A 70,984-nucleotide genomic window follows, 5' to 3' on the forward strand; every position below is an offset into this window, starting at 1 on the left:
TTACATAGCAGTTCCATTACGTCACGTTATAGTGTAATAAATTTTTCACTTGTGCGTGACGTAGTGGAAACTAAAATTTCCATACACATATTTAGGACATTTTTTTTAGCATCAAGTTGGAAGAACCCAAAAGTATCAGGATTTGTGAGAATACGGTTTTCAATATTTTTTTGGAAAACGCTCAGAATTAGTCAGAATAGAAACCATAAGTCGTTCATAGGAAAAAGGAAATATACGTCTCCAATTGTTTACGCCAGTTACCTTTAATAATAATACCAAGCTTCGAGTAGTAAGTGACTTTAGCGCTAAGGTTCCTTTTCCTGGGAACGACACATGACAACGAATTTTGCGGTCGATACTTAGGTGTCATTATGGGTGAACTTGGCAATTTTCTTCACAAACGAACTGTCGATATTTTAGTAAATATATGTAATTCCTGATAAATAATAATATAGTTAATTTGGAATTAAGACAATCGTTTTAGGCTCATTGGTATACCTTAAGGTAAATCGTATTCGGGTAATTCTGGAAACAGATGGAATTTGTGATTTTCGAAATCACTCGAATACACTTAATTTGAAACAAAAACGACGGTTCTCATTAATATACTCTGTTTCAGAGCTTTCTTATGTGAGATCGAAAAATTAGTATAATCACAAACGTAAAAGTATCACTAAAAGCTGCCAATTACATATTTTGCACTTAGATACAGCCAGTAGCAAAAGTAGGTACGCGGCCGAGCGTGTACAGATCATTATGAACACCTGGCCCTCTTAGGTACTTCTGCTGCTGTCTGTACCAATTAGAAATTAAATATAGTTTTTATATGACAATAGATACAACTTCTTTTGCTTGGTACAGCCATAAAATATATCAGAGCGGCGAAGGTGCGTATAAATATCTAAACTTATATTTATATATATATATATTTTTAGCACAAAGTTTTCATCAAGCAGATACTTCTGCGAGCGATACTATTAATTTTTATATTAGAGAAATAATAGAAAAATGCACAGTTTTGGGCAAGACTCAGAACACCAATCCGATCGATCATAACCAATTATCCATTTTTCATTAAGTATAAAATTCACATTGATTTTTACAAAATCAGATGATATTTGCTCACAGCTCTTAAAATGCTCAAACTAGATTTGTAACGGCTGTAACTCTCAAAGGCTTTTAGGCCGATTTAAACCCCCGAAATTAAAATAAGAAACCATTTAAGAGCGATGAACGATTTAAGAGTGAAGCAGTGAACTCTCTAAAAAGAATATATATAAAAAGACTTTCTCATTTCATAAAGACTTTAGACTCTAAAGGGGCCCACTGAATACCAGTCCGCCGGACGATATCGGCCTGTCAGTTAAAGGCAAAATTTGACAGCTCCGAACAACTGACAGCCTGACATTGTCCGGCGAACTGGTAATCTGTGGGCACCTTAAAGGGGCCAAAGAAATTCACCACAAAAGAAGTCACATCTATCATTGGCCAGTAACATAAAATGCTCAATCACTTGTAAACCAACCAGTCACATCACTCCATGGAACACTATCACTCGGGTAATGGAGCGCAGTCCTGTGAGTCTGTCGAAGCACTTTCTAGGACTCTGTAGGGTCGTGTCGGGCCGCTACCAGGCTGAGAAGTCGAGGATACGCTGCCCCTGGAAATAAAGGTTGACTGTGAGAAAAAATACAAAATTTGTCGGTGAAATTTGGCTGTGGAATAACTGAGTTGGTTTTGTTTTGTTTGAAAATTTAATGACGATGCTCGTGTATACATGTAGAGTGACCAACCTAGTCGGAGTCGTCATCGTTGACGGAGGAGCGCAGCTTGGAGAGCGTGCGGCGCGCGGCGGGGTTGTCGTCCTCCTCGTCGGACGAGGTGACGATGCTCGTGTATACATGTAGGGTGACCAACCTAGTCGGAGTCGTCATCGTTGACGGAGGAGCGCAGCTTGGAGAGCGTGCGGCGCGCGGCGGGGGTGTCGTCCTCCTCGTCGGACGAGATGACGATGCTCGTGTATACATGTAGAGTGACCAACCTAGTCGGAGTCGTCATCGTTGACGGAGGAGCGCAGCTTGGAGAGCGTGCGGCGCGCGGCGGGGGTGTCGTCCTCCTCGTCGGACGAGGTGACGATGCTCGTGTATACATGTAGAGTGACCAACCTAGTCGGAGTCGTCATCGTTGACGGAGGAGCGCAGCTTGGAGAGCGTGCGGCGCGCGGCGGGGGTGTCGTCCTCCTCGTCGGACGAGATGACGATGCTCGTGTATACATGTAGAGTGACCAACCTAGTCGGAGTCGTCATCGTTGACGGAGGAGCGCAGCTTGGAGAGCGTGCGGCGCGCGGCGGGGGTGTCGTCCTCCTCGTCGGACGAGATGACGATGCTCGTGTATACATGTAGAGTGACCAACCTAGTCGGAGTCGTCATCGTTGACGGAGGAGCGCAGCTTGGAGAGCGTGCGGCGCGCGGCGGGGGTGTCGTCCTCCTCGTCGGACGAGGTGACGATGCTCGTGTATACATGTAGAGTGACCAACCTAGTCGGAGTCGTCATCGTTGACGGAGGAGCGCAGCTTGGAGAGCGTGCGGCGCGCGGCGGGGGTGTCGTCCTCCTCGTCGGACGAGGTGACGATGCTCGTGTATACATGTAGAGTGACCAACCTAGTCGGAGTCGTCATCGTTGACGGAGGAGCGCAGCTTGGAGAGCGTGCGGCGCGCGGCGGGGGTGTCGTCCTCCTCGTCGGACGAGATGACGATGCTCGTGTATACATGTAGAGTGACCAACCTAGTCGGAGTCGTCATCGTTGACGGAGGAGCGCAGCTTGGAGAGCGTGCGGCGCGCGGCGGGGGTGTCGTCCTCCTCGTCGGACGAGATGACGATGCTCGTGTATACATGTAGAGTGACCAACCTAGTCGGAGTCGTCATCGTTGACGGAGGAGCGCAGCTTGGAGAGCGTGCGGCGCGCGGCGGGGGTGTCGTCCTCCTCGTCGGACGAGATGACGATGCTCGTGTATACATGTAGAGTGACCAACCTAGTCGGAGTCGTCATCGTTGACGGAGGAGCGCAGCTTGGAGAGCGTGCGGCGCGCGGCGGGGGTGTCGTCCTCCTCGTCGGACGAGATGACGATGCTCGTGTATACATGTAGAGTGACCAACCTAGTCGGAGTCGTCATCGTTGACGGAGGAGCGCAGCTTGGAGAGCGTGCGGCGCGCGGCGGGGGTGTCGTCCTCCTCGTCGGACCAGGTGACGATGCTCGTGTATACATGTAGAGTGACCAACCTAGTCGGAGTCGTCATCGTTGACGGAGGAGCGCAGCTTGGAGAGCGTGCGGCGCGCGGCGGGGGTGTCGTCCTCCTCGTCGGACGAGATGACGATGCTCGTGTATACATGTAGAGTGACCAACCTAGTCGGAGTCGTCATCGTTGACGGAGGAGCGCAGCTTGGAGAGCGTGCGGCGCGCGGCGGGGGTGTCGTCCTCCTCGTCGGACGAGATGACGATGCTCGTGTATACATGTAGAGTGACCAACCTAGTCGGAGTCGTCATCGTTGACGGAGGAGCGCAGCTTGGAGAGCGTGCGGCGCGCGGCGGGGGTGTCGTCCTCCTCGTCGGACGAGATGACGATGCTCGTGTATACATGTAGAGTGACCAACCTAGTCGGAGTCGTCATCGTTGACGGAGGAGCGCAGCTTGGAGAGCGTGCGGCGCGCGGCGGGGGTGTCGTCCTCCTCGTCGGACGAGATGACGATGCTCGTGTATACATGTAGAGTGACCAACCTAGTCGGAGTCGTCATCGTTGACGGAGGAGCGCAGCTTGGAGAGCGTGCGGCGCGCGGCGGGGGTGTCGTCCTCCTCGTCGGACGAGATGACGATGCGCTGGCGCGGCTTCACGCCCGTCGCACCGCGGGTCATGCGCCGCGTGCCTTCGGGCGCTGGAAAACATACATATGGTAAATATTCCCAGAGCCAATTTGCAAGGATCGAAAAATTTCCAATACTAGCAATCATTTTGATGAATTAGGAGGTGAATTTATTGTCCAACTAGATCTGGCTAGCTGGCTACCCTACCCGCTTTAATACGGAATTAGGGTATTACGAATTTAGTAGATTGCCTTGTAGTCTTAAAAAGACTTCAGGCCGAAGGTTGTGATATTTCTGCGGTTCCGTGAGAATCTGCCGAATCTTACACTAGAACAGGTGGCGCAGCAAACTACTTTTTATATTTATTTATTTATTTTCTGTATCTATGGGCCTTTGTTGCCTGGGTTTTTTTATAACTCACTTTGCTCTCCATCTCCGTCGTTGGACGCCGGTTTGCTCTTGACCTTGGCCTCCTTCTTGGCCTGTTTCTCCTGTTCCTTCTTGTCGACCTTGGCCTGTTTGAGCGCCTTGCACTTTTCCATCGTAGGCTTGCCTTCGAGCCCCGCCGCGGTCAGTAGGTCCATCATTTTGCCGACACGCTCCTTGTTTTTTGTGCAGCCTGCAAATTAATCTGGATGAGGACTATAGACTAGGAATCCTCTAGACGGAGTTGAGAGCAATTATTTCATGAAACCGATGCTGCCAAAAATACTGGGGTGCGGGGGACGGAGTGAGCGAGTCCCGTGCCGTGATTGGTCCGTTCAAAGACACGGATGTCACACAAAGACACTTTGACTCGGAAATGGAGTAAAACTTCCGTATATTTGTGGCAGAGGGGGTAGCGCTACTATGCTCAGTCTGGAGGATGTCTTGTCTGTGCTAAGGACAAACGTCTTAAACTACCGATTTTTATACATTTTTAACTTTAAGTATAAAACGGGACTTAATCGCGTATAAGTGTCAAAATTTACCTCCGACGTGTCTAGGACGGATTTGTCCCTGTGGTCTCGGAGAAAGGTCTTTTTTTATTAAGTTTCCTTTTATAACTAATGACACACGTCTTTCCGTACTTAAGGAACGTAAATTTCATCTTAAGGGCCCCCCCACATCTGGCGTCTTTCGAGCGTCGGAGTCTACAATTCTATGGCCGACGTCGACGCAACGTCGACGCAGCGTCGACGCAACTGCGCAGCGACGTCAATTTCCATAGCGCTGGACCGACGCCGACAGACGCCGACGCTCGAAAGACGCCAGATGTGGGGGGGCCCTAAATAGATGCTATCTGAAACTTTTATATTGGTACTCCATCTACGGCGAAAATGTAAACGGATAATTTACATCTTTGCCTGCGATAATAACAATGAATAGTAGGCGATAGGATAGGATAGGTAGGTCAGATGGCAGTCGCTTTCGTAAAAACTAGTGCCTACGTCAAATCATGGGATTAGTTGTCAAGCGGGCCCCAGACTCCCATGAGCCGTGGCAAAATGCCGGGATAACGCGAGGAAGAAGAAGAAGAGTAGGCGATACATTCTATTTTCAAGGAATAATTGTGGAACTAAGACTTTGTGATTGTTCCATTGTGTGATTTACACCTGTGAGACAGGGCCAGGCATTGTTGAACTGTTTTGAGACTTTACTCTTACAAGATTGTGACACTAAGATTCAAAGTGGAGTTCTGAAATTATGAGATTGCAATTGTGATTCTAATTGTGGTGTACTCTGGAGTACCAAGTGGCCGAAGACCATCTGGATGCCCTAGGTACCGCTGGAGAGACGAAGTGCAGAAAGACCTTAGCGAACTCGGCGCCGTCGACTGGACAGAAACGGTTTTGGACAGAGTAGCATGGCGGTCTGTGGTGTCGGAGGCCCAGATCCATTTCGGGTCGTTTCGCAACAGCAGTAAGCAAATGTGATGTTTTAGAAGTAAAGGGGTATTTTTTTAAACGATATTGATAGAACGCGACGTTGTATGGCTGAAGCATAAAGCGGGCCACTCACACACCTGCCGCAAGGACAATACCGGTCGCACGGCGGTCGGAGCAATTTTAGGTTGTTTTCTACACACTAGCCTGCTACTCAGTGTGTAAGTGATAGTCCCGCTGAACGCACGTCGACGAGAATGGCTCCTGTGTTATCAAAGCATCAAAGGATTGGTCCGTTTGGTTCGGTAGTCGCCAATGAACTGACTGGAATTGCCCCAATCGTACTACACATGTAACAACCTAGCAGGGTGGTAGATACAATCTAGGGAGCTAGGAAGGTCTTGCGCCCCTGCCGCCCTGCTGCAGGCCCAATCTAAAAATTGCCCCTGCTTCTCTACACACATCACAATTAAGGAGGCAATTAAGGGTTCAATTCCAATATTGCCCCTGCGGCAGATGTGTGAGTGGCCCGCTTAAGTGTCGAGTGATATAAAATGTTACAGACCTTCGACAAGCTTCTTATAGTCAAATCTGATCCCAGCAGCTTTGCAGAACTTCTTCATGTCTGTGATGCCGGGCTCTCGCAGTTCAGGGGGTACTGGCGGTCTGCCGCGGCGACCTGACCCGGGGGTCCCGGAGCCGGGCGTGCGCGGGGCAGAGTTGCGGGACCCTTTGGGCCGTCCAGGGCCCTTTTTTAGGGGTGCATCCTGATGGGAAAAGAGAAATAATGAGTTATAGAACTGGTTTAACCTCTTGACTCCTAATACATGACATTTTTTAGACCTGCAAATTTCAACTACCTAGGTGTGTTTACTTTTTAGGGTAATTCGCCAGTAACTAGCCACCGGCCAATAACTGGCCGTCCTAAACTAAAAATTAGTTATATTCACCTATAAACAGAATTCATTTTAGTATAAGGTTTCAATAACTGGCTAGCCTTCAATAACTAGCCACCTTATAATAAAATGAATTATGTTTATAAGTGAATATAATTCATTTTTAGTTTAGGGTGGCTAGTTACTGACAGGTGGCCAGTTACTGGCGAATTACCCTACATTTTTATTTTCTTTGCTGATGTCTAGAGTTAGGAATTTTGGTGGCATTGGGTGAACATAGAGCAATGGAGTCGTTATTATATTTTTTTTGATTGAATGAATGAATGAATGAATAAATGATTGATAAATGATAAGATAAATCAATAATGCATAATAAAATTTATTAGTTACATACAACTTGTAGCCTAACTTGTATGTATAATTTATATTACAAACCTATTTCTTCTTTTTGGTTGACCAAAAAGTCCCGGCAACCAACTCTTGTATCATTGACGTTATGTTTCTGTCAAGTTCGACAAATCAGAAATATTTTCATTAATTTGTGAGAAGTAACGCAATTTCGTTTTATCTTCAACATAATTTACATAACGAAATAGAATGAGTTCTCCGCAAACTGAAACAATTCTGCGATGGATTGAACTATACCAAGAACTTACTTATAGCGAAGAGAGCAATTCTATCTTTTGTTCGGCATGTAACGTACGTCTCACGCAGATGAAAAAGTACAATATACTAAAACATATTAACAGCAATCACCATAGACTGAACTGCGGCGACCAAGATGGCTTTGTTTATGACTTGTGCATATTTCTGATTGCGTGCAATATTCCGTGGAATAGGGTAAATCACCCGGAGTTTCGGAAGTTTTTCGATAAATATATTTGCTGCAAATGCACAAATAACAAAAAGTTACCCGAACAAAGTCTTTTGAGAAAAGTATATTTGTCAAGAATATACGCGACTATAGTTAACAAAATAAGATTTACATTTTTCAATTGCAATTTATGGTTAACTATAGATGAAACACTTGACGCTCTTGGGAATCCTGTCGTAAATGTAATTGTGAAATCTTTGGAAGACAATTTACAAAAACCTTATTTGTTAGCTTGTAAAGTTGTGACCCTAGTTAATGCCAATACAATTGCTTCTATAGTTGACGAAAGTTTAAGGTTTTTATGGGAAGATAACTACACAGTTAATATAAATAAATTCTTGATCTTTTGCACAGACAGTGCCGCATATATGATTGCCGCTGGTAAAATTTTAAAGAAGACATATTTGAACGTTAAACATGTAACTTGTTTAGCTCACGGTCTACATAGAGTCGCGGAGCAAATTCGATCGGAAAACAGTTTAGTAAATACTTTGATATCAAATGTCAAAAAAATATTTTTGAAATCCCCTCATCGCATCCGAACTTTTAGGCAATATGCTCCGAACATACCGTTACCACCAGAACCAGTGGTTACTAGATGGGGCACCTGGTTAGAAGCTAGTTTTTATTATGCTACCTACTTTGAAGATATAAAACGCATTGTAATGCGGTTAAATAGTAGGGATGCTATGGCAATCAGAGAGGTTCAAGCTTTATTTGGCCATAGAAATTTAAAAAACAAGTTGGATTTTATAAAAAACTGCTATAGCATTATACCAGAATCAATTAATCAATTAGAGTGTACACATATTCCAATCCATGAATCGTTCCTAATAACTGTCATCGTAAGGAGTACATTGGCATTGCATGGAACTGAAACTGTACGAAATAAGTTAGAACTTGTATTAAATAGAAGTCCGGACTTTGACGTAGTGAGAGACATGGTTGATTTTGGCAATCATGCTCAAATTCTGAGGAATGCTACGTTAACATCGGTGGACGTAGAGAGATCTTTCTCGACACACAAATGGATTTTTCACAAGTTGAGAAATCGTATAACGCCAGGGAATATGGAACAAATTGCCATAGTGTATGCTTTTCATAATCTTGACAACCATTTCACATCAGATGAAGATAACATGCAAGATTTTGAAACTTTAATTCCAGTTGCAAGTTGTTCAAGGTCTTGAATACATAATCATTTTAGTTAAATAGTAAAATTTATTTACATGTAATATTTTGAAATCTACATAATATATGGCTTTATCATTCAGTTATTCATTTATTCAAATAAAAAAAATACAATGGCGACTCCACTGCACTACTTGTGCTAAAAATGCCACCAGAATCCTAACCCTACAGTGATGTCAATCGGAAGCGAGACCATTAAATAGAAATAGACTATTTTTTACACGACTGTCCAAAAAAAAGAGTGTATTGTTACTGTCTTATTTTTGACAGCTGAACTAGAATGCCCCACGTATGTTGAGGAGAATAGATTGTCAAACAAATGTTTGCGCTCTGTTGCAGAGAAAGCAGAAAAGCATTAGAATACAAATGTTTCCTTACCTCATCGCTGTCGTCGCTATCGCTGCCCGACGAGCCCGAGGAGTCGTCAGTCGACGACGAGTCCACCGTCGTCACCTGCAACAATGATTCTAGTATATAACTGGATCAGGCATGAAGGATGGGGGGAAATGACCGAACGGGATAGTCTTATGTATCTTTCAGGAGGAGTAGCAGCGAAAGCACTATTATTATTGTTTGTCCTTGTCAGTCTCACATTTTTTTTATTACCCACCGTAAATTTAGTATGTATTATGGTGGGCAACAAGTGTCAGAGTGAAACTAGTGATAATGTTGTCATTCTTGCTAAACTCTGGCGCCTATTTGGGTAACTGGATACTTCTACTGACAATGAGTTATAAGCTCGCGCTTCGCGTTGGCGTCGTAGTAGTTGTACAGCACTTCTACTGTGTTATGAGCGCCTGGTACTTTTCAGTCGAGCAATAGCAACAAAACTAGCGAACCATTAGAGCGTGGCGCACTAGTGCTAGCTCCGTCATTCTTAATTATATGCCCGAAACGCATACAGCGATTATTATAGCGAAGTTTGACATTGAGATTTGCAATAGTGTGGGTTATTGTAAGTCTGAGACTCGGTAGCGTAGTAAGTGGCAACGAACCACATTGGAGATAAGTCCTCTCGCCTGCAGTTTGGCAGCAGCTAGTTTAGCTGCTCGCGCTCCGCGTTGATGTCGTAGTAGTTGAACAGGACTTCTACTACTTATGAGCTCCTAGTACTTTTGAGTCGAGTAGCAAAACTAGCGAAAAATTAGAGCGCGACGCACTAGTGCTAGCTCCGTCATTCATGTATATATGCACGAAGCGTATATAGCGACATCGAGATTTGTGATAGTGTGAGTTATTGTAAGTCTGAGGTTTATTAATGTGTGGCAACTAACCTCATTGGAGATGAGTCCTCTAGCTTGCAGTTTGGCCGCGGCGGCCTTCTGCGCGGCGATCTGCACCGCCTGCGCCGCCAGCCGCTCGTGCTCCGCGTTGGCGTCGTAATAGTTGAACAGGACTTCTACTAACTTATGAGCTCCTAGTACTTTTGAGTCGAGTAGCAAAACTAGCGAAAGATTAGAGCGCGACGCACTAGTGCTAGCTCCGTCATTCATGTATATATGCACGAAGCGTATATAGCGACATCGAGATTTGTGATAGTGTGAGTTATTGTAAGTCTGAGGTTTATTAATGTGTGGCAACTAACCTCATTGGAGATGAGTCCTCTAGCTTGCAGTTTGGCCGCGGCGGCCTTCTGCGCGGCGATCTGCACCGCCTGCGCCGCCAGCCGCTCGTGCTCCGCGTTGGCGTCGTAATAGTTGAACAGGACTTCTACTAACTTATGAGCTCCTAGTACTTTTGAGTCGAGTAGCAAAACTAGCGAAAGATTAGAGCGCGACGCACTAGTGCTAGCTCCGTCATTCATGTATATATGCACGAAGCGTATATAGCGACATCGAGATTTGCGATAGTATGAGTTATTGTAAGTCTCAGATTTGCTAATGTGTGGCAACTAACCTCATTGGAGATAAGTCCTCTCGCCTGCAGTTTGGGAGCAGCTAGTTTGGGCGCGGCGATCTGAGCCGCCTGTGCCGCCAGTCGTTCGCGCTCCGCGTTGGCGTCGTAATAGTTGAACAAGACTTCTACTGTGTTATGAGCGCCTGGTACTTTCGAGTCGAGTAGCAAAACTAGCGAAAGATTAGAGCGCGACCCACTAGTGCTAGCTCCGTCATTCATGTATATAGGCACGAAGCGTATATAGCGACATCGAGATTTGCGATAGTGTGAGTTAGTGTAAGTCTCAGATTTGCTAATGTGTGGCAACTAACCTCATTGGAGATGAGTCCTCTAGCTTGCAGTTTGGCAGCAGCTAGTTTGGCGGCGGCGGCCTTCTGCGCGGCGATCTGCGCCGCCTGCGCCGCCAGCCGCTCGCGCTCCGCGTTGGCGTCGTAGTAGTTGAATAGGACTTCAGTGGAGACGGGGACGTCGCCGAAGTAGACCTCGTTGGGGATGTGGGAGGAATCTAGGCAGTCGTCGCTCCATCGCCTGTGGAAGATAACGGTTTAGGTCAGGGGTAATTTTAGTATGTGGTCGTGCGTGGTCGTACGCACTTAACTGCGAACTTAGTATGCATATTGAGTGGAGCGGGGTATGTGGCGGAGCGGAGTGGTGGAGAGTGAGAGAGGAGTAGCGCCAGTGGCTCACACCGGGGGTGCCCCTGGGCTTCGGGTTGTCGGTGGAAGATTTCGGTCGCCCGCATTTATTAACGCCTCGAATTACACGATGCCACGTCGGCAGTAATTCCACGCATCCTTTAAATTTCACAGACGCGATCTCGTACTCTCTATTTCATATAAAATTTATAAAAAGCGTCTCACCTTCTAAGGGTCGGTTACACCAAACTGTTCGTATCGTTAAAGAGTTCGCTAAATTTTTATATATGGAAAGGTTCATAGTAAACCGCCGGGGCGCGCCGGCTGACGTTGATCAGTTTGTCAAATGTGGTTGGTGCAACTGGCCCTAAATTGCTTCAGTGCAGAGGTTGTCGACTTTGTGTACGACTGGGACTCACGAGTCAATCGTTCGAAACATTAACGTGGATGTTACCTTCGGAACTGTATTCCGGAGAAGTCTTTCCGGAAGGGCCGCACGGCGTACTGGTAGCCCTGCGGGCGGGGCCGCGGCGCCACGTGCGGCGCGCGGGGCGCGGGGCGCGGCGGGGCGGCGCCGGGCGCGCGCGGCCCGGGCGCGCCGGGCGGCTTCGGCTTGTTGGTGGAGCCCTTCGGTCGCCCGCGTTTCTTCGGCTAAGCAAATATAGTTGGTCAAACCAATTTCATCCAAACTATACTCATCCTTTTCTTTTGGGTGCTAGTACTAGTGTAAAAGAAAGATAGTATGATTCTCTCTGTCTATGATTGAAATGAGACAGTCCTTTAAGAAACTATAGTAGCGTAGTGAAATCTTTATTTATTGGCATCTAAACACGCGGCGCGTCAAGCCAAGTTCAAAAGAAGATAACTGGCGACGCAGCGGCCATGTGTTACACAAAACATTTGGAGCCAGTTTAGACCATTACGTAACTCAAAATCTAATAAAAATAAACATGAAAATTGGTTCATTTATTTAGAGTTTAGACTCTTAATGCTAACTAGCACCCCAAAATTCATGAATATAGCTCATCTGGTTATAAAAATACAAAGTTACAAACATCTAAAAATCGGTATGTTTCTCAGTGACCTAATATGACTAACATAGTATCAAAAGCCTAACCCACTTCCAAATGATCTAGCAAGTTGAAATTTGGCATCCAACTAGGCAATTGTGTCGTTACAAACCTAAAGGAGCCCATTAATTAACGGTCCGCCGGACGGTATCAGCCTGTCAGTTGTTCGGAACTGTCAAAATTTTGTTCTAACTGACAGGTCGGCCGGCGGACTGTTAATCAGTGGGCTCCTTTAGATAAAGAAACAGTAACTTTTTTACGATTTGTAATATTTTCCGAAAAAAGATTTTGCTTACACACTAAGCGCTTATCGAATTTGTAATAGAAAAAATGAATTTTAGGTCCGAAATAAACTATGATAAAAACTAAACTTCAGAAAAGTAAATAATATAATATAAGATGTACGCAAGAACTAGCCAACTCAAATCCTAAACTTTAATTACATCCCAAATCCCAAGTAAACTAGATCTTGGCACCCATATCTCTCAATTCTTTTTTCGGCGAAGTCAACAACGACGCATATTCTTAATATTGAACTTGGCTCTCATTTCACATTTCTGTTTTTGACGGGATAAAAAAATACCTGGTGAAAATGAAGAGAAGATTCCTTTGCACGGCAACGAAATAAAGTAAAAAACAAACCAAAAAAAAAAGGATAAAATACGGAAATAAAACCGAAAAATTTACAAAATAAAATAAAAAGCCGATAAACTTACACTCACCTCCAGGCCGGGGGTGGAGGCCTTCCCTGGAGTCCCGGATTTGGGCAGTTCCGGACTGCTGAAGGGTTTCCGGTCCTCCTCACTGCAAATAAGTCACTCGTTTATAGGCTTATAGCTGGGGCCATAACTGGCCACGCCTCATTTAACAAGCACCTATTAACCCTACGTGTTACAGACAGCCCCCTCTGCAGAGCATGCATGGAGGCAGAGTAGACAGCCGCCCACGTCATTCTCGAATGCCCAGGGGTGGCAGAATACCGGGCACAACACCTCGGCTCACCGGGGTCTCTGCCACAAGTCGTGGGCAACGTCAAGGGTCTGCTAGGCTTCTTGGTAGAGTTGGGTTGGCGAGAATAGTGCCGCTAACCCACCACGCAAAACAGGCGCAATAATATAACGTCAAGTTGCGGAAACCAAGCCCGCGAGAACCTATGTAACCTATACTGCAAAACGTAATTCAAGACCAAAAAAAGTAAGACAATGTTGCCACTGCAATAATTTGTTTGTAAAATAGTAAATTCCTATTGATAAATAATCACGCTAAGATTATTTATTCATTAGTAATTTTACTCCTAATATTTAAAAAAGTACTTTTATTTACTTATTTGTACACAAATACAAGACGCGCTAGTAAAAAAGTGGCAACATATCTTACTTTTTTTGTTTTGAATTACGTTTTGCAGTTTATAAGTCACTCGTTTTTAAAAAAACAATTAAATGATGGTATTTTTCGTAGAAATCGGTCTAGTTTTCCCTCTCGGTTGGATGGTCAGACGCCGCTTTCGTAAGAACTAGTGCCCACGCCAATTCTTTCCCATTGAGTTTGTCTCGTCTTTGTAGCCGGCTAGGCCAGAGGCTTACCTCTTTTCTGCTATCTTCGCCTCGGAGCGCTGAGCATCGCCGCCTTCGGCTGAGCCCTCTGGCTTGCACGCCTCTGTTACAAAAGAATAGATCACATCATTATTTGCGTGAAGAAATAAAGTTGTTGTTTTGTAATATGGCTCTGGTATAAAATAGTTATTTCTTTTACTAGGGGGCAAATTATGCCACCAAGCTAAAAACACGATAACGGGAGCTAGGTATGGTTTGTAAAAAAAAAAGTTATAACTCCGTCCTTAGGGAGTTATAGCTTTTTTTAATTATGTCACAAATTCATACGAACCAAGTAGGTTATAAGACTTATAAGTAAAATACTTTGTTTAAAGTCAAGGTATAGGCTAGTCATATCGAACATTAAATTCGCAAGCTAACGGCTAGTTCTGATTTTTTAATATGTTGTTAGGATCACTACCAGCATTGTAAATCCATGTTTGCAGCTTCGAAAGACCTGTGCTAATTTTGCACCACTCAAAAAACCGCGAAATTTTCGTACTTCTTTTGGTATTCTCAATATAAGTCCTAAACTATGCATTTTTTATCAAAAAGATCTATGAACTAACTAAAGTTAATTAAAATTGCTACAATTTGAGACTAAAATCAACTTTGTAAGTTCAATACTTACCGAGATAACGCTCTACAAAAATGGGCAATTTTATCCAGTATAGTGAAATTTTAACATTCGGGCAGTTTTCGACCCCGAAATCAGAAAAAAAAACGTATTTTACGGGTAATTTAATAAAACGATGTTGTAGCAAATATAATTATCTTTAATATTAAGCAAACAATGATATCTCTTGATTATACCGTTTACTCACTAATCTTAAAATCCAAAAAGTGGGAAAACTGCGTTTTTAGCAAATTTGCTCTGTTTAGTTCTCACAATGGTTTGAGTTGAGGGTAATCTGAATTATAATTTTTGATCACTTTTAAATATTTATTAAACATATTTAAAAGATATCAAAAATAACATTAAGTTACAGCTGTTCATTTTGAAATAATTCAGTCTGAAAAATAGGCATATCGACGTTGTCTTCAATTTTGTCTGCGATTTCAAGCATGGCGACGTTGTGACAAGAGACACCGGAGCAAAGTTTGCATAACTCTGAGCATTTAAGGCCTGCTGCTTTTATGCAGATACAGCCGCCTCCGCTACAGCCTTTCTTGTACCCGCAAAATTTCAGAAGGAAGGGAGGTGCCACTACTTCACTCGTCATTTTTATTGGAATGGGGCTGTTTGGTCTTTTCCCATCCCCATTGAGTTGCATCGTTTTCCACCTCCAACCACTTCTGAATTTGGTGGTAAGTTCGGTAAGCATGGAATGTTGCACCATCTTCCGTTGAAGGCAAACGGGCCAAGTCAACCTTAGCGAAGGCGGCTGTTTTTTTTTTGTAGCGTAAGCTAAGGAGCATGGAGCGTATCTTTTGTGTAGTCCCCTCCATATAAAGCTACTAGGCATTTTGCTCCGGCATCTGCGATGGCTGGGTAGGCTGCATTAGGTTGCAGGAATACTTCAGCTATGATGATAAGCTCAACGTTCTTCTTAATGGCGCTCCACAGTTTGTTCCCCACATGCCAGAAAAGGGCAGAGGTAGTATCACACCCAGTGAAGGCGGGGAGAAACAACTCGAATCCTGGGGGAACTTCCAAATCTCCGCGATTAAATGAGGTTGAGGAATATTGTATGGGGCCAGAGCCACCACTGCCACTTTTCTGGAAATAAACATTCTTTCACAATCGAACCCATGTAGAAGGACAACACATCCTGGCCAATGATTAGCACTGATTTAAAAGAGGTGCTCTTGTCAAGTGCCGCCTTGACGATGCCACAGTCAGCATCCACGACTGCCTGCTTTGTCTCAATTCCCTGGCTTTGGAGGGCGGAGCATATCAGGGCAATCAGTCGCCGCTTGTTGCTGTCGTTAGTCAATTACTTCTCCTGGGCTATTTTTATTATGGTTGACTCTTGAAAGACGATTTAGTTACACTGCAGAGAACCATAGCGCCTTGCGCGTTCGGCAGTTTTTGTGTTATTCTCTGCTCCATCCTCAGGATATCTGTCAAAGACCAGAGCAACGTTCCGTCTGAAATGATTGTAGGTGAAGCTGACGTACCCTGCAACGATATTCCTCACGGAGTTGTTACGATGCCATATCACCTTGTGCAGTATGAAACACCCATCTACCACAACAAACATGTCGGCTCCTACTGAGATGCTTTGAGGTAGTGGAGTTAAAGCTGAGTAGAACAATGAACCCTCTTCTGTGAACAATGCCGTGGGAGGTGGAGCTAACTAAACATAGCAAATATGCGAAAAAAGCAGTTTTCCCATTTTTATGATTTGTGAGTATTAAACGGTATCTGGAACCAAAGGACTTTAAAATGCTACCCATGAGCTCCATCATCCGACACATGGATATGGTGGGAAAAGCTATTGAGTAGTTGACGGATCTTCTCTAGAGGGTAATAAGGCAAGGGCCCCCGAAAACAATAAGATAAGATAAACGGTATGGTCTAGAGATGTCGTTCTTTGCTTAAATTAAAGTTAATTATATTTTCTAGAACATCGTTTTATTATTTTACCCGTTAAATAAATATTTTCCCTGATTTCGGGGTCGAAAATTGAACAAATCTTAAAATTTGATTGCTTTGAATTTTAAAATTGCTTAAATTGCCCATTTTTGCAGAGCAGCATCTCGGTAAATATTGAACTTACAGATTTGATTCTGGTCTTAAATTGTAGCAATTTTAGTTAACTTTAGTTTCTTCATAGACGTTTTTGATAAAAAATTAATAGTTTAGGAGCTATATTGAGAATACAAAAAAAGGTATGAAAATTTCGCGGTTTTATGAGTGGTGCAAAGTTAGCACAGGTCTTTCGAAGCTGCAAACTTGGATTTACAATGCTGGTAGTGATCCTAACAACATATTAAAAAATCAGAACTAGCCGTTAGCTTGCGAATTTAGCAATGTTTTGTGTCAAATATGACCGGCCTAGTATGAAAAGTTTTACTTTTAAACTACCGTCTTTAAATAATTTAATATTTTTGTTTACGCTTAAAAATATTTAATTTGATTAATTTAATAGCCATTTAAAATATTTTTACATAATCTTAAATTGTGGCTGCAAGTTGCTGGTTCTCTGCTAGGATTAATTGTCTCAAACATAATAAGAAACCATTCAGGAGTTAAACAAAAATGTGCAATTTATTGACATGATTATTACCTGCGGGCTTATCTCCGGGTTTACCGTCAACTCCAATGATAGGCTGGCCATCATCTGAAAACAAGCAATAAGTTTATTGGTGCAAATAAAATGACTCGTGCAAATTAAAAAATCGCAAGTAAATTTTATTGTACCTTTCTTTTGCTCGACTGGTTTGGAAGCATCCAACAATAACGATTTTTGAGACACATCTGAAACAACAGTGAAAAATATAAAATAAAACCACAGAATAAATAATAGTATTCCATACAGAAAGGAAACTTCCTACAAAACCGAAGTTTAACAGCGATTCAGGGCCGAATCGTGCTGTCCCTTTCTAACATATGGCACTATCCCTTTCGGCTATTTAGGATTGTCAAAATTCAAGCCAGTATCTTATCTGTGGTCGTGCACGCAAAGGGACGTCAAATTGTGTCAACCCTATTAATTGCGCGGCGCAATGTTGGCTGAGCCGAAAGGAGCCGAGTTTGCCCGAAGGGACAATTATCGCACGGAAAGTAAGCAAGTATGCAATCCAAACTTTTTGAAGCATGACCTGAGACTCCTGGTGATTCCACCACAGTCGCTTAGACTTATGAAGGGTACAAAAGAGGCAGACTATACAAGGGCGTAGCCATCAGCCAGTAAACTGGGGGGGGGGCCTAAATTAAAAAACCGGGCAAGTGCGACTCGGACTCGCGCACGAAGGGTTCCGTACCATAAAGCAAAAAAAAAAACGGTCACCCATCCAAGTACTGACCACGCCCGACGTTGCTTAACTTTGGTCAAAAATCACGTTTGCTGTATGGGAGCCCCACTTAAATCTTTATTTTATTGTTTTTAGTATTTGTTGTTATAGCGGCAACAGAAATACATCATCTGTGAAAATTTCAACTGTCTAGCTATCACGGTTCGTGAGATACAGCCTGGTGACAGACAGACGGACAGACGGACGGACGGACGGACGAACGGACGGACGGACGGACAGCGAAGTCTTAGTAATAGGGTCCCGTTTTACCCTTTGGGTACGGAACCCTAAAACGTGACCACTTTTGAGCTCCATTTGTACAAAACGTAAAGTTGGCGGACTGGAAAATACGCTTTGATTTTTGACAGACAAATTTGTGTAATTGTAGAACTGGATCGAAATAGTAAGGAAAAGCTCAATGGGTGACGTACCATGGGGCTTGTCGACGTCAGGCCTGTGCGCCAGATCGTCAGGCTTGAAGATGTCCGTCTTGATCTTTATCTTCGGCTGATCCAGGTCTCCGCCCTACAAACAACATCATAATATAAGTAGATGAGCAGTTTCTAGACTGAATGAGGGTTTGGTCCTGCGAGGAAGTTGAGTTAAAGTGGCCAGTGTCAATTGGGCTTAAGCCTCATCTCCATATCGCGCGGCAAACCATCCGGGCTGGCTCGCGAGCCAACTCGATGGCTCGCGCAGCAGCCTGGTATCCAATGCGCGCGGCTGCAGCGCGAGCCAATGTTCGATGGTTTGCTTCGCGATATGTAGACGGGGCTTTACAGGCTCAGCAGTGAGCAGTCTCTTTGTGTAGATTTGTGCAAGTTTTTTTAAAGCGAAACCTATAAACCTAGAATATATTATGCTGAAGGGATCAACATTAAAATCAAAGTGATATGTTAAGATTTAGGTGGAAAATGTCTTCTTCCAAAATGGAAATTGTATAAAAATACGGAACCCTAAAAAGTACCTTTTGCCAGTAGCTATCGGTACCAGTAGGGTATAGACCCTCTTATGTATATTTCTGGTTGTTTTTGGGAGAGAAACAGAAGAAACTAATGATTCGGTTAAATTGTGTTTGAATGTATGGGGAAGACAAACTAATTATAGCCAGCCTTTTATGAATGTAGTATTATACCTTAGGGTATGGTGCTCTACGCACACTAGCGTCCCTTCCCCTCCCCCTGACGCAACCCCCCCTTTTTGCATGAAATATGTCCCGGTTCACAGTTTATTACATTTTTTGAGGAAAGTATACATTTTAGGTAAAAAGTGTCAATGAAAGAAATAATCCTTAATAAATTCTTAATAAAAAAGGTCATATTCATTTTTTTATATGATGCACCATATTCATGTATTAGCTTGTTAAAATTCGAAACAACATCGTTTTTACTTAGGGTTGGAAACTCATTTATTATACACGGTGTAACACGAGGAAGCCGAATAATTTTAACAGCGTATTCCTGATCATATTTAGAGACAAAAATGTCCTATAAACTTTTTTTAAATTCGCGTAGTTTTAGAGTTGATACCAATTTAAAAGAAAAACAAGAGTTTATTGTTACATAGTGCAAAACGCCTTTTTGATGGCGATGTTGCTACTATGGGACGTAGTCCAAATATCCTTATTGATAGATGTCAAAAAGTGACAAGTAACACTTTGCAATATTAAGTCTTACCAAAAAAAAAGGAAAAATCCATTTTAACTGACAAGTTTACCAATAAAATTTACTTTTTACTAGCTGTGCCCGCGGCTCCGCCCGCGTGGAATTCGGTCTGTTCTATTTCTCTCCCTCTCCCCTGGAGGCGGAACTTGAAGTAAAGTTGACAGATGGATATGCTAGAGGACTGTAGTCCAGATAAAATATTTAACAATTAGGTACCACTAAATAAAACTACACTCCAAAATCAATAGCTTTTTGCGCCCTTATTCAAATTTTACACGTGATTTAAACGACAGAGCAGTAGGTGTATATCGGACGATATAGTAAGGTATACGCGCGCGAGCAAAAGCGAAGCGGCTTGCCTGGCTAAAGCGCCACTCACCGTGGTCTTCTTCAGACTCCTGAGGAAAACCACGTGCCCTTTGTAACCTCAATGCGTTGCGAGACTTTCGCGAATCGTTTGATTTTTTTGGGGAAGGCATGGTAATGCGTATAAAATTCGAGTCCCAAATCGTTTGACTTCGCAAACGACCAATGCCGGATTAAGATATGTATTTTGATGCCCTAAGCATTTCTAGACCATGGTGCTCCCCTCCCTAGGGTCGTCAAGATTATATTGAATTTTTTTTTGGTCAATTGAGTGACGGTCATTGCCGCATTAGAACTGGATATGGAAATCAGTCACATCATTTTATCACGAAAATTGACAGTCCTGCAGCAATAACGTTGCAACAGAGTAATGCTGCTGCAGTCGCCACCTGAATATCACCTTTATCATATCTAATTTTTTTCGATATAAATACGCAATTTAATAGACAGTTGGTCATTTTTACTTTTAGTATGGAAATCAGTCACATCATTTTTGCACAAAAATTGACAGTGCTGCAACAGTAACGTTGCAACACAGTAATGCTGCTGCAGTTGCCACCCGAATACATATTTAAGAATATTATTGAAAACGCGAGCGAAGCGAGCGCGAAAATTTTTCGATATAAAAACGCAATTTGATAGACAGTTGTACGTTTTTACTTTTAGTATAGAAATCAGACACATCATTTTATCACGAAAATTGACAGTACTGCAGCAGTAACGTTGCAACAGAGTACTATTTTCGATGTAAAAAACGCAATTTGATAGACAGTTGCACATTTTTACATTTAGTCCCAACCAGGCGCGAATCCAGGATTTCATACAGAGAATAAAATTGATGTGACAGTTTTCTATCAGCCTAGCTTGGCATAGGGCTCGATATTTAAGGGTCTTAGCGACGTTGTTTTCATACAGAAAAGATGCAAGAAAGCAGAGCCTGGAATTGACCAAGTGAATTGTATTGGCGAAATGTGAGCAAGGCAGAAGGCCCAGCTGCGAAAGAGGAAAGCTTGGATTTGCATCCACGCCCAAGTAGGATGCTTTTAGTTTTCGGCTTTCACGGGGCCCCTGAGACCTAACTGCCAAAGTGTTATCACTTTGACAGGATCGCGGCTAAGTAGCAACTCGCCTTGGCCGACAAATCTGCCGTGCAAGAGAGCAAAATTCGCTATAAAATCGGTAACCTATGTCGAAAAAATCGGCTGGCCGCAAGCCCGCAAGCAAGATTATTTCCATGACTTTAAGGGCGTCCGCGTAAGGTCAAATCGAATGCCTACGTTGGAAATTTTCATACGTACCCTCACTCTCTTACTTTTAGTATGGAAATCAGTCACATCATTTTATGACGAAAATTGACAGTAACGTTGCAACAGAATAATGCTGCTGCAGTTGCCAACCGAATATCACCTTTATCATATCATAGAATGGTGAAAACGCGAGCGAAGCGAGCGCGAAAATTTTTCGATATAAAAAACGCCATTTGATAGACAGTTGTACACTTTTAGGGTTTTCCGTACCCAAAAGGTAAAACGGGACCCTATTACTAATACTTCGCTGTCCGTCCGTCCGTCTGTCACCAGGCTGTATCTCACGAACCGTGATAGCTAGACAGTAGAAATTTTCACAGATGATGTATGTCTGTTGCCGCTATAACAACAAATACTAAAAACTGAATAAAATAAAGATTTAAGTGGGGCTCCCATACAACAAACGTGATTTTAGACCGTAGTTAAGCAACGTCGGGCGGGGTCAAGTACTTGGATGGGGGACCGTTTTATTTTTGCCTGTTTTTGCATTATGGTACGGAACCCTTCGTGCGCGAGTCCGACTCGCACTTGCCCGGTTTTTTTACTGTTAGTTTCAACCAGGCGCGAAAAAGTTTGCCCCTCCTTCCTAAGTAGCGCCATAAGATTCAGGGGCAAACTTAAATCAAGCGAGTATTGTGGCTACCCTCCCTTATATGGGTTGAATTTTTATAGTCTATAACCTGGCCGGAGATTTTCTCGACAGATTAGTAAAGTTTTCATCAAAATTCGTTCAGCCGTTATCAAGTGATGCGCGTTCAAATAAACAGACAAACAGATAAACAGATAAACAGACAAACAGACAAAAATTCTAAAAACTGTTGGAACGTGTTCTGTTATCGATTCTAAGTATCCCCAGCCAACTTTTTTTCAAATATCTTCCATGTACAGACTTTCGACCGTCTACAGCTTTATTATATGTATAGATGTACAAATATATTAAAAAAAATTGAAAAAAATATACAAAAAAAATTTTTTTTTGGCGAAATTGACCTAAACTCGAATTACATTTTTTCATTCTTTTGACCTCAGAAATAAAATATTTCGCATTTCTTGTGAACACCTTGTAGAGTATGTGTTATAAAATGAACATATCCTTTTTTATTAAGAATTTAATAAGGTTTATTTCTTTCATTGACACTTTTTTCCTTTTTTTTGTATACATTCTAATACATGAGGTCGAAAGAAGGAAAAGATGTAATATGAATATTATGAATACCTATAGGTCCATTTCGTAAAAAAAAAAATTATTGTTTAGTTTTTTTTTTTTTGATATTTTTGAATTTATTTGTACATAAAAAGTAAATGCTATTGGTAAACTTGTCACTTAAAATGGATTTTTACTTTTTTTTCGTAAAACTTAGTTTTTGCAAAGTGTTACTTGTCAGTTTTTGACATCTATCAATAAGGATATTTAGATTAAATCCCATAATAGCAACATCGCCGTCAAAAAGACCTTTTGCACTAAGTAACAATAAAAACTTGTTTTTCTTTTAAATTGGTATTAACTCTGTAACTAGGCGAATTTCAAAAAACTTTATACGACATTTTTGTCTCTAAATATGATCAGGAATACGCTGTTAAAATTATTCGGCTTCCTCGTGTTACACCGTGTATAATAAATGAGTTTCGAACCCTAAGTAAAAACGATGTTGTTTCGAATTTTAACAAGCTACTAACATGAATATAGTGCATCATATAAAAAAAATTAATATGACCTTTTTTATTAAGAATTTATTAAGGATTATTTCTTTCATTGACACTTTTTACCTAAAATGTATACTTTCCTCAAAAAATTTAATAAACTGTGAACCGGGACATATTTCATGCAAAAAGGGGGGGTTGCGTCAGGGGGAGGGGAAGGGACGCTAGTGTGCGTAGAGCACCATACCCTAAGGTATAATACTACATTCATAAAAGGCTGGCTATAATTAGTTTTTTAAAAAACACAATTTGACCGAATCATAAGAAAGGAAAGAAAAGTATTTCTTACCATCATTTCACTCTCCGGATGGGGTCTCTTATGCACATCCTGCGGCTCGAGCTTGATCTCCGGCTTGAGTTGCTTGACGTCGAGCGGTTTCTGGGCGTCCAGGGGCGGCAGCAGATGCGGCTGGGGCGCCCAGGCGGCTTTGTGCACCAATTCTGGGGCGTAGCCTTGAACTGGGGAGACAGGTTTAATTATTCTCAAATGTTTAAATTGCATGAATGGTATTATTAGAAAATTGTAGCTTAGGGAGTGTTATTGCAATGTTCTGCTGCCAGAGTGCAGTATTAATTTGTTAATAAACCATAGAGCAACTTATACACACTAGGCCTTAAACAGTGTTTTGACAAGTGTTCACTATGACATTGATGCACCAAGGCGGTTTGATTAAAGGTGAAAACGCGAAACGTGAAAATCGGGATTTCTTTATCTGTCTCTCTATCGATCGAATAAGCGAGTGATAGAGAGACAGAAATCGTGTTTCGCGGTAGGCCATGTGATTGATGTGACGTGTGATGTGTCTTTGATGTCAATGAGGTTTGTTTACTGTATGTGCTAATGGTGCCACCTATGCAGAGCTTTCCCTAATATTCCCTATTTGGTTTTCCTTTTTCAATTAGCTGTAAGTTTTCGATTTGGGTTCAACTGCTTAAAAATCCAGCTTCCGATATTATTTAAATATAGTGCTTAGTAAATAATTAATTAATGTTATGTGAAGTATTTTCCTTTTTTTATGCAGAATAATAAAAATCAAACTTTCAATATGTTTGATCTTAAGTTATGGTTTTTCCCTAATTTTCGTTTTCTTATTGACTGTTTAATCTGCAGTTTAATTTCACACAGCTGTTTAATCAGACAATGTTTCTTTTTTTTAACTTAGTTGTATGTATAAATTGGGTGTCATTTAGCACATTTTATGCAACACACATTCAAGATTATAGTGTAAATTTAGGTGGGACACATTAGCTGTTAGCATCAAAATTTTATATAAGTTATCAACTTTCACAATTCCATACAATTTTAATTATTTGTGTGCTATATTAATTAATTAAAAATATTATCAGTAAGTATACAATTAAAATCATTTATTTAAGTTTAGTTTTTAATTAGTTTTATGTTTAGATTAGATATGTAGTGTATTTTTAATTGTATTATTGTTTATGAATAAATTAAAATCAAAATATTTATAATTTACAATATTTAAATTAATTAATTATATAAAAAAAAATAACAAGAACATTGGCAGCTATTGCTTTTTCATTGATATTGTTAATAGGTGCATATTTATTTTTGAAAAGGAATCTAGGTCAATTAACTCTTGAAAACTATGACATAATACTTTACTGACTGGTTGACTGGAAGAGATCCCTTGCAGGGTTGTTTGCCTTTGTACATTGTATCTTAACCTGTCTTATGTACAATAGAGTGTTTACATACATACATAATATATGTATCTATGAATACCAGATTTTGTACACTACTGATATGTATTTATCCCAATAAAATATAAAAAAATCTAATCTAAAAAAATAATAAACAAAAATTGATCACTTACATGACTTACCCATGTGAGACTGCGGCATATGCAGTTGAGCCTGCGGCTGCTGCGGAGGAAAACTTTGATGGTGCGGGTAATTCTGGTGGGCCGGGGGGGCATATGACAGGTTCTGAGGGGCATAGCCCCCGGGCGGCGGCGGCCCGTACGCTGCAAACGCATCTGGGGGCGGGTAGTGCGTGTTGTACGCTCCAGCGTACGGTTGGTATGGTATTTGATGCCCATTATCTACAACAACATATATTAACTCAGATTTCTCGTTTAAACCTACATTTTTGAACATTGAATGGGTGATATAAGTGTTTTAAAACGCTTACCCATGTAATTGAGCGGCAATCCGTTCCCCTGCACCACACCGTGGCCCGGCTCCCCGTCCATACGCAACCGCTTCTGGTTCATGGCTCGTTCGGCTTCATAATTCATCTTCGTAACTAAAATAACAAACAACACTTAAATGCACATCCCCCGACAACACTACCGCACATCTTATCCGCGATATTGTTACAAAATAAGACTAATTGGATAGTTTCGCGATCGCCGTGACAGACGCCAACCGGACGCCAGCACTAAACACAGGTTATACTCTGGGCCAAAGCAAACACAAGCGTACCTTTGTTGGTTTCAGATTGTTATTGATTTTAGTTAATAGAAGCACCTCGAGCCTTCCCCGCGATAGTTTGGTGCATAATAGAGCACAATATTAAGTCAAAATAACTGTTGCATACAAAATATGCATCGAATTATCAGCTTATTGACAGTAAAATTAGAAAAAAACACAAGTGAAGCGGAGGTCGTGTATTTTTTTTCTCATTCTTTGATTTTTTTTCTTTAATGGTAATACTAGGCGTCTTTTTCTGGCGGGTTCGACCACACCATACGTGTGGTTATGAAGCGGTTAGCGCAATCGATTTTTAGTATGACCAGCAGCGAAAGCAATTAAAATCACCAATATTCATTTAAGGTGATTATGAAAACGCTTCAAAAACGTCATGTTGTCAGCTGAAAGATAAATTTCGATAGGTTATGTTGTAATTAGGCCTTAGGCCCATCCTTTTACGTAAATATCGTATTTAAACGATTGTTAAATTACATATGCTTTTCCAAAGTGGATAAAAAATAAGAAACAATGACGGACTATACCCAGCCACCGCCTCCCGACCCTAGATTAGTCAGGTTTTACGAAAAAAATGATTATGAATCGCTCGCCAAATATCTTATTGGTAATAATTACCGATATCGCGAAAACATTCTTATACCGCGGTTTCTTGGTCCACCAGAAATTAAAACTAACGAAGAAAAAATGATCGAAGCTGCTGTAGAGAGCTGTCCGTTTAAATCACTCACAAGTTGTATTGTTGGTAAGTCTTGTTTTTAACAATTGATACATAAGGGACTATTCCACCTGTCCAATTTCTTTGGCCAATGTCAGCCACACTCTCATTAAAGCAAAATGTGAGACGCAATACACATTCGACAAAGGAATTGGACAGGTGGAATACCTCCCTTAGCAACATTGAAGCTAAACTTTTATGTATATTGAATATTTAGTGTTTTACTACAGATTTTTTTAAATATTACTATAACCAGGGGTGTCAAGGTTCGGTTTTGTAAGAAGTTTCCTTTCTGTACGGTAGTACTATTATTTATTCTGTGCTATAACACAATCTCATGTGCCATTAATGCACAGATTTAAACACACCCTTTGTAATATGACATCATTAACATTAATCGAATTTAAACTGTTGTGAGACATACTAACATTAAATAATTTTACGGTTTAGACTCACTTGTTTTTAGTCACTTGCGTGACATGTTTCGTAGAGCCTAGGTCTCCTTTCTCACGACCGTGTACGCGATACACGGCCGTCGTGAATGCTGCTCGCACTGTTAGTGCTTGAGAAAGGAGACCTGGGCTCTCCGAAACATGTCGTGCCAGTGACATAAAACAAGTGCGTCTAAACCATAAAATTAATCAATCATTAACATTATTTAGGTTACGGTTTGGGGGCTGCCGTCGGTCTCTTCACCTCCTCACTCATGCCAAACGTCACAGACACAACAGCACCACAAACTCAAACAGCCAGACAAATATTAACCGAATTCAAAACTGCAATGTTAAGTAATGCAAAGACTTTTGCAATACTTGGAGCTGTGTTTTCTGGAGTCGAGTGCTGCGTAGAAACAGCAAGAGGGAAATCTGACTGGAGAAATGGGACTTACGCTGGAGGTGTTACTGGTGGACTTATTGGATTGAGAGGTACAAACAGCATTCTCAGAGTTTGCAGCAAGTTTGATAGCCCACACAGTCCAAGTGTTATTTATACGTCATAATTTCATAGAAGGTTGACGTTTAAAATAACACTGGCACTGCAAAGGCTATCAAAATCGCTGCAAATGCTTGGCCTAACTCTAATGGTGGACACCGGTCATGACCCCCCTTGGGCCCTGGGCTGTGCCTACAGTAAATTAGTTTCAAAAGTTTCAATGGTATATTAGCGAAAAAATTACTAGAATTTGACCACATGAGAACCCCCCACCCCCCCCCCCCCCCTTGCAACCTAGTACTAAGTCTTTTTAGGATCCTGAATGAAGAAATGCATCAAGCAATTATGCAGTTTTGCTAAGGATCATTCCCATACAAATATTGAATTTTACACCTTTTATTGAAAAAAAAAAATTGATTTGCCATTATATAATTATGATTCTTACTTTTTTTTTAGGTGGCCTAAGAGCAGGCGTTTTGGGTGCAGCCGGTTTCGCGGCATTCTCTACAGTTATCGATTACTACATGCACTCTCGAGGCTCCTGAATTATTCACAAATTATAGAGTCTGGCTAGCCAAAAATTGTTGACAGATATTTCGTTGTTGTATCACCAATTGTCTATGATTTTTAAAAAAGCTAAAAGTCAGTTGTCAATTTATGTCATTCATTCAAATTGTTTGCTGGATTTAAGGGGTCTATTTTAAATAATATTAATAATTTCTATACTGAGTGAGGTTTGCAAACTATTATTTAAACACGTAAATAATTACGACAATGTGCGAAGTCGACGTGTAGCGTTGTATAACGAAAAACTGCAATGTTTACAACTCCTAACCAAATGTAAACAAATTATGAGGTTGGTGCTCTATAAATATTTTGATACTTTAAATACTAGTTCTAACATTTGCCTATTACTTTGATTAAGTACGTGAATTTATTAATGCCTGAATCTCAGAAACAGGACAAGTGTATAAAGAAACGGATAAACTAAAAGTTCTGAAATATATCTATAAAATCTAAATATTGGAACGTAAACATATGTGTTTGTCATTGATTGTACTTTAAATGGTGGTAGAAATTATGTGAGCTGACTTTGAGAGCACGTAAACGTTTATTTAACTTATTTCCTTAGGTACCTTCCCATACAACCATTTCCAGTCGCCGTTACGACACGGTGTAGACACATCTTGTGTCGACACCGTCTGTTTCGGTCACAATTCCAGTCGCAGAGTCGTCGCCGTGTCGACACAGTTACCAGAAATGGGGAAGGGTCGACACATGACACAAAGTGACATAAAGTGTGGTCGCCGTGTGCACACATTGTTTCGGGTTTGCGACTACTTTATGCCAAAATCATTCGTTCATTCGTTCATTTTGTTCCTGTCAAATGGAAACTGTCAGATGGAAAAATAGTTAAATAAAAATAAGTGACATTAATACGCCATCTCTAAAACGGATTACAAGACGTAATTATATATTGTTTGCATTTATATTACAATAGGACTTAAATTATTATGGGGAATTAAACTGCTCGAGTGATTTGATAAACTAAGTGTAATATAATCAACGCGCCACCACATTGTTTTAGTTTAGCCGGAAAGGAAATTGTTTACTTCTCAGTGCTTGTGTTCATAAATATATTATTTGATGCATTTTTAGTACTTCGATGCGTATACTATACTTAAATAACAGAAATAACGCTTTACATATTACGAAACTTGTTAATTATGATGTATAAATATGGTTTAAGGCTGAGAAATATTGCAGTCACAAAGTAGTCGCAAATGTTTCGACTTTGTGTCGACTCTGTGTAGACACATGACACGCGCTGTCAAAAGTAATAACAAAGTTACTGGATTTGCAAAATGGCTCCTTGTGTTCATTTGTTTTCAGATATTCTCAAAGTGTAAAAATGACGTGGTCAGAGATGGGACTTAATAGATTAACTGTTTATTCGACTAATTAATGGAATAAAAAAAGTTAATCCTCAAATTTTAATCACGATTAGTTTAGTCGACCTAACATAGATTGAAATTGAATTAATCTGAACATTAATCGAATAAATTATCGATTAAATCTCGGTTGGAAGTTGACAGGGGGCCATTTTTGTACGTAAAAATAATAGAAATGTCTTGCATGCAGATGGTAGCCAAACACTTTGTCATAAAAGTCGAGATGGGTGTCTATTTATAGGTTTTAGGGAGTGCCGATTTCGAAAATGATGACCATTTTGGAATCCAAAATGGCGGCCATGCACTGTGTCATAAAAGTCGTCATGGATGTCGTTTTATACGTTTTAGGGGGCCCCAATTTTGAAAATGATGACCATTTTGGAATCCAAAATGGCGGCCATGCACTATGCCATAAAAGTCGTCAGGGGTGTCGTTTTATAGGTTTTAGGAGGCGCAGATTTCAAAAATGATGACCATTTTGGATTCCAAGATGGCGGCCATGCACTATGTCATAAAAGTCGTCATGGATGTCGTTTTATAGGTTTTACGGGGCCCCGATTTAGAAAATGATGACCATTTTGAAATCCAAAATGGCGGCCATGCACTATGTCATAAAAGTCGTCATGGGTGTCGTTTTATAGGTTTTAAGGGGCGCAGATTTCGAAAACGATGACCAATTTGGATTCCAAGATGGCGGCCATGCACTATGTCATAAAAGTCGTCATGGATGTCGTTTTATTGGTTTTAGGGGGCCCCGCTTTCGAAAATGATGACCATTTTGGAATCCAGAATGGCGGCCATGCACTATGTCATAAAAGTCGTCATGGGTGTCGTTTTATAGGTTTTGGGGGGCGCAGATTTCGAAAACGATAACCATTTTCGATTCCAAAATGGCGGCCATGCACTATGTCATAAAAGTCGTCATGGATGTCGTTTTATGGGTTTTAGGGGGCCCCGATTTAGAAAATGATGACCATTTTGAAATCCAAAATGGCGGCCATGCACTATGTCATAAAAGTCGTCATGGATGTCGTTTTATAGGTTTTGGGGGGCGCAGATTTAAAAAATGATGACCATTTTCGATTCCAAAATGGTGGCCATGCACTATGTCATAAAAGTCGTCATGGGTGTCGTTTTATAGGTTTTAGGGGGCGCAGATTTCGAAAACGATGACCAATTTGGATTCCAAGATGGCGGCCATGCACTATGTCATAAAAGTCGTCATGGATGTCGTTTTATTGGTTTTAGGGGGCCCCGCTTTCGAAAATGATGACCATTTTGGAATCCAGAATGGCGGCCATGCACTATGTCATAAAAGTCGTCATGGGTGTCGTTTTATAGGTTTTGGGGGGCGCAGATTTCGAAAACGATAACCATTTTCGATTCCAAAATGGCGGCCATGCACTATGTCATAAAAGTCGTCATGGATGTCGTTTTATGGGTTTTAGGGGGCCCCGATTTAGAAAATGATGACCATTTTGAAATCCAAAATGGCGGCCATGCACTATGTCATAAAAGTCGTCATGGATGTCGTTTTATAGGTTTTGGGGGGCGCAGATTTCGAAAACGATAACCATTTTCGATTCCAAAATGGCGGCCATGCACTATGTCATAAAAGTCGTTTTATAGGTTTTGGGGGGCGCAGATTTAGAAAATGATGACCATTTTGGATTCCAAAATGGTGGCCATGCACTATGTCATAAAAGTCGTCATGGGTGTCGTTTTATAGGTATTAGGGGGCGCAGATTTCGAAAACGAAGACCATTTTGGATTCCAAGATGGCGGCCATGCACTATGTCATAAAAGTCGTCATGGATGTCGTTTTGTAGGTTTTAGGGGACGCAGATTTCGAAAATGATGGCCATTTTGGAATCCAAAATGGCGGCCACTCACTATGTCATAAAAGTTGTCATGGGTGTCGTTTTATAGGTTTTGGGGGGCGCAGATTTAGAAAATGATGACCATTTTGGATTCCAAAATGGTGGCCATGCACTATGTCATAAAAGTCATCATGGGTGTCGTTTTATAGGTATTAGGGGGCGCAGATTTCGAAAACGATGACCATTTTGGATTCCAAGATGGCGGCCATGCACTATGTCATAAAAGTCGTCATGGATGTCGTTTTGTAGGTTTTAGGGGACGCAGATTTCGAAAATGATGGCCATTTTGGAATCCAAAATGGCGGCCACGCACTATGTCATAAAAGTTGTCATGGGTGTCGTTTTATAGGTTTTAGGGAGTGCAGAATTCGAAAATGATGACCATTTTGGATTCCAAGATGTCTGCCGTGCACTTTGTCATATAAGCCGTCATAGATGTTGATTTATAGGTGTTAGGAAGAGCAGATTTCGAAAATGATGACCATGACCAACAAAACTTGTCGTTGGTGTCGTTTTATAGGTTTTGGGGGGCGCAGATTTAGAAAATGATGACCATTTTGGATTCCAAAATGGTGGCCATGCACTATGTCATAAAAGTCGTCATGGGTGTCGTTTTATAGGTATTAGGGGGCGCAGATTTCGAAAACGATGACCATTTTGGATTCCAAGATGGCGGCCATGCACTATGTCATAAAAGTCGTCATGGATGTCGTTTTGTAGGTTTTAGGGGACGCAGATTTCGAAAATGATGGCCATTTTGGAATCCAAAATTGCGGCCACGCACTATGTCATAAAAGTTGTCATGGGTGTCGTTTTATAGGTTTTAGGGGGCCCTGATTTCGAAAATGATGACCATTTTGGAATCCAAAATGGCGGCCATGCAGTATGTCATTAAAGTCGTCATGGCTGTCGTTTTATAGGTTTTAGGGAGCGCAGATTTCGAAAATAATAACTATTTGGGAATCGAAGATCGCGGCCATGCACTATGTTAAAAGTCGACATGGATGTCGTTTTGTTGGTCATGGTCATCATTATCGAAATCTGCTCTTCCTAACACCTATAAATCAACATCTATGACGGCTTATATGACAAAGTGCACGGCAGACATCTTGGAATCCAAAATGGTCATCATTTTCGAATTCTGCACTCCCTAAAACCTATAAAACGATATCCATGACGACTTTTATGACAAAGTGCACGGCACACATCTTGGATTCCAAACTGGTCATCATTTTCGAAATCGGCACTTCCTAAAACCTATAAAACGATATTCATGACGACTTTTCTGACAAAATACGTAGCGGCCATCTTGGATTATAAAATGATCATCGTTTTCGAATTCTGCACTCCCTAAAACCTATAAATCGACATCCGTGACGACGCAAGTTATCTTTATTTTCAGATCTAACAAATTGCTACAGAATACAAAGGACAAAAAAAGAAGCGAGGAGGTAATGAAACAAGCAAACATACAGATGATTCCTCGACGCAATTGGATGCTTCTTAAATTGTGTCCAGATTTATTTGTCATAAAAGTTTTTATTTTTCACGTATTACTCTCGCAAGTTCCGTGACATTTCGACCTTGTAACTTTTTAAGTAAATGGTTTTGTTTATCTGTGAGGATCTCACTAGAATAATATAATCAAGGTATGTTTATATTTGATAATTGAAATAGTAACGCAAAAAAAAATTATATTTGTGTCTTATAATCCTACCGAAGACTTTTATTTTTCCTTTTCCTTCTACACAAGTTTGGTCAAGTAATAAGAATTTAGGGCTCTCAATTTTATTTTGACTTCTACAACAGTAAAGCTACGAGGCCATGTTTGGTATCGTTTTCGTATAAATTCGCAGTACCAAATTTAGTTATGGTATCACATTGACACCATTCCAAAGTAAAAACATATAAACTTACTTTCTCTTAAACTCCTCTTCACGCTTAAACTGCTGAACAGTTTTAATTTAAATTTAGTACACATATATTTTGAGTCCCGAGACAGGACATAATAAGTTATCTCAAAAATCATCCTTCAAAGGTGTGAAATGAGGTGTAGGGGGGAATTCAGAATTGACTTCTTGAAGTTAATACTGTTTAAGTTTAGGTTTGAAGTCATGTTTTTTTTTATCATTTTTAACTAAATCAAAGATGTAGACCTTCCCAAATTTAATATAAATCGGTTCAGCGGTTATTGATTTCCCGTACAAATTTCCACGCCACTTTTCACACCTTCAAAAGATGATTTTGGTTATAAGATCTATCCTATGTCCTGTTCCGGGATGCAAACTATTTCTATACCAAATTTCAACGAAATCGGTTCAGCGGTTAAGCGTCAAGAGGAGTTTAAAAAAACCGACCAAGTGCGAGTCGGACTCGCGTATTAAGGGTTCCGTACATTAAGTCCGACTCGCGCTTGACTGCACATTTCTAATAGGTTTTCCTGTCATCTATAGGTAAAGAACTATTTTGTGTATTCAGACAGACAGACATACAGACGCACGAGTGATCCTATAAGGATTCCGTTTTATGCTTTTGAGGTACGGAACCCTAAAAAGATTTTTTTAATTTTGTGGAATGGTTTCCATGTTAAATGGATTCAGCAACCCAGATTTATACGAAAACGATACCATACACGGCCTAGCACCTTCACTGATGTAGATATATCAAGATAAAATTGAGAGCCCTAACTAAACTTTCAAGAGCGGATATCTCAAAAACTATTCAACATATCGAAAAAATTGACTGAATAAACTTGTAACAAATTAAATTAACTTTCATTTTGTATAAGTGGCCATGTCGCTAAGATGCATAGTTTCCGAGATATAATCGAAAAACCGGAAAATGGGACATTCAAAGCCCCCTCTCTTCCCCCCGCTCAAGGGCTACGGCCGGGGACTTTTGATATGTTCACCTCCTAACTTGTCCAAACCAAGTTACAGAGTCAAAAATTGTGTTCCGAGCATTTCCCTCTACAACTTTTTTGAGCATTCGTTGGCTGACCTAAGTAGCTTATTGCATTTCTTTAAAAACTTTTCTGTAAAAGGTTGACGGGTGTTGGGTGTTTATATGGTTTTGGTCGATTATTATCATTTGCATCGCCCATGATGAATGACTTACTAGAATTACTTACGAGCACACGAGACACTAATAGTAGTTTGACAAACCTTGGTTTTCAAGAGGTATTTTATATTGACATTTGCTGTCACAAATTTGCTGTCAGATTTAGTCGCAAACCGCACGCAAAGTGCACACAAATGTGTCGACACCTTGTTACGGAAAAGTGTACACACGGCGACGACACTTTGTTTCGAAACAATTCTAGACACATTGTGTGGACTCTGTTACGACACATCTGACATTTAGTTACCACTTTGATGATTCTGCGACTGGAATGGTTATATGGGTTACTTGTCAAAATATTGTCTAGTATCAAACCTATAATTCCTACTACACAAAGTATGACCAGCCCGAGATTTTTTGAATTTCCCGCCAATAACTTAGGTAAAATTTCAGTAGCCAGACTCTAGTAGTGAATGTTATTTAATTAGTAGAGCTTATGCTACAAGAATTGTTAAGAAACCGTCTGAATAAAAGATTGAATCCGTCTCCTTGTTTTATCGTATTGTGAGAGAAAGAGAGAGTGACATCAAAGTGTCATGCTATCCCTTTTTAAGTTTGAACCAGTTTTTCATATTGGTTATGTTGGTACTACAGGAAACCTGCTGTGTGTGTACAGCTTGGCAAAAAAGAGTAGAAATTAAAAAGTGGTAACACTGTAGTCTGCCGCCCTAAGCTAAAAGGCAGTTTTTCGACATTTTGCCAAAATGGACTTTTTGTGATATTCGTAATGTAGAGATCGAGACGCATCGACCACTTTGGCCCGTTTTCCGATAAGTGGCTTAGTTTTCGAGAAAAATATCGTAAAAAGACCGTATTTGCACTAATTTTCGTTCGTTCCTAGTCTAAAAAGCGACTATTTGACAAAGCCAGGCTAAAACAACGTATATGCAGCTATACGTTTTTTTACACTCTGGTTTGCGTAAAATCTTATCCACCATGTCTAGCCTAAAATAACGTATAAGCCAAAAACTAGGCTAAAAATACGTAAAAGACGCTATACGCACTTTAAGATTAGGATCTTGAGCAAAATTTTAGATCTGATACTAGTCAAAAAAATCGTATAATATTTTTTTTTGTTTAAATGTCTCATACGCCATTTTAGCCTAGTATCACTTAACTTTTTTACGTCACCATAATAGTCTTTAGAAACGTATAACTGTTATACGTTCTTCTTATTTTGTATGGACGTCGTATTAAACGCAAACAAACTTTTAAAATGGTTGAAAGTGCGTCTAACTAGTGTATAACGCAGTATATGCTCCAACCTTCGTCATGCTCCCCGCGCGCCGAAAGACACCTTAACGCTAAGTAAAAGCCATCAGCCGCAAGCGCAGGCTTGTGGCTGCCGGAATTAGAGCGGAGGTGGCTTTTTGCGCGCGAAATATTGACCGAACGCCAAGGTTAATAAAATACTTTATTATTGCATTACCATCATATGTTATCAATAATATGTTGTGTTTACAATTAGTACCTTCGAGTATTATCATTTTTATCAAGGTATATACTTTAAAAATTCCTCGCAAATACTTCCGCTCGACAGCAAATACGTCTTTCTAGCGTAGTTTGTGATGGTAAAATTGTTCATACGTACTTTTCTACAGCAAACGTTGTTTAAGTTTTATTTATTCATTGGACGGTTTGACTGCTTTTATTTAAATAAAATCAAATTGATATTAGAGCTAAACGTATCGGGTTGAATTCCTTATAAGCCAAGTAGGTATTTGACATTATGAAGAGTTTAAATCTTATTGAAAAATGTTTTAAAGGGAAATTTAATGAGAATTCTTACGGGCAGTATAACATTTTCCGCCTAATTATTTAGATAACCAGGACATAGGACCATGGGCATCTTTTTATGGAACCTGGGTCCATCCGACAACCAACTGAGAGTTAAATATAATATTATATTATATATATACGATATTTCTTATCGAAATCTATTGGTGCGATATGAACTAGACAAAACCTACTTAAGTATTTAATTTAAGTGAAATATTATACATATATATATATAATATTTTACTTAAATTAAATACTTAAGTAAGTTTTATCTAGTTCATATCGCACCAATAGATTTTGATAAGAAATATCGTAAATTAATTACTGCAAATTATATTACGTTTTATTTATCATAGTATTTATATATTACAGTTTTATCTATTACGTTTTATAAAAAAACAATATGTATCTTAAAATAGGTTGGTATGTTTGTGTATTAGGTAATAGTTGTATGTTAAAATAGTCAAAGATATGAGTTTGTAATCTAATAGAAAAATATTTTTATTGTGAATCTGATTTTTAATTACAACCGTTAAAAGGCGTTTTAGAATTAAATAAATGACAGAGTATGTGCAGGAATTAATACACTCGTATTAATTTTATTGCTAACGTAGACTACATAGTTCGCTAACGTATTATCGTGCAATGAAACTCTCGATGATTCCATGCCTATTGATAACAAACTAAAATAACTATTAGAGATGCCACGAATTCGGTAAAACATTATGTATTTTTTGAGTTACGTGTATGCAAAAACTGGTTTTGTAGGTACAAAGATAAATGTTTGCTACGATTTAAGTCAGCAGCAAGCTGGGTTCTCCGTACAACTGTAGTTACGCTCTCATTTTAAAACGATTAGCTAGATTGCTCTAAAACTTTGTACTCAGTAAAGGATAAGGTATATCTATGCCTGTAATTTTATTAATGTGTAGCTTCAGATACCATAGTTAAAAAAATACAGCGAATATAAGTTTTTCATACAAAACTTATTTTTCCTCTATTTCATTAATTTTGTTGGAATATAAACTAATTAGGTACTGGCATAGATATGCCTCATGTCATTGTATGTGCAATTTATTACAATCCAACACTTTGTTTTAAAATAAGTACGAATCTCCGTTTTTATGGGAAGTAAAATTCGGCTGTACAGTTTAAATGTTTATTTATTATATGAACAAAAAACACTATACTTCTAGGCTATTATTAAAAAACGAGATCCAGCGATTACTTGTTGGATTAGAATCCTAATTACCATACAAAATTAACACATAAATCGGGTTATTCCCACTAGTTACCATCAAGTTGTTGCCAGAGGTAACTAATGGGATTTGTTTCCCAGTAAACAGTAAAGTTTGTTTCCCACTGGTAAAAGGTGGGATTTTTTCTCTAGTAGTTACCACCAACATTTTCTTGCATTTCAATAGTAACAAAAACAGTATAAGTAGAATACTATATAAATATAGAGGATTTATTGAACCCTAACAAAATTGTAGTGGTAACTACTGGGAAAAAAATCCCACCTTTTACCAGTGGTAACTACTGGAAAACAAATCCCATTACTTATCACTGGTAATAATGGTAACTAGTGGGAATAACCCAATTTATGTGTTAATATTGTATGGTAATTAAGATTGCAATCCAAAAACTAATCGCTGGATCTTGTTTTTTTAATAATAGCCTAGTAGTATGGCATTTTTAGTTCGTATATAAATAAACTACGTGACTGTTTTTTATTCCCATTTCTTCCATAAATACTAATCTATAAAACCATTCGGTGTATATTCGGTGTTTTTGGTGGTATACGGTTTTTTACACTAGCACGCTAGTCGAAAATCTGGACAAAATCTTAATTTGTCGTAGTATACTAACCAAAAAGGCCGAATAGCTGCTATAAGGTCTTTTAACTTAGGATTTCAAGTGCGAATTATTCATTGTTACTAAGCAAAAAGGCAGCATGTGACATATACGGCGTTTTTACCTAGTTTCTGCTTTGTAACTAAGTTAGAACGCCGTATAACGCATGTTTACCGCCTTCTTGACTAGTACAACCTACACATTTTTAAGCTTAATACTAATCTAAAGTGTTTTTTATAAATTAAAAAAAAACTAAGCTGTTTAGAAACATACTATAAATGCCTAAAATAAGTACATATATATACCTACCACATACAAAAAGAAAAAATGGAAAAAGCTTTTCTGTTTCGTAGAAATTCAAGAAAGATGTTTGGGTTGGTTTTTTGCGATTATCTCGAAACTAGCTTTTGTCGAAAAACTGCCTTTTAGCTTAGGACGGCAGTAGTGTCGTCCCGTTTTCTTATATTAATTGGTTTGAAAGGGACGACACTACAGTGTTGCCACTTTTTAATTTCTACTCTTTTTTTTGCTAAGCTGTACTCTCCTGTTTTGGTTTTTCTGTCTGTGGTCTCATACTATGGATGTGTGTGTGTCAGTGTTGCCAACTTGGCATAATTGATGCCAGATCTGGCATATTTTCACTTGCTTTGGCACCAAAATTTTCCATTTAGCATCTGGCATATTTTTTAGCATAATTTAGTCTAAGCCAAGTTTGCACCAACTTGGCAGCAACAATATGCGCCATCGCCTTATGTGGTTCATATTTTCATATGAATTTTGACTTTTGTGGACGGATGGACGTCGACGGACTATATAAAGTTGGTCAAGCAGATCTTGTTAGTAGAAAAAGGCAACAAATTTGAAAAATGTATGTGTTTTAAGTATCTAATTACAAGTTGACATTTTAGCATTTTTTTTAGCATATTTCAAAAAACTTTGGCATAATTGACCGTAGTTCTGTAGAAAGCGACCAACTTTTTATTTTTGTCAAAGTGACTTACACCCTAACTCATTGCATTGATAAAAAAATTGAGTTGGTCGTTTTCTGCATAACTATGGTCAATTTTGGCATAATCTAGACATTAGTCTAGCATTTTTTCAAAATCCGAGTTGGCAACACTGGTGTGTGTAACGGCCGAAAAAAGAAAAACGTTACAAAGCCGTCAAAACTACACGATTGATTTTTACCATTTTTTGGGAAAAATGTATTAACTAGTGGTATTTTTATATTGCATTAGCAAGTTAGTCAACTAGTTAATAAAACAAAGTGATAATAAGTGTTTTGTGCGCCTTCCAATTTATACAATGAAGGATCCCTTTGTGTCGGACTCTGCGATCGATTCTCCGGCCAGAGAAAGCCTCAGAAACGTCGACGGATGTTATAATAAGAACTTATTTAAGAACAAATCCTTCGCTAATTCCCGTCGTGCCTTACAGTCCGGCGCTGAGAAGATTTCGAGGACTTTTAGAACTGTTAGAAATACTTTTGGTAATCTGTCACAGGTATGTAAAACAACTTTAAAACAATCAATAACTTACGTCTAACTTATGTCTGATTTAACTAATTTTATTGAGAAATTTAGAGCATTTAATTGCATTAGCCTTAAAATTTGTACTATTTACTATTGTTGATTATACCACCATATCTAAGAGATGTTCAAATGAGGTGTTCTACAGCATTTCAGGCTGGGCGGAAGGCGCCGGCATCGCCTAGCGGAGACTGGTTCTCCCTGCAGAACCCCATCCACCCCTGTTACCAAGAAAAAACAGGTAACTGTCCATAATACCACAGAAGGCGGGAAGAAGTTAATAACTCGAGATATTCTTTTGCAGGAACTTAAAGTAAAATTACATAAAGTTCTAATTTCTTAAATTTTTCCTGCCAGTTTATCATCTTCTTCCCGCCGTGTAATGAATAATAATCATATGTTTTGTCTGGGACAAAGGGGCCCACAGGTAAGTTTTAATTGTAAGAGCTGGATGTACTACAATAGCAAGTTCACAATTTTGCCTATATGGTTGATGAAGTGTGCTATGGTTAAAAGTGCTTCTACCTTCCCTAAACCTGTGCCTATATCAAAATACTTCTCAATTTAGTATCTTCTTCCTCGTTCCCTCAATGCTGAGGATCGCGACCACATGCAACATCTCTCCATTGATTGTGGTCATAAGCCAATACGGGCCATTTAGTATAGATATATTTTAAGTGAAGCTTATTGCCGTGCAAAACCGAATGTTCTTTAATGGCACAACATGCTTACTTTTACTTTCATTTCTAGGGTGTATTATAGTCACATTTACATCTTACCTTTGCTACAAATCAAAGCATCTGTATCTATGGTTGCTTTAACTTAGGATACTGTGACATTTCAGGTACTAGGTAGGAGTCCTGCTAAGTTGTACAGCCCGTTTGGAATAGAGACACCTCACAGCCGAGATTTCAGAATGTCTCCGTATATGCCTGATACACCGGACCATGGGTATGTAGTGATTATAGTTTATTTAATTATATCCAGTATGGTAACTATCAAATATGTTTATATTTGCTGGCTATGCCTATGTATAGGATTGACTTTGTGTGTGTTCTACCTGTCTCTAGTTTTGTTCTATGAAAGACTATGAAAATTGGCCCAAGACCATAAAATTATAAAAAAAAACAGAATTCGGAAATATTCATAAAACTTGTGTTATCAAAGGGTTAAATCATACATACACCAGAAACACCACACACTAAACACCATAACTTCTCGCATTTTCCAGGTTATCACCAAAAAGACGCAAAGGCGTGACTCATTCGTGGCACATGCTCGCCAAGAAGAGACCGCGAGCGCTCTTCCACTGATGCCTTTCTACACGCACAATATACAGTGGCGTAGCGTGAACTAATCTAGCCTGGGCGAAGTCGCATCTGCGAGGCCCTTTTCTCTTTCAATGTGTATTCCCAAGGTAATGAAAAGGATTGGCTCTCACGGGACTAAAGCCGGGAACTATACGCACGCTCGCGGCGTCGCGGCAATTCAAGGTCGTTCATACATTTAGTCGATGTATATGGCCTTGTTTTGACGCTCGTGCGTCCAGTCCGCAGCCTAACTCTTAGCTACGCCACTGAAAATATATCCCACCGCTTATATGTAAGATTATATAGCTTTGTATTGTCCATATAATGCTATTGGTGCTATATTTAGGTCGGAGGTTTACCGAGTGTAATTGTGAATGCTTGTGACCAAAATAACATATTTGTAAGTTTCCAGATTGTCAATCAGATTCCCAATACTGGTTATATGTAGTGATGTACCGACTATTAATTTGGCCGACTAGCCGACTAATCGGCGTTCGGATGGCCGATTAGTCGGCCGGATCATTAGTTTCATCTAAGTACGGTTCAGATGCACTTAAAAACAACCGTTATACCCCTTTCTATTCGTCATATTATAAATATACATATAGTAATTCTGAAAAATGAACTAAATTAAAAAAAATCCTAAGGCTATATGTCATACGACAACCGGACAAGCAGACAAGAAAGCGACCAAGCGGTCAATAATTCAAACAAAAGTTTTCGTAAGTACCCTAAATAGGAATGTGGGGAAAATAGGTGAAAAACTTATGTTAAATATTTGCTGTATATTTCTTTTTGCCCTGTTTTTCTGTCATTTATAAAGTGCCGACTAATCGGCCATTTTTGCCGACTAGTCGCCGACTACAAATGAGGCCGGATAGTCCGCTTTCCCGACTAGTCGGTACATCCCTAGTTATATGCAAAGTGTGTGGTAGGGGCATACAATTTCATACATTCCTGAGACAGATAAGCGTGATAAGTTGACATGAAAATCCACCATAAATTATAAAAACAACCATGTAGCTCACAGCCGCCAGGATAACGCTAATGTCGTGCACACAATCAATACTATATTTCAAATAGTCCTAATAGTTTTAAAGTCATTTTACATATACCTAATTTTATTATCATTATAATGAGTTTAGTAAAATTTTAGAACCTGGATAAGTTAGAATTTAGTAATCAACTACTGTTATTTTGGGAACAAGCATCAAAGCTGGTGCTCAAGGAAAGAATGTATCATTATAAGCACGTTAACGCTCATATCGCCACCCTTTCAAGCATTATAAAAAGATATTGGTACCAGGAAATAATTTAAAGTATCACACACACACACACACACAAAGTAATCATCATGATTCAGAGCTGTGTGTGAGTGAAAAATATCAATGATATAATTTGACTTATTTATTCATATTACTCTGTGCTCCATTGAGACATTTTCTTAGTTAGACGAAGCTAATTCTGAACAGATTTCAGTGACATGAGTGTTAAGGTGCCACAATAAATGTCATATTCTTATGAAACCATGACACTTTCACACTCTCTCACTGCAAAGTTCATGAAGAATTAGCCTATAGTATTTTTCAAATGGCTTTGGCATGGTGAAAGCTGTTATCTTATATTAACATTTTTCGAGATTTTGCACTTTTAGGTTATAAATGGTATGGAAAGTATACCTAACCACCCAAGCCATCATCAGTCACCATATCCAAGCTAGTTGAAAAATACTATAAATGTATTAGATCTGAAATTGAGATCACTTTTATAAATTTCTTAAGACAATTTACTTATGACATAATCCAGTATTAGATACGCCAAATTTACGCTTCAAGGCTATAGGATAAGTTTTTATACATGTACGAGCTACGCTTCGCTATGACAATATTATAGGCTGCTATTTTTAATATTTAGGTAGTTATCTTGGCTGGAATCGAGTGTACCTTATTGGTAGCTATTCAGTACATATTTATTTAGTAATTATTTGTACAGAGTTCATAATTATTTTCCATCGTATTTTCACGGAAACCTACGAATGTGTCATGCTATTTCATTTTTCGCTACAAAAAGTAATGAGGTTGATTGAACTAGCATGAAAAATACGAACGTTTCCGGGAAAGTACGATGAAAAACAATTATGCACTACATCTGTAGCATAAGATAAACATAAAGCAACAAACACCTATGTTGGTTGTCAGAAAGTTGATATCTGATTGCAATGTTGTTCACTTTTGACGATATTAGCGGAACCCAAAAAGCTATAGTGTTAACTCCACACATCAGTTTACTTACCAAAACGCGCGCGTTATTTCACTTATTTCGTAGTCGAAATCTAGCGTCAAGTAGAGGATTTATCAGTACCGCTACTTGACACTAGATGTGGGCGACTGACGAAAAGTGATGCTCAACAATCTAACTAATATTACTAGCAGAAGGAGTTGAAAATAGATATAATATTGTTGAACATACTTCGTCCGTCGCGACATCTATTGTCAACTAGCAGTACTGATAAATCCGCTACGTGACGCTAGATGTAGACTGCATTTTTCCTAAAGATTTCTCGAATAATATGTTTGATACCTAGTTTGTGTTGTGATTTATTTATATTGAATATGGGATTTGAATATAACGGAGATTTGTGAAATACTTTGATTGCTTGATTATTGTGCATAAAGACTTTTTCACCACACCAGCTCGGAAAGAATTACTTTGCACTTCAAAAACGAATAGCGAAGTTGCATTTTATCCACATGTGAGGCAAAGTAATCAAATGCAAATTTTGAGTTGGTTTCTTATGTTTGCTGGTAGAATTGACTTTTAATGATGATTTTGGATGATAAATATTTAATAACATTCATTTGGATTTGATTTTGTTTGATATTTTACATTAATATTTGCTTCGGGTTGGTGTGGTGAAAAATTTTGTGTTTCACTCGGGGGCAAATTTTGTTTAACCCTCGTGCTTTAAAACCCTCGCTACGCCCAAGATTCCATTTTTCGAATCACTCGCTACGCTCGTGGTTCAATTTTGGAATCTTTCGCTTGCTCGGGTATCAATATTAGCACGAGCGGTTAAACAACAACTTTGCCCCCTTGTAAAACAAATAACTATTTTGGTAGTCAAGGAAATTAATTTATGTACCACTTTATACCTTGTCACAATAATAATAATTGAGTCGCTTAACTTAAAACTCGGGTATTAAGAAAAGGTAATAGGGTCGATATTTGCTTACCCGGATTTACCCGAGTTTGTAGTTAAGCGACACAATTATGAGATCTGTACCTTTCAGATTGATTGTGGGCTATTCATAAATTACGTCATTTCAATTTAGGGGGGGGGGGTCTGGGCATCGCATGACGGTAGCATGAAGTAGGAGGAAATAGGGTCATTTGAAGCATGATTTTTGGATGATTATAGGGGGGGGTCAAAAATCGTCAAAAATCGATGACGTAATTTATGGACAGCCCCTTGTCCCTGACAAGGTATGAAGTCATATTCCTAGATTTTCGAAGTTTCTGTATCACTCTTGCACTATTGGTGTGAAAGTAGCATGGAAACTTCGATTATTTAAAATGGTGATCTTAGCAATAATTATTGTTCATCAATGTAACGCAGCGGTCGGCAACCTTTTAGCAACCAAGGGCCACATAGCAGTTAACGAAGTGGACCGCGGGCCGCACTTTGTTTATATTTATGACTTTATCCGACATTGTCATTTGTCAATAATTACATACAATATAGCTAGGGAGGCTCGCGGGCCGCAAGTGAGAGGTTCGCGGGCCGAATGCGGCCCGCGGGCCGCTGGTTGCCGACCGCTGATGTAACGCATTATAAGGATGCTTCGTTGCGTCGATGTTATATGATGTAGGTATTGGCAAAAAACTAAAGCGCCCTTCGTCTATGTAGAGGCTATCACACTTACCTATGTATTACCTACTATAATGCGTTTTATTTTATATACATATTATACTGAATATACGATTTTTTTTCTATATATTTACTGATTTTACTTAACCTACTAAGAATTTTCCGTTAAACTCATAAGGCCCAATGGGCCTTTTTTAGGACGACAAACAGCGATCCACAAATAGGTAGGTACCTATATAATATACCTTGGGCATATGGGCATCATCCGTCATAGTTCCTCTACACGATGGGCCAACGCCGGCCACTCCAAGGGACGCATTTATGCGTTAGAGGGAGCAAGTGATATTGCTATCTCATTCTACCGCATGGCTGCGTCCCTTGGAGTGGCCGGCGCTGGCCCATAGTGTAGAAGAGCTATCAGACGTATTGGTGGAGGTCGACCATATATCTCGGATCTCCTACTACTAGCGACACTGGAATACCGGCTCACTGCTCTAGTGCTCTTGCAAATTGAGCTACGATAGAAGATTACCCAATCGTTTAGTAGGTAACTAATTTCGTTAAAACTTATTTTCACATCCCAAATATAGTTCGTTTTTTTAGCATTAGAAATAACTCCACAGAAGCAAGCATGCAGTTTTTATCAGGCTCTTTAATTGTTAATAATTATTGAATTATCTAATGTAGCATGGTCAATACATAAAATTTACTTCAAATTATTACCGCTAAAAGTGCCGGATTTGGAACCGCAAGCTTACTTCTGCGAAGTTCTTTCTAATGCTAAAAAACGGACTATAGGTCACTACTATAAAATGTCAACTTTGATTGTCCAAATTTTCTGTATTTTTTTTGTGTAGTATCATATCGACATGGACAAAGTGTAATGTACAAATAATAATGACGCTTAAATAACACTTGCACAGTCTGGGCTACTCTATTAGCAGATGACGCTGCCGAGTAGGTATAAAAACAAGTTACATATTTACCCCCTCAAAATGAAATAAAACAATAGCTTATTTATATAATTCGTTTTTATTATAAAATATATGACTTTACATTTGTTGCCTACCTATCTATTCTACCTATATCTTAGTTGCATATATCAAAACGAGCTACTACATTCCTTATCAATCATTCTTACTATAGTAGTAAGTATCTAATTTTCTAAGATCAGTTATGACACTTATGACTTGATTCTTAGGTATATAGGTTGGTAAAACCAATTTGTCTGTCAGTAAGAACCATGAAAAGTATAGTCATCCTTTTCTTTTGGGTGCTAGACTAGTGATTCGTCTAGTAGTGATAGATCTAGTGAAGACAAAGATAGTATGATTCTCTCTGTCTATGATTGAAATGAGACAGTCCTTTGACAAACTATACATACATACTTATACATAAGTTACTCTATGGTTTACAGTTTGTGCTGGTGCTGCACTCTGGCGGCAGAAACTTTGCAATAATACTCCCTATTCAACTTTCGCTCGATAGCTAAAAATCACGAACGTATTACTCTTCTAAAACGCACTTCTTAACCTTTTGAACGCCACAGACGGCAATTGACGTCAACGCAAAATCGTGACAACGACGCCAAAGCTTTTTGACCAAAATCTACTGCAAAACACCCCACTTCTAGGTTGGCATTATTTATTCACAAAACTAAATTTTACCCCCGTGGCGTCCAGTGGCACGGCAAATGGATGCGCCGTTTGGTGTTCAAAAGGTTAAAAATGTGTAATTATTTTCACACAAAAGCACACATTTCACTGCCAAGAACACGTACGAGTATGTGTGTTCATTATGTACTGGAAACGGGGCGCCCGGCACCGAAACTTAACTACGTGTAACATGTATTTAACGATAAAATCTTCGATCGACAAAGGAATGTAGTACACTCAATTGCCATTGCAACAATCCCAGTGAATTTACCTGCTAAATACAATTATGCACAGTTAAAAATCATTTAATTAATGTTTTTCTTATAAAACCTACTAAAAGTACAAAGTATCACAGCATCAACCGATCGATCGTCGATCCTCATGCGATCGATGATGAAGCCATAGACAGATCGATTAATTATCATCGATCGGTCGATGTCGTAACACCCTAAGATATCAAAATGCAGCGAGTAAAAGATCTACTGAAAGCATTTGGCAGGATAAGTATAACTGGGATTTGTATAGTATTTTTTCAACTGGAATGGTACGCTGATAGATGTCAGTTCATTAAAATTTAGCGACATTTGGCATTTTTAGATTATTAATTGTATGGAGATGACACCTGTCAGCATACCCTTCCAGTTACAAAAATACTATAAGGGAAAACTGTAGGATAAATCACCTATTACTGCCCGCCAAGATTACTTTAATAGTGTTTTGCATAATAGTTCTTTAACAATTAAGTACCTAAGTAAATGTCATAAAAGTCGCTTATGCTTGCAAGTCGCTTATGAAACGGCTAGCAATAGGCATTTTAACCTACTTAGCTTAACAAAAACTTGGTACCTCTAAGACTAGAGCTATTATATACAATTGTTTAGATCTAGATTTTTTCACTGTTTAAATAACGAATATGATGCACATAAAAGAGCGACAAAACATTAATTAAATGTTAGATAAGTGCCCTTTACCCTAATCTATAAAATTAGATTATGCAGTCTATCTCGGGGTGTCAGAAGTAAAAGAATATACTCCAATGTCATTATATTTAATAAAGATAAAAGCAAAGGGTCACCACTTTTTTAGCTGTCAGAAAAATGAAATTTATTCGATCGATGTGCCAAAGCTGGTGTAAAGTCCCATTTAGACGGATTCAAGAATTTGCATTTGGATTCAAGAAAAATGTACAGTTCGCGCGAACACATGCACTAGTTTTCTCTCCTGTGGGCATGTAAGTAATGATTTTATCATAGTTCTCTAAATAAAAGGAGGACCTTTTCACGTGGATAAGGGTTAAATAAGAAAATTAACCTATATAGCTCTTAACTCTTGTGTATGTGTACAGGAAAGACGTAACACAGTTTTCTGTTTGACCAAGGAGTGAAATCACTAATTAATAAATTATCTTAGCGTGATTATGTATCAAAATGAATTTACTAAGTATTTAACAAACAAATTATTGCAGTGGCAATATTGTCTTACTTTTTTTGGTCTTGAATTACGTTTTGCAGTTTAGATTCATGACATCTATCGCCGAGTACGATTGGTATCATGTATTATCGATCTGTAGTTACGCATTAAAGCAATTAAAATTATTTATGGCTATACCCATATTTACTTTCTATCGCTTTTTCAATCAACAGCAGCTTTGGTAAATCGACCGATGAGTATATATTTTGTCATATCTTTAACGTACCTACCCTGTCATGTTTTTAACGTACCAAATAACGATCACAATGTTTTTTTTTCTCGTGGACGATTAATCCAAGAATAACTAATGATATTTAACGTATTATAGACTAAAACGTCTACAACTCTAACCACTAAAGAAAGTCTTATCATTAATATAAAAAAAAAACAATGAACATAACTTTAACTCGTTAGACATATTTTTACAAATACATATAAATCTTAAACTGAAATAACTCTCCACTTAAAGTTACTTTGATATTATACTATATAATTATGGCATCTAGAAATATCAGATCCGATCTACGGCAAATGCCTGCATCAAATGAGCATCAAATACGGTTAAAATATTATGTTCGTTGTTACATTATATGATCGCGTAAATAATCTAAGTCAAAGTAATCATGATTAGAGTCTAATCATTAGACGCAAAATATTTTTTTAAAACATAAACATCAATGAATACTTTCACGAAACCTAGCAGGCCAATTGATCGACCGACGCTAAATCAATATTTCGCTCGATGAGGTATAAGATCTATTCTCGATTGATATATTGGTGTGGTTAGCTTAAAATAGGCTAACCCTTAGGGTGTTACCACACCAATCGATCGATGACATCGAGCGATGGGCGTGGTAACAGTTTTAGCTTAAATAGCGCAACAATATGAATAAAAGGACAGGGTTAAATGTTATGAAAGATATCGTAAATGTTTTAATTTAGTTCCGGGTACTTACGGGCATAAGTTCCACCTGTAACATGTAACCTATCGAGACCCTACTCAAAACATTAATAAAAAAAAACGGGCAAGTGCGAGTCGGACTCGCGCACGTAGGGTTCCGTACCATAATGCAAAAAAAATGCAAAAAAAAAAAAACGGTCACCCATCCAAGTACTGACCCTGCCCGACGTTGCTTAACTTCGGTCAAAATCACGTTTGTTGTATGGGAGCCCCACTTAAATCTTTATTTTATTCTGTTTTTAGTATTTGTTGTTATAGCGGCAACAGAAATACATCATCTGTGAAAATTTCAACTGTCTAGCTATCACGGTTCGTGAGATACAGCCTGGTGACAGAAGGACGGACGGACAGCAGTCTTAGTAATAGGGTCCCGTTTTACCCTTTGGGTACGGAACCCTAAAAATTGAATAATGATTAAGGACAGTGTCACAAAGTTACAACATAATATTTCATATTAGCAAACAACATTATCCCCATTGGTCTAAAATTTGAACTGATTTACTAAATAAGTAAATTTTGTGTCACACAATACGTTCCGAGATACACCTAAAAGTATAGACCGGGAGATAGTGACACTGTTTACTGGGTCATTTGTACCAGTATGGCGGTTCGTCAGGGGTCTAAGTACGTAATGAAGGAAAGAAAAATGATAGTCATAGCGCTGGTACCGGCGGCCCAATCGCGTGGGCGTTAGGCGGTAGCGTAATGCCATACTTCTCCGGTGTGACTTACAGCCCGCCATACTGAGGAGAACACATTAATTAAAAAAAAACAATTCAACCATTTGTGCCAAGCTAATTTTTGGACAGATGATCATCGTCGAGCAGCCATTCATGGACATCACCATGCCATACTCTTCGGACGGTTCCAAATGGCCGTCATACCGCCGCAAGGGAGTTAATTTTTTTTTTTGCTAAACGATTTGTACCTACCAGTATTGCATTTAAATTTTTGGAAAGTATTTGATAAAATGTGACCGTTATTATAATTGCCATACTTATAGTAGGGGGAAAAAGTGCTGCCATACTTGAAAAACTTATTTAATCGACACGTTTCAAAAATACGACTATGTATACGTAAAATAATTTTTTACAGCATGGCATCATCATATTCTGTTTGTTTGGATACAATTATACCTAAAAAAAATATTCCAGATTATAACTACGGGGCGGACGACTGTGAGACTTAAGCCAAGACTTAAAACAAAAAAATATTTTTTGACGATTTGTACCAGTATGGCATTTGGATTTTTGGAAATTATATGATGCAATGTGGCCATTATTATATTTGCCATACTTCTAATAGGGGGAAAAAGGGGCACCATACTTGAAATAAAAAAAAATATTGTACACATTTGCCACCTCCTACAGGTATTATGAGATTTCCATTTATGATCACACAGAAAGTCTTGAAAAAAAATTTGAAGATGGTACAAATCGTTTAGCAAAAAAAAATTAACTCCCTTGCGGCGGTATGGCGGCCATTTGGAACCATCCGAAAAGTATGGCATGGTGATGTCCATGAATGGCTGCTCGGCGATGATCACCTGTGCAAAAATTAGCTTGGCACAAATGATTGAAATGTTTTTTTTTAATTAATGTGTTCGCCTCAGTATGGCTGTGTCACACCGGAGAAGTATGGCATTACGCTACCGCCTACTTCTTTTTTATGGACTATCGGAAAATACGAGGATTTTTGTGGAACAAATCGTTCGACACTCGTATTTTATCCGACACGTTCGACTAACGCCCACGCGATTGGGCCGCCGGTACCAGCGCTATGACCATCATTTTTATTTCGTTCATTACGTACTTAGACCCGACGAACCGCCATACTGGTACAAATGACCCAGTAAAATGTGTCACTATCTCCCGGTCTATATTATAGTATGAAGCAGTTAATAAAATACCTATATAAAGATTAGAGCGAAGATATACATACCTATACCGTACTGATTTCGTCTGTGTTAGATGATGATGATTGTTAAAAACTGTCCTATATCCTTGCCTAACTCGAGCCTCAAACTATCTCGATACCAAATTTAATCTAAATTGATTCAGTTCCACGGTGTAAGCGCGAAGAAGTAACAGACAGACAGTCAAACAAATAGGCAGACTTTACTTTCGCATTTATAATATTAGCAGGGATGTGTATATTAAAACTCATTCTATCTTGTTATGGTTTCATTTTATAGTAAACAGGTTACAAGCTCGATTTTTTGTTACTGGCAACTCAAACTCGTTACGCATACTCGAATAAAAAAAAAGACGGTTTATTGAACTTTTTTAGTGTAATTTGTTCCATAAATACCTACTGTACTGTATATGGTACTGTTCTTTAAATATTTAATCAATTACCTCTTTTACAATTATGAATTCAAGAAAGGCAAGAAATCTCTAGGAAATTAGGACGGAAAACTATGTATTCAAGAATTTACTTTTATTAAAATACTAGGCAGAAGCATTCTATGGCAAGCTACTATTAGTTTTATTACAATATTTGACTTAACATTATAACAAAATTTTAACGCAAGTCACTTTTATAAGAAATTATTAATATAATTAACAGTTTAATTTACGCACTATGTTTTTTTAAAATGCTGCTGATGTAAATTGTACTTAAATATTGAAATATTTTTTAGTAAAAAAAAAAAGATTTACCCCTTTTAAACGCACTACCAGCCTCAATTAACTCACAATCTAATCTTAATCTGTCATTTGAGCTTATACATATGGGATAAAAAAATATAAGTATATTAACTAATTGGGTCTTGTAGTCTGTTTACGAATAAGTGGGTAAGTTTTTGCCAGCAAGTCAAATTTTGAATATATCCAATGTCAATAGTATGTACGGTAATATTAATTTTATAGTAGGTATCCTTAAGAACGAGTCCACGAGTCTTACTCGCACTCATATATAAAACATTACAACACGTGAACTAATAAAATATGCTTTAATCAGGTCCAACAATTCAAAAAACTACTACTTCCACAACTTAAATTTTATAATAAAGTAACGATTTAAACTTACTGACCTTACAAAGTTTACCTCTTAGAAGACTATTAGTTAAATTTAAAAATCCGGCCCATATCTTCGTTGGAATTTCTGTAACAAAAATTAGGATGAACAGTAGTTGCAATCAATTATATCTCAGTAATTAATAAATTTTGAAAACACAGCGTAATATGAAATGTAGAAAAATAGGATGCACTTTTTTTGAGGTAATACTAATAGGTATATAAAGATTATAAAGGATAACCTTTAAGACGAGGATGTCAATGATAATGTTGACATTAAGTTTCAAATAATCTCTTTTAAGTTACCTTAAAAGAATTGTTATTTGTTTCTAGACAAATAAATCAACTCAATGCCGATCAATCGACAAATGATGTTGCATTGAGAAATCAATCAACCGTAGAAATAAAGCAACGTGGATCGATCGATGGGTGTGGTAACATTGTTACATACTAGTCGATCGATCATCGATCGTGGAGAATGTTACGTCGATCGATTCGTAATCTATTGGCGTTGTTTTTGAGTAGATGATCTATACATGAATAGATGATCTATTGAAAATACACGAACTGACAGGTCTATCGGTTCGTGTATTTTTTATTATTACTCTTTCTTTTTAAAATCATCACTGCTGCTGGAAATCTTCCATTACGTATAATGAAAAATATAGTCAACATACAGACGGTGGCCGTTCTGGTCGGGTCAGAGGCCTCTTCATAGGCCTCGGCGGCCTCATATAAGGCATTCTTGGAATTTGTGACATGATACTCCTCTCATTCCACTTGCGGTACGGAGCCCGCGGGCGCGGCGGAGGCGGCCGCGGCGGCGGGGGCCTCGGCATGCACATTGTGAGAGGTCTCCCGCTCAGGTGATTAAGAGTCCGTATAATAGTTGGCTCCGTGACGAGTTTGTTCTGAAATTTTTTAAGGTTTTTTAGAAAGGTCGTCATTCAATGGGGAATAATTATATTTTAGAAAGAGCGATAAGTCTACATTTTTAGTAACTAGTTACTTACATGCTTTGAAGCTACCTACATCATCATAACATACGCCTAAATAGATTGGAAATATCACACACAGGGTAGTTGCAACATTTTAATTTTATTATGTTTTAAGAGTCTCAAAGCGATTGCTTTATACCAATAAATATTTTCTTTTAATGTTATTAACATATGAGTAAGGATCTCCGCAAATATCCGAAGGTCTAGGGTCTAGGGGCCCTAAGTGAGTATATAAACCAGTTTAAGTAACTCACCACATTATCCACATTCGTAGTGTCCGGAGAGGTGTATCTCTGCTCAAAGTCCTGCGAGTTACTTGGGTTGAAAATCAGCGGTTCCAGCTCCCGACTGCCACTTGGGGATGGCAAAGAAGGCGGCAATGACCCCCCGGGCTCACTGGCTGGCTTCAACCCCATACTTGATACACCCTCCGTCTTGATTGACAAATACCATTTATATAACTCCTTATTACATGTCTCCAACGACAACTCGAACCTATTCGTCATACTGTTCTTGAAGATCTCCCTATCAGTATTTCCTATAATCAATATCAGACTCATTGCCAATGGGATCTCAAAGGGCAGAATGCACACTCTCTCTAGGATATGACATGCAACACCAAAATCAAACGTCCGATTAGCGCGAACCATGAAATCTGTCAGATTTACGAAGACATTCTTGAACCGTGAAAAATTTTGTGTATTTGCTATTATTTTCATGAACACAACAGACAGGACTTCATCTCCCACATTATATTCGAGCAACTGTTCACAAACTGTCAAGTTCCAATTGTTAAGGTGTATCAAAGCGTGTTCAATTACTTGAACTCTGAGATCTTCATCTTCTACTGTTTTTGGAGGGGTTCTGGAAAGAAAATCTATAACTATTTCGACTAGGATTTTAGGCAACTCTCGTCTTTGGCACTCGTCGATGAAGCATTTGACGTATTTCTTTCTCAATATTGTCCACCTCGCAATATGATTATACTCTTGAATGAACTGTATTTCGCTAAGTTGTTCAATTCGCATCCTAAAAACGTTTTCTTCGATGAAACAGTGAGGGAAAGACTTTAGGTGAAACATATCTTGTTTGTTACACATTGAGATCAGATTGAAGAAGCAGACTCCACTTAGCGCTGCGCTTCTAAAGCGAGAAGGGATCGGGTAACATGAGATAGTCAGCGGTGGTCTTTTATATTCTGCCGTCGACTTATTTGTGGATTTCTGAACCAGGACAGTTCCATTTATTGTCGCAGGCATTACATTCAAAGCATTATCCAGTTCTGGTTCCTTGTGTATGGAAGTAGAATCGGCGTTTTGTTTTTCGCATACGGGTTTTTTCGCACTTGCGGTTTCTGGCTCGTCTATTTTTGAAGGTTGGTAGCTCACGGCGGTGTGGGACCTCTGGGTAAGGGGTCGGGGCACGTACTCCTCGAAGATGGAAGCCGAGCTACCCATCCTAGTAGAATCAAGGTCGTTATCGGTGGCGTAAAGTTGCAGCACGTCATCGTCAGAAATGTCAGAATCATAAGCGTCCCGTTGCCGCGTAATATTGCTTGGAGTATCGTTAAAATTATCACAAGCACTTTTATCGGAGATCGCAGTATGGTTAGACGTAGCGAAGTCTGGTTCTCCGCTATGTTTCTGTTCGGTTTCGACAGCAGTATTTGGCAGATAATTCTCCGATAAAATTCGGTTTAAATGACTACATTCTAATATAGTATTGTATTCCTCCTCTAAATACTTAGAAACCTTCTCCTCGAAGAGACTCATGTCACAATCCTCGTCCTCATTCGCGATATCAGGAAACTCCAAGTCCAGGGATTTCAATTTGGGTGCAAGCATTTCTAGTATTGAAGCGACTTCGTCCTGCTTGGTTTTATCGAAGCTTTGATTGCGTGGTGTATAAATCGGGCTGTACGGAGGAGCCGTTATTGAAGATGTGCTTAAGTTTAAGCCGTTTTCCATAGCAGTATTATCGCTTTGGGAGGAACTAGAAGACGAACTAGAAGAGCTGCTGCTGCTGCTGCTGCTGCTGTCTTCTGAAAGGGAATGCTCTGGTTCTAATATCTTCTCGATAAGGGGTTCTTCTAATTTATCTTCTATTAGGCTATTTTTTAACTTAGATGGCGAACTAAAAGAGCTGACGTTGCTGTCTTTTGAAAAGGAACGCTCCTGTTCCATCTGGGTGACGGATTCTTCTGAATTTTTATTGACTATTTGGCTTTTCTTCAGCTTAGTTATTTTGAGTTCGGGCAGTTTTCCGTCTATACGCACAAAGTCGTTGGAGGTGACGGTGATGCAAGTTGTGGTACTGGATCCGGATATATCTTTGGTCCAAGACAAATCCGACGCTGGTGCACTTGTGATAGATGTTCTTCTGGAGTCGTTATTGTTTTCTGTGGTGTTGGGGACTACAGGGAATTTAGCGACTGTATTCTGTGTGTCCTTGACAGGAGTTTTGACTTCTTTTTGACTGTAGCTCAGGATAGAAGGTGAGGTTATAGTGGAGTCGTCGTCCGCAGGCTTACCTAGCTTCCGCGGCCTGCCTCTTTGTCTTTTTGGGGGCGGACTTATGGCTGGTTGAATTTTTTTTGAAGCCTTTCGCTTTGGAGCTGCAACTGAAAAATGTTTCTACATAAGTAATCATACTTATTGACAATGGTTTCTACTAGTTGAATTGAGTGCTAGTTCGGTAAAAAGATTTTATCATAGATATAACGCATCTCGTTTGAGTGTCTTCAAAGCCGGATGTATTTACTTATTTAAAAATTTAAATCAGGCAACAATGCCTGTATTACAAATACCTTACAGACAAATACATATATTTATGTATTTTATAAACTTAAAACTAAACACTCTTTATGCGATAAAACGATGTGGCTCCGTTGAATCGGCTTCTCTTGTGTCGGATTCGGCAGTTTGGGCAATGATCTTATTTATCGTTATAAGTAAATTACATGAGATTCGTGAAATTTAAATGCAGAGCTTATTTAGTTTGTGTAAATAGATTACATAGAAAAGATAATTAATTTCGACTAGCTACCAATACGAGCTACGAATTACTATTAAGTAGTGTAACAATGATTTTATATGGGATAAAAATAAACAAAAAATTATTATATATGTTATAACACCCGCGTCTAGAACGAAGTAACCCCTCTTTAACCAAATAACCCATTAAAATATAACAAAGCATAACTGACTACAATCCAAAATATTTCCATAACATGCATAATAAAATAGTAGATAGATACTAAACCAAGAGTAGGTACCACAAATTAAGAAGAAGAAAAAGGAGAAGAAGAATACAAAGATAAAAAATTGCAGGAATAGTTTTCAATCAAATATATATTGTTTGCAATAGAAGAATCCCTCAAAGGGATAAGTTCGCCTTTGTACTTCTTACTAACTGTATGCTGTATGTTATTTTTAATGTCTTTTTGTACAATAAAGAGTTTACTACTACTACTACTAAGAATTTTATGCCATAGATGACCATGACTACTTTTACACTACTCTTCTTTTTTTACTATTTCTGCCATTTTGGCATAACTAAATTAAAAGCATAATAAATACTAAAACCACATTTATTATTTTTTACTTGTCTTTTATTTTTGTGCCTAATGTAAAAAACTAGGGGCAAATTATACATAGGTTTTTGACTAATGCAGGTACTGCAATGAATTGGCCTACCTTTTGGCTTCTTTGTATTTGCTACTTTCTTAGTCGTTTTTTTAGGTGGAACTTTAGCCTTTGTGGGCAACTTGGGCTTTTTCTTAGGAACGACCACAGCCGTTTCTATGAAGCATTAAATAAATATATAAATCAGGGGACATCATATTATTATGTTAAACACTATTAATAAAATTATGAAAATCTAATAGGGGATATTACTGCAATGTTCTGCCGCCAGAGTGCAGCACTAGCTCCTCTAGTAAACCATAGAGTAACTTATCCATACTGTGCCTTAAAAACCCAAATAACCCATTAAAATATAACGAAACATAAGTGACTAAAATCCAAAATATTTCCATAGCATGCATAAAATAGTAGATAGATAGAGATACTAAACCAAGAGTAGGTACCACAAACTAAGAAGAAGAAAAAGAATACAAAGCTAAAAAAATGCAGGAATAGTCTTCAATCAAATATATATTGTTTGCAATAGGAGAAGAATTTTATGCCATAGATGACCATGACTACTTTTACACTACTCTACTTTTTTTTACTATTTCAGCCTTTTTGGCCTAACTAAACAAAAAGCATAATAAATACTAAAACCACATTTATTATTTTTTGTCTTGTATTTGTGTGCCTAATATAATAAAAAAAAACTACAGGCAAATTATACATACGTTTTTGACTACTGCAGGTACTGAATTGGCCTACCTTTTGGCTTCTTTGTTTTTGCTACCTTCTTAGTCGTTTTTTTAGGTGGAACTTTAGCCTTTGTGGGCAACTTGGGCTTTTTCTTAGGAACGACCACGGCCGTTTCTATAAAGCATAAAATAAAATATATAAATAAATAAATCAGGGGATATAATTATATTAAACACTATTAATAAAATTAAGAAAATCTAATCTACACCAATCAATCAATTCGTCGGTGTTTGTCGAATCGATAGATGGACCAATAAAACGTTCGATCGACGATCGATCGATCGACAGCCATCAATCGATTATTATTGTTTTTATATTTTAATCGGTCGACATCGACCAATGTTCGATCGGTGATCTATTCTTTAATGGAGTTGCTAGCACTATAACCTGGTTCACCGTAAATTGTACCCACATACACTGTACTGTGCAATATAATAGCACTGTGTTTATACTGGAGAAACTTAAGTAAATAATTACTAAAAATAGGTTATAGAAAATCATGGTTTGTTGTGGGCGGCACTAACTAAGCAAACAAACCAAGTACCTATTCAGTCAAAAATCAACAACAAAACAACATTATTAAATTGCACAACGGGACTTAATCTGGTATTTAAGTGCTAGTGCGAAAACGTTCAAACTGATAAAAAATACTAAATTGAAATAATTATATACAATTGTATATTTTTCTTTGGGTTTTCCAGTTTTATAAGAATTTCTGTAGAAGTAAATTAAAAAGTAAAAGCCTGTTTTCCTGTTTTTTAGTGTTCCGTACAAAACTTTGTTTTTTTAATTTTAAGTCCAATCTTCTTTAATGCCAGCAACTGGCAGCACAAACCCTAGCTATTTTAATGTATATTATCTACTTCAGTTTATAATGTCTTCATTTATAATTTGGTGTGAAACAGGAACATAACATAAATAACTTATAAATTTAATTACACAAACGGGTCTACCGATATATAATCACTGAAACGTCGGAATTAAAGGTAAACATAAATTAAATTATATCCCGGTAGACCCGTTTGTGTAATTAAATATGAGTACACAACGCGAGAGTTAAGTGTTATAAATAACCTACCTGGATCCAGTATCTTCTTTTTCCTGCCTCTTTTCTTAGCCACAGGGGCCGGGGTACTCTCAGTGACTGCCACAGGGCAATCTTTAACTAACTGTGCTAGAGCCACTGAAAAATAAACACGAACAACTAAATACTTTTTAATTTATAACTAATTTAGACAAGCAATTATAATTTGAACTCACATTTATAGACGTGTCTATCGCGAATTTATTTTCTGTGTCGAATTGTTGGTAAATAAAGGTATCATTAGGAGTCTTTCATCTTTAGTGTATTCAAAGATTTATCACAGACAGCTTCACAGTACCGTTACAATAAAACACCTTTGCACACATTTACTGTATTCTCTCTGTGTTATGTACCTACTTGGTTTGTGCAATAAAGTGTTTACTACTATATTCTTACAGTAGATGCGACATTTGAAGGTGTGTAAACAAAAAGAAAAGGGCTTCTGGTAGGTATCAGTAGCTCAGTAGGGAAACACTCGCTACAGCAATTAGTTAACTTCGCAATTAAGCATAGTTGCATCCGGCTGAATTGATCTGATGCCGCAGTAAAAGTGTTAAGAGAGATTCTATCGGTGTTCTGAAAGGTCACTAGTTTGAGTCTTGCATGAACTGGTGAATTATTCCTTTAATATAACATTTTATCAAAGACAGGGCTCATACTAACAAGCGCTTTTCCAACACGCATTAAAAAAGTGCTTGAATCTGTCCGCACGTTAAATTAGATATAACTACCAACGCTTAAAGTTGAAAATCCAACAACACTTAATAAAAAGCGCCACCGCCATTGTGTGAATAAATACACATGTATCCATTTGTGTCATTCAAACGCTTTTCTAACCCGCATTGTAAAAGCGCTTGTGCCAATGAGGCCTTAGACACCACACTGCACATCAGTTGGTAGTTACCTCACTCAACTCATTCTTAGACTAAGTTTAGTATTATTGGTTTGCTGAGGTAGTTTTTTTATTTTATTTTTATTTTTATTTTATTTTATTTATTCAGAACACATACAGTCATAAAAGATACATATGTTAGAGGTGCGTAATACGCACATAAATCTTAATACTAAAAAGACCTGGAGGTTCATGTGTTATGTGTTAATATGCTTAATAAAATTTGTAGTAACCTTCATTCATTCTGTCAATCTTCACATCATTCTGTGGGTTCATGGTCAGCATCTTTTTCAGTTCAAGTTCTACAGGACTTTTTTGTTCCAAGATCTTTTCACCAATGGCATTTTTAATACCTGAACAGATAAAATACACATATTAGCATACCAGGTAAAGGGTAATAACACTAATAACTATGCGTAACAGTAGGCTCTGGGCCGTCTTAAACTATGCTGGGGCCCTTCGGCACATAAGACTTTGGGGCCCTTTTGGAAAGTAAAGAAAGCGAATTGAACTAACATTTTTCTACTATGATCTTCTATTTATTATGGGTAATCAAATATACTGTTACTCTGTCCTTCGGGGCCCCCTGAGCACAGGCCCCATGTGCCCTTACGTAAAGATGTTAAGGTACAGTTAACTGGCTAGGCGGTTGGAAGTTAGTCGAGACTTTAATCATTTATATGGCAGTGGGCCGCAGTTCAATCATACTAGACAAGGTAAAAAACATGCAATGGGGCTGGTTACCAAATCTGCAAGTGAACTACCAGACTGATTTTTTTAAATATGGCAGTATGCTTGTAAAATACAATCACCAAATGTTAAAAGGTAATAAAATGAAGAGCTACCTGTAGTAGTAAAGATGTCTGTAGGAGTAATGAAATGTTTTAACATAGATGTCCTAAAATCCAACCTGTATTGTCCTTAAAACCTAACATAAATATGACCTTCTAACATATGTCTTAGTTTAATAGATTTCGAGATGGTTAACAGTTATAAAGCTCGATTCAAGTATCCAATTCCAACCTTGACGACCATGACGAGTTGACCAGAAATTTTGCAGAATTGCAAAAAAATATTATAACATGAATACTTACTTTTAGCCGGAATTTTTAATTTTATAATGTTCTTTGGTTTGAATGGTTTAGCTTTTGATATTTTTTCTTTTGGTGTTTTCAGTAAAAATGATGAACTTTCAGTTTTCTTTTTCGGTGCCATTCTTGATATAGTTCACAGGTTTTTATTTCAGTGTTCTAATCAGGAATATCGTATATTATTTTACTCTCACTAACAATAATATTCTTATTGTTTAGGTTTGCTTTCATATCGTACTATCGTAGTGATAATTAATAAATAAAACTGTATTTTTTCACATTTACAATGCAATGGAAATTGCAACAGAGGCAAATAGAAAAGGAAAGGAAATATCCAAAATATTTTGCATCAAAATATTAAGCCGATTATACATCTGATTACACCATGTGAGTAAACTTTTTAATCAAGAGGCGTATTTAAGTAATGCATTACTCAATATGTTTTGTTCTGCTGCATCGTGTAGAAACTTTGTAATACAATCTTTGTCTATGGTTTTAAGATTTAACACAATTTTGTACTTTATTGCATTTCATTAAGGTTTACTTTGTATAATACTAGTTCGCACGTTGAACGTCATTGATGAAATGAAGCGAAGGAAGGTCAAAGAGAGGTTATTGGTGTCAGACAGATATTAGAATTTAGATTGAGGGTTTGACCGGTCACAATTTTTTCCGAAACTATGGCTGCAAAATACAAAATTGTTATGATTCGCCATGGCGAAAGTGAGTGGAATCAGAAGAATTTGTTTTGCGGATGGTTCGACGCCGATTTGAGTGATAAGGGTAAGTATAAAGACTTGTAAAGTTTGCTCATTTTATCTTGATGTTCTCTGATTAGATAATTGCCGCAGGTCGCGAGGAGGCCGTGGCCGCCGGCAAGGCGTTGAAAGCCGAGGGTTACACGTTCGACATCGCCCACACGTCGGTGCTGAAGCGAGCCCAGATCACCCTGAACTCGGTGCTGAAAGAGATCAACCAACCAGACCTGCCAGTTAGCAAGACTTGGAGGCTCAACGAGAGGCACTACGGTGGACTCACCGGCCTTAACAAAGCCGAGACCGCAGCCAAATATGGAGAAGCTCAGGTAAATGTTTAGTTCTTGTATGTGTGTGGGTGTCATAGATGTAAGTAAATTGAGGTAGATATGGTACCAGGCGCACGATTGTGAGCCATTAAATATAGGTTCCGGAACCTATATTTAGTTAGTCGTATGGGTGACGCCAACCTGTCAAGTTGTCAAAATCGTTGGATCAAATTTTAGTTTTGTCAACTATGAACGTCACCCGTCTACATAAATAAAAGGTCATTGGTGGGTGTTGTGAATGTGAAATGATTTGATTGGAACATAACTAGTGTGTTCTGGATTTTTACACTCCAATCTGACATCTATTTCAGTGTATACTCCTAGAGTGAAACCAAGCCAAGTTGGCAGCGATTTTTGTAGCACACACTGTGAACATGTTAATTTAAACATCATAATTTTATAGAAGTTTAACTTTTAAAATACCTACTACAAAAACCACAACACCAAGATAAATATAGAGTCACTCCTTATCATCAATTCGTTTAGACCTGATACTGCAATAAATGTGTTCAAAGTAAGAGCAAAATATGACTTTCATGTTGAGTCAACCTTACTTTTTTATAATCCAGGTCCAAATCTGGCGCCGCAGCTTCGACGTACCCCCTCCCCCAATGGAGAAGGATCACCCCTACTATGACACCATCGTGAACGATCCCCGCTACGCTGGTGACCCAAAACCTGAAGAGTTCCCGATGTTTGAGAGTCTCAAGCTCACTATTGAGCGCACACTGCCATACTGGAATGATGTTATTGTGCCACAGGTACTTTAAATTGTTTTTTTTTTATTTAAAGGGGTTTTGTCACGCAGTGACAATGTCACCCCCGTAATGAGATCTAATAATAATAATGATGTAGTAGTGAAGTGGGACACTCCTACAGGCTAATAAAAAAAAAAAGTAGTGAAGTATTACCTACACCACTACATCACATTTAAATATAGTTTGCACATCAACCTGAACTCGCCTGATAGTGGCGATGCCAGGACGATGTTGCAACTACCTATGTTGGTGGTTTTTATAAATGTCATGTCACTCCTCAGCGCCTCATTACGGACACATTCCATCAACACATGACTCAGACAAGATATGTTACTGGATCTTTTCGTAATGCATGGCGCAGTCAAAGAGTGGCCAGAAGATGAATAAAGCTTCCAACGGTACAAGATCACCCTGACCTCTGGTTAGCCGTAATAAAACTTGACAGCGAAATAACTTTGCTGATGATGCTTCGCATTTATATTTCAAAGTATATTGTACTTTTGTTGAAAAACCTTTAAATCCAACATTGTAAGAATGTTTTAATTAATTTCCTTCAGAAAACCTATTGTTAGGCTTATCCATAGTTAATTTTTTTCAGATCAAAGAAGGCAAGAAGATTATCATTGCCGCTCATGGAAACAGCCTTCGAGGCATTGTCAAGCATTTAGATGGTGAGTTAGAAAAAATTTTTAGCTTATTTGAGAAAAACAATCGCAAACGAGAGGTTAATTACAGTTTTATTGCTCCTGTAAATTTATTCTAACTACTTTCAAGATTTAACTTTGAAATCAAAATTCAAAATGCCGCTGTTCCGTTCTTAACGTTTAGTTTTTAAGTAATCAATCAAATTTCCGCGCGCTTCTACCGTTTATCGATGCAAAGCCAATACGCACTTCATAACGATACAATATTGACATTTTAGCCAATAGGATCGTCCGAAACTCTCGGGCGGCACGCTCAGGACGAGCCTCAGCAGCGCCTCTGTTGGCGAAAACGAGAACTACCGAGACGCCGCGCCATGCGGATCGACCGCCATCGATTTAAATCATATTTTGTGTATTAAGCCTCCAAAACTAAGTGTTCTAGTGTTATATCGTGCGTGACAAAAGACCTAAGACTGTTTAACGTACCGCCGGCCGGTGTGTGATAGAAGAAAAGGTGTTGAACGCAAAAGAAGAACCAGTCGTATCCAGAGGATTCCGCCATTGCTGCAGTATCAGGTCAGTCCAGTGCGTGATATCCTTTGGTTATTTTATCGTGTTGTACCGTTTATTACCGGCGAGTATAGATATTTATGCTCGATCCTGAATGTTGTAAATTGGCATTGCATCTCATTCCAAAACCGCGTCATTTTGCAACAGCCGCTATTGATGCCGGCGGTCAATGCCACTGTGCGAGCGGGATAGCAATAAAGTTCAATATACGAATTTCTTCGTGCTTACTTCACCAACGAGTTGCTACTTGTCATTGGTAACAGCTGGAATTTTTTCGGTATCTTTTACCATTTGGACCAGAAAATTAACTTCACTACAGTGCACAGTGTTAACCACAGAATTTTACAATCCCTTCAACAAACCTGATAACCAAAATTTTAAAATACTATACATCAAGAAATATTTGAAAGTTTGACTGTTTTTTATCCAGGTCTTAGCGACGCCGCCATCATGGAACTCAACCTGCCCACGGGCATCCCGTTCGTGTACGAGTTGGATGAGGATATGAAGCCTACGGACTCCATGCAGTTCCTCGGGGACGAGGAAACTGTCAAGAGCGCCATGGCCGCTGTCGCCGCCCAGGGCAAGGCTAAGTAAATCTAGACCTTATTCCTTTTGTATTCGAGTTATGCTCGGGATTTTTTTTTATTGAATGTGATGTGATTTCATTCGAAGTTTAAAAGTGCATTAATTTTTGACGTTTTGAGTTTTTTTTACGTGCAGCATCAAACTGTTTGAGCCTATCGTACTCTTTTAAGGACAATCAACGGAATAATTAGTTCACTATCTGGATTCAAATTACTCAAATGAGATATGTAAAGTTGATGCACTTTTTTATAAGCAGTCAAAAATTACGTCAATAATATTCGTAAATAGTGTAAGGCAATATTCGGCAGAATTCAGGCAAAAGAGTAAATAAGCATGAACTTTTATCATCGAAATTCGCCTGTCATTGATATTTAGATGTTATTCGATAAGACAGGAAATATACAATATAGACATCTCTCTATAATACGTTTTGATTTTGTTTTATGTTTAAATAAGGAATCTCGAATAGTTTGCCATTGCACTGTCAAAATTAATTATTTGAATATATGCTGAAGATTTAATATATCACTGAATATATGCAAGTCATATAAACATGTTGAAATGTAGTAATAAGCTTACTTTTATTTATTTAATAGTAATGATTGTGAGAGTAAAATAAACTGTTATGATGTAAAGTTTGTTTTATTAAGTTGGTAAACTGTCTTTTAAGTCTTTTACAACTTCATCCATGTTTACATCTGTGGTAGTATTTTCTTTTTCTGTAGTAAACTTTTTTCCTGTATATTTAGGAAACGCTTTCTGTTTTCTATTCGTAAACATAAATTGTTTTTGTTCAGCGACTTTATCAACATCCATAGAGCTCTCTTCATTCGGCTTTTTGTTTTTATTCTTTGCTTTAGCCTTTTTATTTTTAGGCTTTTGGTCGAAACGGAAATCTTTGGGCATTTTGTGAACATTAACACAGTGTTCTAGACGTTCTTCTGCATTCATGAATTTTTCTTTGCATTCTTCTATATAACAGCAATACTGAAATCAAAGGTTTAATTTAATATAGTTAACCGCACAAATTAAATGATGAAATACGTAGTAACTAGCCAGTAGGTATATTTTTTAGCCGCTAGCAGATGGCACGAATTTTATTTCCATCCCGTTACTGCGAGTATTTCTCAAAAACTTTGTAATGGTAACAGAATGGAAGTAACCCAAAAAACTATGGATATCTTGGGACACAATTTTCTCCTTTTAGCATTTCGTGATTGAGTAGTGAAGAAGCAGGAGCGAATTCTAGTAGCGGGCGGTGGACTAAGATGGAGAAATAACGCAGGAGTTTTCCAAATTTTTTACTTTTAATGATAAAAAAAACTACATAGTAAAAAAGTACTACATGTAAGTACGTATGCGTTGCTGGTTAGTTGAAGAGTGGGGCGCGGGCCGCGCCCGCGCTTTTGTTGCTGTCGCTGTGTGAGTATGTGTGTCTCATGCATGGCACACATACACTAGGCGTTAACATATTGCCCCCCCAGGAACGAAGCTGTTGTCTTCTACTGGCAGTGGGCATAGGCGGTTGAAGGCACGCCGTATAGTTCCAGACATGGTGAGTACATCGGCCACTCGGGATATTCCATCAGTGCCGGGATAAAGTTGTGTTACTCGACCCAGTAACCATTGGTTTGGAGGCACTCGATCGTCCTTGACAAGCACCATTTCTCCTAATCTGAGTTGTCCTCCGTCTTTGGTCCATTTGTGGCGTTTTTGAAGCTCTGAAATGTATTCATTGTGAAATCGATTCCAGAAATGGGCCTTTAGTCGTTGAATTCGCATGTAGCGTGACAAGGTACAGATAGCAGCAGATTCAGGTGCCTGGGGTGATGGGAGCAACGTGTCTGTTCGTCCGATCAAGAAATGTGAAGGAGTGAGGGCTGAAAGGTCCGAAGGGTTTGAAGATAAGGGAGTGAGGGGTCTTCCGTTCAAAATTGCCTCAGTCATAGTCAAAACGGTATTAAGTTCTTCATAAGTTAAGTTAGTACAAGAAATAATTCGCTTCAAATGATGTTTTACTGACCGAACTGCACTCTCGGCTAAACCGTTGAAATGGGGACTATAAGCTGGTGAAAAATGAAAATTTATTGATAATTTAGATGCATCAGAACTTATTTGATTTGAGGTTTGTTTAAGAAATCGAGATAATTCAGTGCAGGCTCCCACGAAACAACGACCGTTATCAGAGTAAATGTGCGCAGGTTTACCTCTGCGGGCTATGAAACGGTGCAGCGCGGCCATGAATGTTTCACTGGTCAGATCAGTCACAAGTTCAATGTGAATAGCCTTTACGGCCATGCAAACGAAAATACATAAGTAAGCTTTGATTAACTTGCTACCTCTACCCTTTCGGTTCAATATCATTACTGGGCCGGCATAGTCAACAGCCGTGCTAAAGAAGGGATATTCTGCGTGAATCCGAGGTTCAGGAAGATCACCCATCCTTGGCTGTCTAGGTTTACCGGAAAAACGACAACATTTAATACATTTTTGTACAGTTTTTCGAGCCAAATTTCTACCACCAATAACCCATATTTTGTGGCGAGAGTTGGCTAACAGTAGCTGTGGCCCACCGTGCAGTAATAATATGTGGTAATATCTGAACAGTAACATTGCGACGTGGTGTGATGAATGGAGTAGTATGGGATGTTTTGTGTCAAAGTCGTAAAATGAGTTTGACAATCTACCTCCTACCCTTATAAGAGCGTCTTCGGCATTAAAAAACGGGTTCAAATCATTAAATTGATGTTTAACAGGCAACTTATTGTTGCGTTTTAATATATCGTATTCTTTCAAAAATGTTTCACGTTGGGCAAATCTGCATAAAGCATTTAACGAAGAATGAAGCTCGTGAATTTTTAAGTGTCCAGTGAGCTTATTGGTTGGATGCAAGCAGTTGTGTATGAAACGTTGAACATAGGCTACAACGCGCAGTAATTTGTTCCAATTTGAAAACCGTTTAATAAAATCAGATATATAGCTGGAATAATCATTAGTTTGTGTAATTAGTGTGCAATGAGCTTTGAATTCCGGTAACTCACTTTCTTTAGTGTAATTTGGTTGGGCGGGCCATGACGATTCGTCTCCCAATAAGAATGTAGGTCCTGTCCACCATAAAGTGCATGATTCTAACTGTGCAGGTGTTGCACCCCGAGATCCTATGTCTGCTGGGTTCATGTTGGTGGGTACGTAATGCCATTCTGATGCATCAGACCTTTGCAAGATTTCTTGAATTCTATTGTTGACATAAGGTTTAAGCATATGGTTTTTAGATGATTTTATCCACCCTAAAACTATTGTTGAATCACACCAGTAAGTACACCGATTGATCTGTAATCGAAACGATGTTTTAACCTTTTCCACCAATCGAGCGGCTAAAAGGGAACCGTTCAGCTCCATCCTGGGAATAGTTAAAGGCCTCAGTGGAGCTACACGGCTCTTTGCCATTACTAAATGTACTGACGCATGGCCGTCTTTATCTACGGATTTGAGATAAACGCATGCTGAGTAAGCATGGGTGGATGCGTCACCAAATGCCACTATTTCAATGAATGCAGGACAATCACATACCACGCATCTTGGGATCCGAATATTATTTATGGCACTCAGCGAGTTAACGAATTTGCACCAGGCGTCATAAATATCTGAGGGAACCACTTCATCCCAACTAATTTTAGATGCCCATAATTTTTGAAGAATAATTTTAGCTGTGAGCACACATGGATTTATTAAGCCCAGCGGATCAAAAACTTGAGAAATTATGGACAATATGGTTCTCTTGCTAACGTGATTGTTGGTTTTAATGTCAACAGAATACAAAAGTTTGTCTTCTTTACAGGCCCATAATAACCCCAAGGTTTTCGAGTATTCATTGTGGCTAAGATTAAATAAACCATCGCTAGTATTTTCGTTAATTATATTGTTAATTATGTTTGGGTGATTTGAGTACCATTTGCGCAAATAGAATTGACCTTGTTGAAGTTGTTTTATAACCCCTTGACAAATGGCTATTAATTCGTCAGCGGTAGACGCTCCGGTAATGAGGTCATCAACATAAAAATCATGTTGTATGATATCAGACACTATTTTATCATGGCACTCTAGACCTAATTGCTTCAAACACCTTGTGGCCAAATATGGGGCGCTGGAAGTGCCATAGGTAATGGTTTTGAGTTTGTAAAGTTTGAGTTTTTCTTGGGGTTCGAAACGCCATAAGATTTGCTGCAGTTCCTGTTGCTCTGAATTAACATTTACCATTCTATACATTTTGGCAACATCTGCGGTTGCTATGAATTTATGTTGTCGTAATCTTATTAAAATACTTATAAGGTCGTCCTGTACTGTAGGACCAACCATCTGAATCTGGTTAAATGACAATCCCGACGTGGTGACAGCTGATCCGTCAAAAACGACTCTAAGCTTAGTTGTGAGACTAGTTTCGCGAACGACGCCATGATGAGGCAGAATGTATGTATGTCTGTCTGCGTCGGGAGTTGTGTTTTCCTCCATGTGCCCTAAATCAATATATTCTTGCATGAAATCGCAGTACTGTTTTTTAAATGATGGATTTTTACTAAATCGACGTTCCAGTGCTTGAAACCTGCTTAACGCTCGATCGTATGAATCCCCTAGTCTATCAGGAGATTCTTTTAATGGAATAGTAACAATGAACCTTCCGTCAGAATCTCGACGAAGGTTATCTAAAAAATGTTTCTCGCATTGTTGCTCTTCCATTGACATTGCCTTATGTTGAGGTACAGATTCATGCTCAAAAAACTGAGTTAATTGTTCCTGTAGTTGATTGTCATGTGAAACGACCGCGTGATTGCACTGAACTGCATTTAATTGATGAGTTGTTAGTGAACCGCCGCCAACCAACCATCCTAACTTAGTCTTGCACAATACCGGCATATCCTCGCCTTCACCCAAAGGAATAATTTCTGCACCCACTGCAATATTCCAGAAAGTAGAAGCTCCGAGAAGCACATCAACTTCTGACGGGGTATTAAATGTAGGGTCAGCTAACGTAATGTTAGGAGGAATATTTAACACTGCTTCATTAATGCGAACTACAGGTACTTGTCGTGTAACGCGCGAAACGACAAAACATTCTAGATGTGCTTCATATGGTTCTGAAAGGGAGGATATAGTGATCTTGCATTTTTCGGTAAGGCGAGAAGTTTGCTCTCCTAACCCATTAACTGATGACTTGGTGGAGACAGTTGGTAAGTTTAGTTTTTTACTTAAATTTGTACTTATAAAGCATGATGTGCTACAGTTATCCAGTAACGCACGAACTGTATGTTTTTGTCCATTTTGATCTGTGACATGGATTAATGCAGTACACAAAAGCGCACAGTTGTTTTCAACTGCTGATAAGGTAATGTGGTTCCGTGAATCGTCATTGTCGTCACTTTCTCTCTCGCTATGATATTCGTCTGTCTCGGGAGAGCCGACCTCGAGCGACTCCGGTGGCGAGGTATAAAGGGCGATATTGCTGAGCGGCGAGGGTGAAGCTGACGACGATGCATCATGTGAATGTAGTAAGCTATTTAATGGCTTGTTACACAAGCGGCACGGACCAATCCTGCATGCGTTTGCGCTGTGACCTTGACGTAAGCAATTTAAGCATAATTTTAATGACTTAGCTTTTTGCAATCTTACATCAACTGAAAACGATTTAAATTTGAGACAACGATACAGTGCGTGGTTGTTTTTACATAATGGACACACGAATTGACGTTCTGATTGTGGGGATTGAGTGGTAACAATTAGAGATTTATGACGACTGTGTGTGCTGTCACTATGCCGGCGTTTGTTATTGGCATCCTCCATTGTTTCCAATAAATCAGCACGACCTTTGACAAACTCTAAAAAAATTGCCAGAGTGGGCAATGCCGTTAAAGTGCTACGGTGTTCCTCCCACTCCCGCGTAGTGACAGCGTCGAGTTTTTGTGACATTATATATATTATAAGTATGTCCCAGTGTTCAGTGGGCAGTTTAAGAGTTTTTAGAGCCCGTAAGTTCCTGTTAACAGTATCAATAAGGTTACGCAACGCTTTAGGATTCTCTTTGCCTATCTGTTCAAAGTTAAATATAGCTTGCAAGTGATTATTGACTAGAAGTCTCGAGTTATTGAATCTTTCGCAAAGTAAATCCCACGCGACGTCGTAATTTTCAGCCGAGAAGTCAAGCGATCGTACAATCAAAGCAGCGCTTTCTTTTAACGCAGCGCGTAAGTAATGAAATTTGTTTATTTTAGGTATCGATTCATCTAAATGTATCAGTGAGTTAAAAGTGTCATGAAATTCCAGCCAGTCTTGATACTGTCCCGAAAAGGTAGGTAAATGTATTGTAGGGAGCTTAATATTTGGCCTTCCTTGATGCACACAAGAACCTGAGACTGACCTGGACTCCGGCGCGGGACCCGCTGAGTTCCCGCTCCTCGCCAATACCTCTCGAGCGAGCGCGACTGCACCGAAGTATCTCGACTCAAAGGTTTCACGCTCAGCATACTGCTCGTCTGGAATTTCACATGAATTTTCTATGTCAGATTGCACAGAATCATAATCGGAATAAATCTCTTCAATTTTTGTCAAGCGAATATTTAGTTCACTGATCTGCAGTCTGTTTAAATTAGGACAACTGTTAAGAGGATTTAAATATGTTAAGAATTGAGTAACTTTCGTTTTAAATGTAGCTCGCTGCTTAATTAATGTTTTGATATCAGTTTCGTTCATGATTTACACAGATAATTAATTTAAGTACTTACAAAGTTTATTGTAACGCTGTAATCAAGAAAGTTAAGCGAAAATTAGTAGCAAATAATAAAGAAATACTTGGGATACTTAAATGTTGTTTATAACGAAGCGTAATGAGAGTGCAGTTAGGCTAGCGAAGTGCGTAAACAGCTAAGTAGCAAGCAGAGATAAGCCCGGTAGCAGTTGCCGGGCGCCGAGCGCATCGAAGGTCAAGGTCAGCTAGCGCGCGGCGAGATGGATCAGCTGGAATATGCACAGAAATATTGCGATTAACACTTCAGCTATTTTAGGCTTAACACGGTAGGCACAGACCTTTGGGGTCTTATAAGTACCTATACCTATATAACTCCAGATTACACAATCGGAAAATATTATTTATTTAGTTGCAGGATTTATTTTAAAACAAGTAAATACCTATACTAAGAAGCTGGATAGCAAGCGTTTACGATTATTACTTAAGTATTTGGTGTTTAAAGTGTGCGAATAATACGAACGAATTCCTGTATTTGTATCTAACGGCAATTACCAATTAGCAATATGAATTTAAAGTAGATTGGTATGCAATGAACTTGTCTAAACGACTGATTTAGTTAATTAACGTTTAAGGTGCTAACTAACATGGGTTATGTTATATGTAATGAAGTTATGAATCTAATTATGCGATGTGATAGGTAAGAATTCGCGTTTAAGGTGCGAAATAAAAATAATATATGTAAGTGGCTACTTAGGAATGCAGGTGCGTAAACACTAATAAAG

General features: G+C 38.8%; 7 protein-coding genes across 10 annotated transcripts in view; 3 read left to right on the top strand and 4 right to left on the bottom strand.

Moving 5' to 3' along the window:
* Window positions 1-3,762: 3,762 nt before the first annotated feature.
* On the bottom strand, window positions 3,763-25,675 carry LOC134674341 (HIRA-interacting protein 3-like). The gene is made up of 15 exons (XM_063532389.1): window positions 25,327-25,675; window positions 25,034-25,147; window positions 24,726-24,944; window positions 23,168-23,337; window positions 18,272-18,365; window positions 17,248-17,304; window positions 17,114-17,167; window positions 13,872-13,944; window positions 13,011-13,092; window positions 11,673-11,869; window positions 10,895-11,111; window positions 9,066-9,140; window positions 6,292-6,493; window positions 4,283-4,480; window positions 3,763-3,932 (listed from the first exon to the last, which is right to left on the bottom strand). The coding sequence occupies exons 2-15, from the start codon at window positions 25,137-25,139 to the stop codon at window positions 3,778-3,780; spliced, it is 1,899 nt and encodes a 632-aa protein (XP_063388459.1). The 5' UTR covers window positions 25,140-25,147; window positions 25,327-25,675; the 3' UTR covers window positions 3,763-3,777.
* Window positions 25,676-25,701: 26 nt separating this feature from the next.
* LOC134674377 (mitochondrial import inner membrane translocase subunit Tim22) lies at window positions 25,702-27,543 on the top strand. Its single transcript, XM_063532442.1, has 3 exons — window positions 25,702-26,074; window positions 26,710-26,973; window positions 27,437-27,543. The coding sequence occupies exons 1-3, from the start codon at window positions 25,843-25,845 to the stop codon at window positions 27,523-27,525; spliced, it is 585 nt and encodes a 194-aa protein (XP_063388512.1). The 5' UTR covers window positions 25,702-25,842; the 3' UTR covers window positions 27,526-27,543.
* Window positions 27,544-38,693: 11,150 nt separating this feature from the next.
* Window positions 38,694-40,531, top strand: LOC134674591 (uncharacterized). The gene is made up of 4 exons (XM_063532703.1): window positions 38,694-39,068; window positions 39,243-39,335; window positions 39,939-40,045; window positions 40,326-40,531. The coding sequence occupies exons 1-4, from the start codon at window positions 38,871-38,873 to the stop codon at window positions 40,405-40,407; spliced, it is 480 nt and encodes a 159-aa protein (XP_063388773.1). The 5' UTR covers window positions 38,694-38,870; the 3' UTR covers window positions 40,408-40,531.
* Window positions 40,532-50,181: 9,650 nt separating this feature from the next.
* Window positions 50,182-60,181, bottom strand: LOC134674401 (uncharacterized). Its single transcript, XM_063532471.1, has 8 exons — window positions 59,826-60,181; window positions 58,965-59,084; window positions 57,834-57,938; window positions 56,765-56,869; window positions 56,069-56,173; window positions 52,628-54,993; window positions 52,053-52,286; window positions 50,182-51,463 (listed from the first exon to the last, which is right to left on the bottom strand). The coding sequence occupies exons 1-8, from the start codon at window positions 59,944-59,946 to the stop codon at window positions 51,431-51,433; spliced, it is 3,189 nt and encodes a 1,062-aa protein (XP_063388541.1). The 5' UTR covers window positions 59,947-60,181; the 3' UTR covers window positions 50,182-51,430.
* Window positions 60,182-60,442: 261 nt separating this feature from the next.
* Window positions 60,443-64,101, top strand: LOC134674372 (phosphoglycerate mutase 2-like). The gene is made up of 5 exons (XM_063532435.1): window positions 60,443-60,605; window positions 60,674-60,906; window positions 61,476-61,667; window positions 62,263-62,335; window positions 63,309-64,101. Exons 1-5 carry the CDS (start codon window positions 60,503-60,505, stop codon window positions 63,473-63,475), a joined length of 768 nt encoding a protein of 255 aa, XP_063388505.1. The 5' UTR covers window positions 60,443-60,502; the 3' UTR covers window positions 63,476-64,101.
* LOC134674374 (protein lethal(2)k10201) overlaps window positions 64,090-70,984 on the bottom strand; it is a 10,737-nt gene continuing 3,842 nt past the window's right edge. For both annotated transcript variants that reach the window (XM_063532437.1, XM_063532438.1), the window contains exon 4: window positions 64,090-64,453. In XM_063532437.1, coding sequence (XP_063388507.1) covers window positions 64,112-64,453 — 342 coding nt within the window. In that variant the 3' untranslated portion in view covers window positions 64,090-64,111. The remainder of the gene's footprint in view (window positions 64,454-70,984) is intronic.
* Window positions 64,717-70,984, bottom strand: part of LOC134674335 (uncharacterized) — a 6,653-nt gene continuing 385 nt past the window's right edge. The window contains exons 1-2 of one of the 3 annotated variants that reach the window (XM_063532375.1): window positions 69,876-70,697; window positions 64,717-65,187 (exon numbers count right to left, since the gene is read on the bottom strand). In XM_063532375.1, the coding sequence (XP_063388445.1) occupies window positions 64,931-65,187; window positions 69,876-69,981 (363 nt within the window). In that variant the 5' untranslated portion in view covers window positions 69,982-70,697 and the 3' untranslated portion in view covers window positions 64,717-64,930. Of the gene's footprint in view, window positions 70,698-70,984 lie in introns of those variants that run through there. The other 2 variants (XM_063532374.1, XM_063532373.1) reach the window with 2 other exon arrangements.

This window comes from Cydia fagiglandana, chromosome 20 (assembly GCF_963556715.1).
Source record: "Cydia fagiglandana chromosome 20, ilCydFagi1.1, whole genome shotgun sequence".
In the NCBI taxonomy this organism is placed as follows: Eukaryota; Metazoa; Arthropoda; class Insecta; order Lepidoptera; family Tortricidae; genus Cydia; species Cydia fagiglandana.

Excerpts from the sequence above, each read along its gene's own strand:
- LOC134674341 (XM_063532389.1), bottom strand. The coding sequence starts at position 25,139 with ATGAATTATGAAGCCGAACGAGCCATGAACCAGAAGCGGTTGCGTATG. Across the intron at positions 24,945-25,033 it reads ATTGCCGCTCAATTACATGG|ATAATGGGCATCAAATACCA; the intron begins GTAAGCGTTTTA and ends ATGTTGTTGTAG. Across the intron at positions 4,481-6,291 it reads CTATAAGAAGCTTGTCGAAG|GCTGCACAAAAAACAAGGAG; the intron begins GTCTGTAACATT and ends ATTAATTTGCAG.
- LOC134674377 (XM_063532442.1), top strand. The coding sequence starts at position 25,843 with ATGACGGACTATACCCAGCCACCGCCTCCCGACCCTAGATTAGTCAGG. Across the intron at positions 26,075-26,709 it reads ACTCACAAGTTGTATTGTTG|GTTACGGTTTGGGGGCTGCC; the intron begins GTAAGTCTTGTT and ends AACATTATTTAG. Across the intron at positions 26,974-27,436 it reads TGGACTTATTGGATTGAGAG|GTGGCCTAAGAGCAGGCGTT; the intron begins GTACAAACAGCA and ends CTTTTTTTTTAG.
- LOC134674591 (XM_063532703.1), top strand. The coding sequence starts at position 38,871 with ATGAAGGATCCCTTTGTGTCGGACTCTGCGATCGATTCTCCGGCCAGA. Across the intron at positions 39,069-39,242 it reads CTTTTGGTAATCTGTCACAG|CATTTCAGGCTGGGCGGAAG; the intron begins GTATGTAAAACA and ends GGTGTTCTACAG. Across the intron at positions 39,336-39,938 it reads CTGTTACCAAGAAAAAACAG|GTACTAGGTAGGAGTCCTGC; the intron begins GTAACTGTCCAT and ends GTGACATTTCAG.
- LOC134674401 (XM_063532471.1), bottom strand. The coding sequence starts at position 59,946 with ATGGCACCGAAAAAGAAAACTGAAAGTTCATCATTTTTACTGAAAACA. Across the intron at positions 59,085-59,825 it reads ATTAAAAATTCCGGCTAAAA|GTATTAAAAATGCCATTGGT; the intron begins GTAAGTATTCAT and ends TTATCTGTTCAG. Across the intron at positions 54,994-56,068 it reads AAATACAAAGAAGCCAAAAG|TTGCAGCTCCAAAGCGAAAG; the intron begins GTAGGCCAATTC and ends AACATTTTTCAG.
- LOC134674372 (XM_063532435.1), top strand. The coding sequence starts at position 60,503 with ATGGCTGCAAAATACAAAATTGTTATGATTCGCCATGGCGAAAGTGAG. Across the intron at positions 61,668-62,262 it reads ATGATGTTATTGTGCCACAG|ATCAAAGAAGGCAAGAAGAT; the intron begins GTACTTTAAATT and ends AATTTTTTTCAG. Across the intron at positions 62,336-63,308 it reads CATTGTCAAGCATTTAGATG|GTCTTAGCGACGCCGCCATC; the intron begins GTGAGTTAGAAA and ends TTTTTTATCCAG.